The sequence below is a fragment of the Anomaloglossus baeobatrachus genome, chromosome 5, assembly GCF_048569485.1.
Source record: "Anomaloglossus baeobatrachus isolate aAnoBae1 chromosome 5, aAnoBae1.hap1, whole genome shotgun sequence".
In the NCBI taxonomy this organism is placed as follows: Eukaryota; Metazoa; Chordata; class Amphibia; order Anura; family Aromobatidae; genus Anomaloglossus; species Anomaloglossus baeobatrachus.
Window position 1 is genome coordinate 33,996,983 of NC_134357.1, and position 72,089 is coordinate 34,069,071.

The following is a 72,089-nucleotide window of genomic DNA, read 5'->3' on the forward strand; positions in this document are numbered from 1 at the left end:
GTGTGATCCATCACTGCACGGAACACGTCTCCTCCAGTGTCCAGTGGTGACAACTTTACACTGCTCCATCCAACGATCAGCATTGTGCTTGGTGATGTACGGCTCGGCATTGTGCTTGGTAATATACGGCTCAGCATTGTGCTTGGTGATGTACGGCTCAGCATTGTGCTTGGTGATGTACGGCTCAGCATTGTGCTTGGTGATGTGTGGCTTGGCATTCTGCTTGGTGATGTACAGCTCAGCATTGTGCTTGGTGATGTATGGCTCGGCATTGTGCTTGGTGATGTACGGCTCAGCATTGTGCTTGGTGATGTACGGCTCAGCATTGTGCTTGGTGATGTACGGCTCGGCATTGTGCTTGGTGATGTACAGCTCAGCATTGTGCTTGGTGATGTATGGCTCAGCATTGTGCTTGGTGATGTACGGCTCGGCATTGTGCTTGGTGATGTACGGCTCAGCATTGTGCTTGGTGATGTATGGCTCGGCATTGTGCTTGGTCATGTACGGCTCGGCATTGTGCTTGGTGATGTATGGCTCAGCATTGTGCTTGGTGATGTATGGCTCAGCATTGTGCTTGGTGATGTACGGCTCGGCATTGTGCTTGGTGATGTACGGCTCGGCATTGTGCTTGGTGATGTGTGGCTCGGCATTGTGCTTGGTGATGTACGGCTCGGCATTGTGCTTGGTGATGTACGGCTCGGCATTGTGCTTAGGGATGTACGGCTCGGCATTGTGCTTAGGGATGTACGGCTCAGCATTGTGGTTGGTGATGTACGGCTCGGCATTGTGCTTGGTGATGTACGGCTCGGCATTGTGCTTGGTGATGTACGGCTCGGCATTGTGCTTGGTGATGTATGGCTCGGCATTGTGCTTGGTGATGTATGGCTCAGCATTGTGCTTGGTGATGTACGGCTCGGCATTGTGCTTGGTGATGTACGGCTCGGCATTGTGCTTGGTGATGTACGGCTCAGCATTGTGCTTGGTGATGTACGGCTCAGCATTGTGCTTGGTGATGTACGGCTCAGCATTGTGCTTGGTGATGTACGGCTCGGCATTGTGCTTGGTGATGTACGGCTCGGCATTGTGCTTGGTCATGTACGGCTCGGCATTGTGCTTGGTGATGTACGGCTCGGCATTGTGCTTGGTCATGTACGGCTCGGCATTGTGCTTGGTCATGTACGGCTCGGCATTGTGCTTGGTGATGTACGGCTTCAGCTGTTCGGTCATGAAGCTCCCGGTGGGTGCAGTGTTTGTGCTGATGTTACCAGAGGAGGTCTGGACTCTGCAGTTTTGGGGTCAGCAGAGCGGTGGTGACTGTTCTGCCCTCTGTTCCTCAGCACTCGGTGCCTCTATTGATGTACTGTTGAGTTTTTTTGGTCCTGAATAAGGGGTCTTGAACCCTGAAACGTGTAGACCTGTGGAATAAAACATTTATATTATCAAATCAACATTTGTTTCCTCCTTCTTGGCGACAGCGCAGCATTAACCCCAACTTCTCCTCTGTGATGGAGGAAGAAATGCCATGAATGAACTTGTTACCCCGGTGGGTTCTATTACACGATGCACTGGTATCAATGAGCTCTGCACCACCGGCCGCTCTGTCACATGGTAGTACAGGCAGATCCATTTGATGAATGCAGCAATTATTTTGTTCACAGACATCTCAGTGCTTCAAGGTGCAATCAGCATTTGTCTTAATTAAATTAATTTAAAAAATTCTGAAATAAGAATCTGTGAATTTTTTTTCCCCAAACTTTGGCCACATTTCATCAAGAGTGTGCTAAAGCGTGTACTGCGGTAAGGTGCATCAAATTCATTGGGGTCTTGATGTTTCAATCCCTACTCTAATGCGGGCTTTACACGAGACGATCTATCGTGCGACAGATCGTCGGGGTCACGGTTTTTGTGACGCACATCCGGCATCGCTTGCGACGTCGGTCTGTGTGACACCTACTAGCGACGCAGTATCGCTCACAAATCGTGAGACGTGTACTGGTCGCTAGGTTTCATAAAATTGTTTATTAACCATGGCGCCGGTTGCTCATCGTTCCCGTGGCAGCACACGTCGCTCCATGTGACACCACGGGAACGATGAACAGATCTTACCTGCGTCCTGCGGCTCCCGCCGGCTATGTGGAAGGAAGGAGGTGGGCGGGATTTTACGTCCCGCTCATCTCCGCCCCTCCGCTTCTACTGGCCGGTGGCTGTGTGACGTCGCTGTGACGCTGAACATCCCTCCCCCTTCAGGAAGAGGATGTTCGCCGCCCTCAGCGACGTCGCATGGGAGGTAAGTGCGTGTGACGGAGGGTTAACGACTTTGTGCGCCACGGGCAATCAATTGCCCGTGACGCACAAACGACGGGGGCGGGTACGATCGCTCATGCAATTGCACGATAGATCGTAACGTGTAAAGCCCGCATAAGATCTGTTTGCTGTCTGCAAATAGAGCATTCATTTATAGATCCAGAGGCTGCAGGAATGTGTAGACCTTATACTTCTCACAGCTGTAAGTTTGATACAGGTAAAATATATCTTTGTACCGTGTTAACCAGTAGAGATAAAAAAAAGTTTGTTTAAAAGAACTGAGAGTCCTCAGTAGCTGATACCTTTTAATGGCTAACTGAAAAGATGGTAATAATAGCAAGGTTTCGAGACTACTCAGGTCTCTTCATCAGGCATGGTGATACTATGCCTGATGAAGAGACCTGAGTAGTCTCGAAAGCTTGCTATTATTACCATCTTTTCAGTTAAGGCCGCTTTACACGCTGTGACATCGCCCAAGTGATCTCGTTGGGGCAGGGAATTTTTGACGCACATCCGGTCGCTTTAGTGATGCCGTTGCGTGTGACACCTATGAGCGAGTTTGAATCGTCGCAAAAACGTTCAAAATCACTCATCGGTGACATCCCCTCTATTCTCGAATATCGTTGCTGCTCGGTGTACGATGTAGTTCCTCGTTCCTGCGGCAGCACACATCGCTACGTGTGACACCGCAGGAACGAGGAACCTCTCCTTACCTGCGGCCGCCCGCAATGAGGAAGGAAGGAGGTGGGCGGGATGTTCGTCCCGCTCATCTCCGCCCCTCCGCTCCTATTGGGCGGCGGTTCAGTGACGCTGCTGTGACATCGCTGTGACACTAAACGAACCGCCCCCTTAGAAAGGAGGCGGTTCGCCGGTCACAGCGACGCCGCAGGGCAGGTAAGTACGTGTGACGGGTCTGCACGATGTTGTGCTCCACGGGCAGCAATTTGCCCGTGTCGCACAACCGATGGGGGCGGGTACCCACGCTAGCGATATCGGTACCAATATCGCAGCGTGTAAAGCGGCCTTTAGCTATTAAAATGTATCAACTACTGAGGACTCTCAGTTCTTTTAAACGAGCTGTAAGTTTGTCACTGTTGCATCTAGTATAGATAAACCCTTGGGGGTGATACATTGTATTTACCCTGGAACTTTGCAACAAACAATGAGAAAAGGAAAACAAAAATAAAGAAAAAGATACATACAAATGAATACTAGATACAACAAGGCGGAGTTCACACGTCCAGTAATCATCCATTAGAACGGATCCAGCAACGATGCATTGTGAAAACATTGACTTTACCATGATCCGTTTTTTATTTTAACACTGGAGTCTATAGAAAATGGATCTGTTAATGGATTCCTATTTTTCTCCCATTTGACACTGATCCCGTAAGAAAAGAACGGATTATTTAAAAATGCAAGAAAAACGGACGACTAAATGCTCCAATGTTAAAAACACGGATCCTGCAAGAATTAATTTTTTCAAAATGGATAATACAGTTGTGTTTGCAGATCTTTTTTGCCAAAGGATTGTAGGTGGATCCTTTCTGGTGGATGATTACTAGACATGTGAACTCAGGGTTACGTCTGAACAGTTTTAATGAATTGCAAAGTGTACTTTTCCCAGCAAGCATTGCATGGGTATATGCAGTATACAGCCACTGAACCAGCAGGGGGTGCTGCGGGGAGCTCTGTGTGAACAGGGGAGGCCTGAGAACAAGGATCCGGAGAGGTTTGTGGTTTCTCCATAAGTAAGTGCTATAGCTGCCATGCTTTCAGTCCTACAGTCAGCAGAACCGGAAGCAAAACTTAGTTGTGTGCACTGTGGACACAGACAGAAGAGGCCTCTGTGCAAGAAATATTTGGGCCCTCTGCAGCCCAAGAGCTGATACAGGGCAAATGCAAAATTGCAGATAAAGGTGGTCCCCTTACATTTTGGCCCCAGGCTGCACCGGTGTCCTGTCCGCCTCTTCTTGTTTATATCATGGTGTCTTGAGTAACACAGCGCATGATGATCCTGTATTAATGATTAGCTCTTTCCAGGCCAGCTGGGAGACTCTCACTGAGGAGGAATCCAGCTCCAGCAATGCTGCTCAGATCTCTGCTCCCGATCCTTACGAGGGGATTCTGCAGCGCTGGGACCCCCAGGCTTATGCACAAGCTGGCCGACAGCACAAAACCTGCCCTGGACATCTCCGGCATCTACCCTCCTATATCAACCCCCTTCAATGACCGGGAACAGGTGGACTATGACAAGCTGGAGCAGAACCTGCAGAAGTACTCCAGCGTTCCGTTTCGAGGTGCGTATTTTTTGGGGCCAGGATTTGACTATTCTGCCCCATTTACATGCACGATCGGAGCAGCAGAGCGTGCATGGTTATTACATTATAGAAAGATGGGTGCGCGGCTGTCAGATGCATCTCCTGTGGGAATGAAGGATCAGTTATACAGTATGTAGAGTCTGAATCCCTTCCCAGTAGGTGTCTTGGACGGTTGTGCTGCTCTCTAAGGCCCTGTGCACACGCTGCTTTTTTTGCCGCATTTTTTGATGCAGTTTGCTCCCCAAAACTGCATGCATTTCCTTCCCCAGCAAAGTCTGAGAATTCTGAAGTGCTGTGCGCACGTTGCTTCTTTTTTCTTGGCAGTTTTGGGTTCAGAAAATAGAAGCAGCATGTCAATTTTGTTTTTGACCTGCATTTTGCCATTGAAAACCGTAAAAAAAGCACCGAAAACTTACCAAAAAACGCACCGAAACGCAGCAAAAACGTATGTGGGGGTTTTTTTTATGTGTTTTTCGGCCAGAGGTGCGTTTTTCGCTGAAGGCACAAAACTGCAGCGTGTGCACATTGTTTAATACATTAGATCAAGACTGGTATGGTCCATCCATACAGCACCTGCGCAAAAGCCCTTAAAGGGGTCATCTGTTCTTTTACATTTATGGCGGATGAGCAGGATAGTAGCACGTTATCCCTGGGAATTGAGGCAGCAGCAGATGCATGGCTCCTTCTGTTCATGTGTATAGGAGTGTGCAGACAATGCTCGCTCATCCATTCCCTATCTCTGCCCTATTAGGCGGCTAGGGGTGCAAGCAATAATCCACGGCATAAGGCTGTGTGCACACTGCGCTTTTTGATGCTTTTTTTTATTCATTTTCTGATGCAGATTTGTCACAAATCTGCATGTCTATTCTTATACCAGAAAAGTCTATGCGACTCCTGAAGTTTTGTGCCCACGTTGCTTTTTTTCATGTGTTTTTTTTCTGTTTTGGCTGGGGAAAAAAAGCAGCTGAAAAAAAAACATTTTTTATTGGGTTTGCACGTTTTTTCATATTCATTTTTTTTTTTCCCCTTCTTTTTGTGTGTTTTTTTTTTTTTTTCTTTTTCTTAATCATGGTGGGCGCAGGGGTTCAGGTGCGGTATCCCCACGATCGCCGCCGGGTCTGCAGCTGATGTTGCAGCCTGAACCTGGCTATCACTGCCTGGAGCTGTCCCCGCGCCACTCCCGGCAGTTTAACCCCCTGAATCCTGCAATCAGTGCGATCGCAGCATTCAGAAGGAAGGGAGAGGAATCACTTATATGATCACAGGAACCTGATCGCTGCCATTGTAACCCTAGGTCGTTACCATGAAGATCCCGGGTTTCTGAGCTATGGATCGCCTCACACACCATGCTGTATAATCCACTGTAGTGATAAAGCATTGCAGGGGATTATAGAAACACAGAAACAATTGACATGCTGCTTCCTTTTTTTTTTTTTTCTTTTAGCAACAAAATCTGCAAGAAAAAAAGAAGTAGCGTGCGCACAGCACGTCACGAATCTCATAGACTTTGCTGGGATTCTTTCTCCTGGCTTGTATTAATTAAAATAAGCAAGGAAATAAACATGAAAAACGCTACGTGGGCACATAGCCTTATTTTTTCCTTGCAGATTTGGTGCTGAAAATAATCTGCAGCATCTCAATTCTTGGTGCGTTTTTCAGCCCTTTCAACCATTGACTTTATTATGAAAAACGGATGTAAAAAAACAGTGTTTTTGTTGCGGTTTTTCTTCCAGAAGGTGCAAATTTCATGCATAAAATTTCTGCACCAAATACTCAGCGCCTGCTCACGGCCTAAAACAATTGATGCTGACATTTATTGAAATTTCAATCAATTGAAATTTGCATAATCTCCGCACTTTTTCTGCTGCTGATTTCTATGCAACTTTTCTGCTGTGTAGATCCTGCAGTGGAAACATCCCTTGGGGAAATATCCTACTAAATTTACCGGTAGAGCTGCGTTTGGTAGGGGTTGAACTGTAGGCAGACACTGAGGGTCATATTGTGCACATATAATGCTGCCATAAAGTGCCTAATTAATGGTACAAATAGCATTATGTGTTGCATTTCTCCCCATCCACCAGGGAGGATATTAGAGTGCAGAAAATATGAGACCCAATGACACATTTCTCTTTTTGTCCATGCTCTATATTTAGTCCTGACCCCCAATATCCTTCTTCTACAGTTTACTAGAATATTATTTTATAAAAATAAATTTAAAAATATTTTTATTTTGTAAAAATAATTATAAATTTATAATATTTTGGGAATGTACACGTGTTGTCCTGGATATTATAAAAAAAAAACAACTTTACAGGATGAATTTTGAATAGCTATATTTATAGAAGACTTTTTACTTGCCATAAATATGTATTTTGTTCTCCTGGTGTAGATGCCGCTGTTCTCCTGAATCCGGCATTGTTTTTCTTTTATTCCTGCGCCTCTCCATTCCTGAGATATGGCCCTTTTTCTCCTGTGTATAAATATAGCCTTGTTAGGCAAGTAGGTGTGATCCTCAGGAAGATGCCCTTAAAAGGGAGCTGAAGACCACTCCCACTTGACAGACAAGGCTAGATTTATACACTGGGGAAAAAAGGCCATATCTCCGGAATGGAGAGGCGCAGGAACAAAAGAAAAACAACGCCGGATTCAGGAGAACAGCGGCATTTACACCAGGTAAAAAAAAAGTATATATTTATAGCAAGTGACAGGTCCTTTTTAAGTGTGTAGAGCGGAGCTGCAATATCAGGCACAGCCATTAGACAGGTGCTTCTGTAAAAATTATTCTCGTTTCTAGTTCTGGACAACCCCTTTAAAAGTGGCATCATTACATCTTGATCCATGGCTTAAGTGTGATTCTTACATATAGGGTTTCCAACAGTGCATGTGACTATAGAAGAGACTGATACAGATTAGCGCCCGATCGTAATGAGGCTCATCATGATAAAACTAAGAATAGTCACATATTCATGTAAATTACTGGTGGTGAAGATCCCCCTGCGGTATTAGGTATTGCATAATGGGATCGTGCTGACACACGAGGCTTCAGCAGGGTGGGATTATCACATTATCACTTTGCATAACTATAAATTAGGATAGGCCTTGCAGCCAAATTCTATGAGTGTGAGATTTCAGACGGAAGCTTCTTTATTTCTTTATTAATTGCCTTCTCTTGTACAGATTTAGAAAAGCATGGCTGCTTTTAAAAAACAAAAAACAAAACTGCGCCACCAATGTCTGCAGGAAGCGTGTGGAATTGCAGCCCAGCCCTATTGAAGTATCAGGCTGAGGTGTAATACCGCAAGCATCCTGTGCACAGGTGTGGTGCTAAAGAGAAAGTAATTAGTAAATAGATTTTTTTATTTCTTACTTTTGTCAGATTTAAGTTGTTTCTGTGACCATTGTGGGTTTTTCTTTCATTAAACAAGGGATATCAACAATTTTGACCACGTGTGTATACGGTATGTCTTTTTTTTTTTAGGGGCTCTCAGCTGATTTATGACCACCGGTCACATCAAAGTTGAATGTCCGGGGGAAAAAAAAGTCTGTAAAAGTGAAATGGTGCAAACATTTTTTAACGAAACCCAATTGCAAAAAATTACATATGTTTTTAAAGAGTTTTTTTTTCCACTACTTGTACATTGATGGCCTGGCCTTAGAATAGGTCATCAACGTCTGATAAGCCTGGTCCGACATCCCCGCCAGTTAGCTGTTGTCTGTACCGGTGGCGGCAGGAAATGCTCAGTTCTGGATTTGCCCCGTCTTCTGATAGTGACCGCGGCTGGGTACTACACATCACCTCCCATTCAAATCAATAGAAGGCGGATGTGCAGTACCCGGCCGCAGCCGCTATCAGAAGACGGAGCAGTGCCGGAACTGAGCATTTCCAGCTGTCACCTCCGGTTCCGAGAGCACCTGATTGACGGGGGGGGGTGTCGGATTGGACGATCAGACATTGATGACTTATCCTAAGGACAGGCCATCAATGTAAAAGTAGTGCAAAAACCATTTTAACAAACAGAAAAAAAGCACAAATTGTCCCCAGAGATGGACAACCCCTTTAAGCCCTCCATACACATTGGATTCATGTAGATGAAAACTGAATCTATATGGGGGCTCTCCATCTTCCCCAACAAATGTTGTCCTGGAAGAGAAGGAATGGATAGGGGATACGTAATATATAGAGCTGTGCAAAAAAGATTTACAAGATCCAGTGGCCACATCAGTATTCCGTAGCCACGAGACCAGAACCACATTCTGCCTCTTCTGTTTAGCCGCATGAGTGTGCATCACACCACAATGTATGATGTTGTACTGAACCTATTAATGAGTACAGCCACCAGGAATGCAAGGTAAGAGACAGATTACAAGTCTATGGTCCAGTGGCTACTGAATGCCATATAGGGGACACAGCGAGCATGTGGACGCGTGTTCTCTGTTCAGATGAGAGCAAAGTAGACTTATGGTTTTTGGACTAAATGCAAAACGCTATGTGTGGCGGAAAACTAACACTGCACATCATGCTGAAAACACCATCCCCACAGTCACACATGGTGGAGGCAGCATACTGCTGTGGGGAGGCTTTTCTTCAGCAGCGGCAGGGAAGCTGGTCAGAGGTGATGGAAAACTAAATACAGGGCAATCCTGGAAGAAAGCCTGTTAGAGGCTGGAAAAGTCATGAGACAGGGCCGTAGATTCACCTTCCAGCAGGACAACGACTCTAAGCATACTGCCAGATCTACAATGGAGGGTTTAGATCAGAGCATATTCCTGTATGTGAGTGGACCAGCCACAGTCCAGACCCAAATCCCATTGAGAATCTGTGACAAGACCTGATCACAGACGTCTCCATCCAATCTCACTGAGCGAGAGCTTGTGTGCAAAGAAGGGGCAAAAATGTCACCTGTAGATGTGCTAAGCTGGAAGAGACATCCCCAAAAGACTCACCGCAGGAGTTGCAGCCAAAGGTGATTCTAGAAAATATTGACTCCTGGGGGCTTAATACAAATGCACGTCACAATTTTCAGATATTTAGAAAACCCTGTATCATTTCCTTTCTACTTCGTAATTACTTGTTATTATTATTATTTATTTATAGAGCACCATTGATTCCATGGTGCTGTGCATGAGAAGGGGGTTACATACAGAATACTTGTTACTTAGTGATGGTATATCACATAAAATCCCAATAAAATACATTTTAAGCTTGTGAGTGTAATGTGAAAAAAAATTGGAAACATTCACGGGGTGTGTATACTTTTTCAATGCAGTTTTTTTATCTCCAATAATCCAGAATATCTGATAATCAGGCACCAGATCATGTTTTTGCAGAATTAGAGGAATTTTGGAAGATAGGGTGGTGGTCGAAAATGCCCCAATGTAATAACCATGTTTTGTTTTACAGGCATAGTTGTTCAAGGGTCAAATGGAGAATATGCGTACCTGAGCAGGGAGGAGAGGCTGGAGGTGGTGCACCGGGTCCGCCAGAAGCTCCCGAAGGAGAAGCTCCTTATAGCGGGATCAGGATGTGAATGTGTGTACACCATAGCTTTCATCTATTCCCCTTATGTGTTTAATGCCGGCTGTAAACATTGCACATTCATCTGATCGCACCGCAGGGTCCCACAGTCATCTGGCCACAATCACGCCTTGTCCTTGTACTTTCATACCAGTTCCAAGCTCACTTCTCTAGTAACAGTATCACCAATAGTATCTCCATAAGTGTGGCACATGGTAATTCCATACCAATGACACTCACAGTACTTCAGTAATAGTATAAGCCAAAATATATCCACAACAGTGCCATCCACAGTATCTTCGTAACAGTGCCACCGACAATGCTCCATGATAGTGTCACCCATAGTATCTTCGTAACAGTGCCATCCACAATGCTCCACGATAATGTCACCCATAGTATCTTCATAACAGTGCCATCCACAATGCTCCACGATAATGTCACCCATAGTATCTTCATAACAGTGCCATCCACAATGCTCCACGATAATGTCACCCATAGTATCTTCATAACAGTGCCATCCGCAATGCTCCATGATAATGTCACCCATATTATCTTCATAACAGTGCCATCCGCAATGCTCCATGATAATGTCACCCATATTATCTTCATAACAGTGCCATCCGCAATGCTCCATGATAGTGTCACCCATAGTATCTTCATAACAGTGCCATCCACAATGCTCCATGATAATGTCACCCATATTATCTTCATAACAGTGCCATCCGCAATGCTCCATGATAATGTCACCCATATTATCTTCATAACAGTGCCATCCGCAATGCTCCATGATAATGTCACCCATAGTATCTTCGTAACAGTGCCAACCACATAGCTCCATGATAGTGTCACCCATAGTTTCTTCATAACCGTGCCACCCACAATGCTCCATAATTGTGTCGCACACAATTCTTCCTTACCAACATCACCCACTCCGCTCCAATAAGATCCATAGTGCCATCATAAAAGCACCACCCACAGTACAAAAGTAACTTTATCAGCCATAGTACCTCCATAATTGTACCGACAATAGTGTCCCATAATATTGCAGTACCTCCATACCAGTGCCAGCCGCAGTCCCTCCATACCAGTGCCAGCCGCAGTCCCTCCATACCAGTGCCAGCCGCAGTCCCTCCATACCAGTGCCAGCCGCAGTCCCTCCATACCAGTGCCAGCCGCAGTCCCTCCATACCAGTACCCCCCAAGGCTCCCATTACAGTGCACTGTGGTGTTCTTTTCGGTCCTGTTCTCTATGGCTGTCCACAATTTTTCCTGGCCTGTCCTCTGTCCCCTAACTTAGGCCAAAAAAAATATCACACGACTGTAAAACTTTAATAATTCTAGACTGATGAACTCCAACAGGGGGATGATTTACCGGGAACGGCTGGACCCTGCAGCCACATTATTATGGTTGGAAGTGGAATGGCCTACCGCGTGATTAACGGGAGTCACAATTGTCACCAAAGATTAAGAAATCAACCTCCTTCCAGACAGCTGAGGAAATAGGAGAAGAGCAAAATGCAGATTTGATGAGCCCTGTGCATCTCTCGAGGGTCTTTATCCTCCCTTGAGACTTTAATAGCTGCATTTATAGAGATAATGGCGTTTCTAGAAATCCACATCTGATTGGTAATTATGGGTAAAGCTGATATATATATATATATATATATATATATATATATATATAATTTTTTTTTTAAAGTTGTCTGATTTCGAAAACTCTTTTCTAAATATTAGTGATGGTCTCCTGTCCTGGAGGACCCGGCTTTTTTTTGTACATTACATGAGCAGCCTATTGATTTCAGTCAGTACAGTGTAATGCCTCGATGTTCCTGTGGGGGCAGTGCAGGTAAACTGAACACTTTTCGTCCGATGACAACAAATTGAGTAGTAAAACACCCTATTTTTAGGAGACTTTTTACTAACAAACCTAGACAGTTTGGATTCACCTGTCACACGGTGTTTGGCTATAAACTTGTCAAGTGTAATGGCGGCATCAGACACTGTACAGACTTTTACACGCCATTCTTCTGAGTTGCACAGGCAGGCTCGGGCGTTCACCAGCTGTGTGCTCATTAGCGATCGTACTAGCAGGAATTAATTTTTGCTAGCCCACGGATTACCTTTTGAATCACATGTTTTGACAGACCTATCAGTTACTCTCCACTTTTTTAAGAAGGAGGAATCTGTCTTCCCATGCCGACTATAGCTTTTGCTAACCCGGTCTGTATATAGCTTTTGCTAACCCAGTCTTTGTGCTGTTGTGTTCCAGTTGCTGGTGATTTATTGCATGCTGTGGAAACCTTCTCATCATCTGGTTATTTCCTTCCTGCTCTTTATTTCCTCCTTATCACATATTGTCTTATATCTCCTTGTGTGCTAGCTGTGTGATAGTTTTGGTTTCCCCATTTATCCTTATCTGTGGGTTCAACCATGCCTGTCTCGGCCCTCCCCTGGGGTTATTAGTGCAGGGCTATCCACGATCAGGGCAAGAATGACGGCCTAGACATCTTCACCATCAGAAGTATCTCTGGAATCAGGGCCAGCTAGGGCTTCCCTAGCCTGAGGGCCAGTTTAGGAGCCCCGATCCCCAGTTATTCCCTCAAACCCCATGACATCAACTTACAAAAGAAGTTTCATGCTTCGATCTATTTTCATATTTGTGATTTCTTATGACCCAACATGGACAAAATAACACGACAAGGCAATCGTCTATCCATACTGTTGCAATGCCTTTGGCCACCATATGAGATATCCATTCTGGTTAAAGAAGACCCCTGTATTGTGTGAGGCAATTCTCAAATGAGAGCTCATCAGGGGGTAGAGTCATCATTGACATCTGGTTCAGGGGCTTGGGTAGGCCCCTATCTTCTGAGCTTGCGCCGATTGTCAATTCCGGCATGTGCTCATATTATATTCCTTCCTATTCTGTTCCAAGCTACACAGGCCACCATAGAAATGAGCCGTCAGATGGGGGACGCCGGAGCAGAGGCCGTTCTGGTGGTGACACCCTGCTACTATCGAGGGAGAATGACCAGCTCAGCTCTGGTACACCATTACACTAAGGTATTGTTATAGGAGAGGAGTGGATATTTGGGCGCAGGTATGTTACTGTAAATTGCTTGCCAAACTTTATCACTTTTCCTAATTTTAGGTTGCAGACTCCTCCCCTGTACCGGTTATCCTCTACAGTGTGCCCGGAAACACAGGGCTGGACCTGCCTGTCGACGCTGTTGTTACTTTGGCCGAACACCCAAATATCATAGGGATCAAGGATAGTGGAGGAGATGTAAGTCACTAACTGGATAGAATATCTGTGATGTCTATCACTAGGTGGCGCTAGACACACTTGTGTGCAGTGAATGGAGAGGTAGTCGGACAACAGGATACTGGGATCAGACAGAGACGAGGTCAAGATACAAGCCGAGGGTCAGGATTCCAGGAGAGTACGTTCAGGATACAGGGAGCAGGCGGGGACGTGGTCAGGAGGAAGTCCGAGGTCAGAAGCCAGGAGGTAATGACAAAAACAGGGAAACTGGCAGAGAGGGGTCAACAACAGTCCATAGTCAAGAGCCAAAATCAGATCACTCACCCATCAATCACCCGGAACGAGGAGCATGTGCGTAGGCACCTTCCATGACCAGCGTAGAACCCAGAGCAGAGAGACAACCTGTTCATAGGTGTTCAAGACAAACAGCAGAGCCTCCAACGTGCAAAAGGCTCTGCGCGAAGGAACAGCAATTACCGTCTCTGCAGGAGAACAAGGCAGAATATAACACAAAGTGCTCCGCGTATTGGAACCGTGACAATATCTATTTCTTTACATACGTGTCAGATGATTTGGATGTTAATGTTCCCAGTGGCTAATAGATCTTATCACTTGGCTAAAATATACAGTGGTTGAAGTAAGAATTGAACATGTCACTAATTTTTTAAGTAAATTTATTTCTAAAGCTGCTATTGACATGATTTCTCACCAGATGTCAGTAACAACTCATCCAATCCACACAGGCAAAGAAATCAAACCATATTAAGTTATGTGTAATAATGAGAAATGACATAGGGAAAAAGTATTGAATACATGAAGAAAGATGTGTAATAAGCCATATAAAGTCATGACGCCAGCTGAAATCTATCAGTAGTTAGAAAGCAATCCTGGCACTTAGTGAAAATATCAGCTGGTTCAATTGATGGGCTTAAAAAATGTCAATACCAAGGTGCCACACAAGAAACCTCTCAGGATGGGTAAAACCAGTGAGCTGCCTCAAGACCTTCACAATCTTATTGTTGCAAAATGTATTGATGAGATTGGTTACAGAAGAATTTCTAAACTACTGAAGGTTACAGTGAGCACTGTTGGGACCATAATTTGGAAATGGAAAGAACATTCTTTCAGCATAAACTGGCCATAATGAGGTGCTCCCTGCAAGATTTCAGACAGAAGAGTGAAAATAATTATCAGGAGAGTTGTCCAAGGGGCCAAATACCATCAGTGGAAACCTACAGAAAGATTTGGATTCAGCAGGTACAATTGTTTCAAAGAAAACAATAAGTAATGCACTCAACCATGGCCTGTATGCATGCTAACCATGCAACACTCCATTGCTGAACAAAAAGCATATTCAAGGGCGTTGTTACCAACATCTTATGAGAAACTCATGTCAATAGTATTATTATTATTATTATTTATTATTATAGCGCCATTTATTCCATGGCACTTTACAAGTGAAAGAGGGTATACGTACAACAATCATTAACAGTACACAACAGACTGGTATAGTAGGAGAGAGGACCCTGCCCGCGAGGGCTCACAGTCTACAGGAGGAGAGAGGACCCTGCCCGCGAGGGCTCACAGTCTACAGGGAATGGGTGATGGTACAATAGGTGAGGACAGAGTTGGTTGCGCAGTGGTCTACTGGACTGAGGGCTATTGTAGGTTGTAGGCTTGTTGGAAGAGGTGGGTCTTGAGTTTCCTCTTGAAGCTTTCCACAGTAGGGGAGAGTCTGATGTGCTGAGGTAGAGCGTAGTACCTTTAGAAATATATTTACTTAGAAAACTTGTGACATGTTCAATACGTTTTTCATCCACTGTATATACAGCACAAAGACAAAGCAGAAACATACAATACTTGGAACAAATTCATTACATAGATACAGCACAAGGACCATGCTGAGTACACTCCATAACAGACTGCAGCTCAAAACAGCATAACAACCTAGCTATGTATGTACAGTACAGAACAAAACTCAGTCCATATGTAAAGCACAAGAACCAAGCTCAGTTCAAACAGTACCATAATCAAACAAATAGTACAACTAAATATATTATACTAGTACAATATTAGACCCAAGCGCAGTATGTTTAATACCAAGTGTCATGCATACTGTTGTGACTGTGCCTGGTGCTGCGGCTCAGTCGCCTCCACTCTGATCAGCAGTGATGGTTTAACGGATTACAATGGTTTTTATTTTTGTTGCAATGGAATTCAACTCTCAATGCCTTGACCTGCACAGCTTGTTCTTATGAATATCAACCTATCTGGACAAATCTGAGCTGCAGTGTAAAGCATGAGGCAGCAACCTGAAACTCTCATGGCTTTATAGAGGACCTGTCAATTTCCAGTAACTGTTGTATCTGATTTAAATGCAATGAGATATGCCCCTCCCCTTTTACTTGTATGTAAATCTAGTCTTGTTAGCCAAAGGGGGGGTGGTCCTAGACTCTTCTCTTTGAAGACCACACCCTTTTGGCAAACAAGAATAGATTTTCATTTCTCAGGAACGGAGAGGCGCTGGAACAAAAGAAAACCAATGTCGGATTCAGGAGAAAAGCGGCGTTTAGTTCTGATAAAACAAATACAGTCGTCTTTAAGATCATTTTGCCTTCCAATAAGAAATGCAGCCAAGTTGCCTCAATGATCATACCTGTGTCCTAATGCCTAATATACCTTCCCTATAGTCAGCTACACTTTTTGTCCTGACCACTGCAAAAAGGGTGCGACTGGCCGTTCATAAGCCAGAAGAAATCAGATGATATCCAACATCCAGCTAGAGATAATATATGTACATCCCCTTTAATTACATTGTAAACTCTCCTATGCCCTTCTATGTCACAGACCCGTTTTGTTTTAAGACATCCCCTTTAAGCGGAAACTGTCCAACATTGAAGGCCTATTGGAACATTTATCAAATCTGGTTTACATCCTTGTGGCTTTGGCCACGTTGGGCTCCTCAAGCCCACCAGGGAAAATGTCTATGAGGCTATCCGCTCTCTGTACAGAAAACTGCAGGTGAACTTTTAATTTCTGGTACCATACATCAAATAAAAAGGGACATATAACCCAAAAATTGTAAAAACTGGACTTCATGGAGTCTTGAGCCTGTTCTCTTAGACCCAAAGGCGGAAACAACATAAAACCCAAATCGACTTGTTTGTATAAAGGTCTGAATGTGACTCCAGTGTCTATATAACTGTAGAAATGGTGACAGTGATGACGTCACTATGGTAATTTATCATTTTTCTATTTCTGCTTCAGATCACACGTGTGGGCCTGATTATTCACAGAACCCGGCACCTGGACTTCCAGGTGTTGTCTGGATCTGCAGGATTCCTCCTGGCCGGATACTCCATTGGTAAGTGTAATCCTAGCAATTGATATATATATGTATGTATGTATGTATGTATGTATGTATGTATGTATGTGTATATATAATATATATAATATCTATATATACAGTGCCTACAAGTAGTATTCATCCCCCTGCAGATTTAGCAGGTTTGATAAGATGCAAATAAGTTAGAGCCTGCAAACTTCAAACAAGAGCAGGATTTATTAACAGATGCATAAATCTTACAAACCAACAAGTTATGTTGCTCAGTTAAATTTTAATAAATTTTAAACATAAAAGTGTGGGTCAATTATTATTCAACCCCTAGGTTTAATATTTTGTGGAATAACCCTTGTTTGCAATTACAGCTAATAATCGTCTTTTATAAGACCTGATCAGGCCGGCACAGGTCTCTGGAGTTATCTTGGCCCACTCCTCCATGCAGATCTTCTCCAAGTTATCTAGGTTCTTTGGGTGTCTCATGTGGACTTTAATCTTGAGCTCCTTACACAAGTTTTCAATTGGGTTAAGGTCAGGAGACTGACTAGGCCACTGCAACACCTTGATTTTTTCCCTCTTGAACCAGGCCTTGGTTTTCTTGGCTGTGTGCTTTGGGTCGTTGTCTTGTTGGAAGATGAAATGACGACCCATCTTAAGATCCTTGATGGAGGAGCGGAGGTTCTTGGCCAAAATCTCCAGGTAGGCCGTGCTATCCATCTTCCCATGGATGCGGACCAGATGGCCAGGCCCCTTGGCTGAGAAACAGCCCCACAGCATGATGCTGCCACCACCATGCTTGACTGTAGGGATGGTATTCTTGGGGTCGTATGCAGTGCCATCCAGTCTCCAAACGTCACGTGTGTGGTTGGCACCAAAGATCTCGATCTTGGTCTCATCAGACCAGACAACCTTGAACCAGTCTGTCTCAGAGTCCTCCAAGTGATCATGAGCAAACTGTAGACGAACCTTGACATGACGCTTTGAAAGTAAAGGTACCTTACGGGCTCGTCTGGAACGGAGACCATTGCGGTGGAGTACGTTGCTTATGGTATTGACTGAAACCAATGTCCCCACTGCCATGAGATCTTCCCGGAGCTCCTTCCTTGTTGTCCTTGGGTTAGCCTTGACTCTTCGGACAAGCCTGGCCTCGGCACGGGAGGAAACTTTCAAAGGCTGTCCAGGCCGTGGAAGGCTAACAGTAGTTCCATAAGCCTTCCACTTCCGGATGATGCTCCCAACAGTGGAGACAGGTAGGCCCAACTCCTTGGAAAGGGTTTTGTACCCCTTGCCAGCCTTGTGACCCTCCACGATCTTGTCTCTGATGGCCTTGGAATGCTCCTTTTTGTCTTTCCCTTGTTGACCATGTATGAGTGCTCACAAGTTTGGGGAGGGTCTTAATTAGTCAGAAAAGGCTGGAAAAAGAGATAATTAATCCAAACATGTGAAGCTCATTGTTCTTTGTGCCTGAAATACTTCTTAATACTTTAGGGGAGCCAAACAGAATTCTGGTGGTTTGAGGGGTTGAATAATAAATGACCCTCTGAATAAACTTTTCACAATTTAAAAAAAAAAACAAAAAAACAAATAACATTCTTTTTTGCTGCATTTCACACTTCCAGGCTGATCTACAGTCCAAATGTCACAATGCCAAGTTACTTCCGAATGTGTAAACCTGCTAAATCTGCAGGGGGTTGAATACTACTTGTAGGCACTGTATACAGTTAGGTCCAGAAATATTTGGACAGTGACACAATTTTGGCGAGTTGGGCTCTGCATGCCACCACATTGGATTTGAAATGAAACCTCTACAACAGAATTCAAGTGCAGATTGTAACGTTTAATTTGAAGGTTTGAACAAAAATCTCTGATAGAAATTGTAGGAATTTTCACATTTCTTTACAAACACTCCACATTTTAGGAGGTCAAAAGTAATTGGACAAATAAACCAAACCCAAAACAAAATATTTTTATTTTCAATATTTTGATGCGAATCCTTTGGAGGCAATCACTGCCTTATGTCTGGAACCCATGGACATCACCAAACGCTGGGTTTCCTCCTTTTTAATGCTTTGCCAGGCCTTTACAGCCGCAGCCTTCAGGTCTTGCTTGTTTGTGGGTCTTTCCGTCTTAAGTCTGGATTTGAGCAAGTGAAATGCATGTTCAATTGGGTTAAGATCTGGTGATTGACTTGGCCATTGCAGAATGTTCCACTTTTTCGCACTCATGAACTCCTGGGTAGCTTTGGCTGTATGCTTGGGGTCATTGTCCATCTGTACTATGAAGCACCGTCCGATCAACTTTGCGGCATTTGGCTGAATCTGGGCTGAAAGTATATCCCGGTACACTTCAGAATTCATCCGGCTACTCTTGTCTGCTGTTATGTCATCAATAAACACAAGTGACCCAGTGCCATTGAAAGCCATGCATGCCCATGCCATCACGTTGCCTCCACCATGTTTTACAGAGGATGTGGTGTGCCTTGGATCATGTGCCGTTCCCTTTCTTCTCCAAACTTTTTTCTTCCCATCATTCTGGTACAGGTTGATATTTGTCTCATCTGTCCATAGAATACTTTTCCAGAACTGAGCTGGCTTCATGAGGTGTTTTTCAGCAAATGTAACTCTGGCCTGTCTATTTTTGGAATTGATGAATGGTTTGCATCTAGATGTGAACCCTTTGTATTTACTTTCATGGAGTCTTCTCTTTACTGTTGACTTAGAGACAGATACACCTACTTCACTGAGAGTGTTCTGGACTTCAGTTGATGTTGTGAACGGGTTCTTCTTCACCAAAGAAAGTATACGGCGATCATCCACCACTGTTGTCATCCGTGGACGCCCAGGCCTTTTTGAGTTCCCAAGCTCACCAGTCAATTCCTTTTTTCTCAGAATGTACCCGACTGTTGAGTTTGCTACTCCAAGCATGTCTGCTATCTCTCTGATGGATTTTTTCTTTTTTTTCAGCCTCAGGATGTTCTGCTTCACCTCAATTGAGAGTTCTTTAGACCGCATGTTGTCTGGTCACAGCAACAACTTCCAAATGCAAAACCACACACCTGTAATCAACCCCAGAACTTTTAACTACTTCATTGATTATAGGTTAACGAGGGAGATGCCTTCAGAGTTAATTGCAGCCCTTAGAGTCCCTTGTCCAATTACTTTTGGTCCCTTTAAAAAGAGGAGGCTATGCATTACAGAGCTATGATTCCTAAACCCTTTCTCCGATTTGGATGTGAAAACTCTCATATTGCAGCTGGGAGTGTGCACTTTCAGCCCATATTATATATATATATAAAATTGTATTTCTGAACATGTTTTTGTAAACAGCTAAAATAACAAAACTTGTGTCACTGTCCAAATATTTCTGGACCTAATTGTGTGTGTATATATGTGTGTATATGTGTGTATATATATATATATATATGTATGTATATATATGTGTATATATATGTGTATATATATATATATGTATATATGTACATATATATGTATATATATGTGTGTGTGTGTATATATATATATGTATATATATATATATATATATATATATATATATATATATATATATATATATATATATATATATATATATATATATGCTGCCTTCATTTCCAGAAACAGCACCGCACTTGTCCATAATGTCACTTAATCCAGTTTATTTTCATATCTGCAATACCTGACACAACCTGTAGACAAGAGGGGCGCTGTTTCCAGATACAAGCTACTCTTTTTACTTTATTGCCATGGACAGCACGTGGGATAAAAAATAACCCAGATAGAAAAGTATGTTGATTTTGCGCAATGATTGGTTTTGAATTATTTCCATGTTCAAAAATGAGTATCGTCCAATTGTGCTTGTAAATACGAGCAAATTTGCAATTTACTACTTATTAAAATTTTCAGCTATTCTTGAGATATTAACATTTTTTTTCTTTTGTTTACAGCTTGTTGCCTTGGAGACCGACTACTGTTGCTGCTAGATAGCAAAACACGCTCAGCGCTTACAAGCTTTTTTACTATTGAGCTTGTAAGCACTGTTTTGATGTTGATGCTGGCTGTGATCATTAGAGAGCACTGTTACCTTCTAATCCCGGCCAGCTTTAGCGCAGTGCTTAGAAGCTAAATGGCAGTGGTGGTCGGTCTCCTAGGCAACGAGCTGTAAACAAAAGAAAGAAGGGAATTTTGTTACTTACCGTAAATTCCTTTTCTTCTAGCTCTTATTGGGAGACCCAGACGATTGGGTGTATAGCACTGCCTCCGGAGGCCACACAAAGCAATTACACTAAAAAGTGTAAGGCCCCTCCCCTTCTGGCTATACACCCCCAGTGGGATCACTGGCTCACCAGTTTTAGTGCAAAAGCAAGAAGGAGGAAAGCCAATAACTGGTTTAAACAAATTCACTCCGAAGTAACATCGGAGAACTGAAAACCGTTCAACATGAACAACATGTGTACCCGAAAACAAACCAAAAATCCCGAAGGAAACAGGGCGGGTGCTGGGTCTCCCAATAAGAGCTAGAAGAAAAGGAATTTACGGTAAGTAACAAAATTCCCTTCTTCTTCGGCGCTCTATTGGGAGACCCAGACGATTGGGACGTCCAAAAGCTGTCCCTGGGTGGGTAAAGAAATACCTCATGTTAGAGCTGCAAGACAGCCCTCCCCTACGGGGAGGCAACTGCCGCCTGCAGGACTCTTCTACCTAGGCTGGCGTCCGCCGAAGCATAGGTATGCACCTGATAATGTTTGGTGAAAGTGTGCAGACTCGACCAGGTAGCTGCCTGGCACACCTGTTGAGCCGTAGCCTGGTGTCGTAATGCCCAGGACGCACCCACGGCTCTGGTAGAATGGGCCTTCAGCCCTGATGGAACCGGAAGCCCAGCAGAACGGTAGGCTTCAAGAATTGGTTCTTTGATCCATCGAGCCAGGGTAGCCTTAGAAGCCTGCGAGCCTTTGCGCTTACCAGCGACAAGGACAAAGAGTGCATCCGAACGGCGCAGGGGCGCCGTGCGGGAAATGTAGATTCTGAGTGCTCTCACCAGATCTAACAAATGTAAGTCCTTCTCATACCGATGAACTGCATGAGGACAAAACGAAGGCAAAGAGATATCCTGATTAAGATGAAAAGAGGATACCACCTTCGGGAGAAACTCCTGAATGGGGCGCAGCACTACCTTGTCCTGGTGGAAGACCAGGAAGGGAGCCTTGGATGATAGTGCTGCCAGCTCAGACACTCTCCGAAGAGATGTGATCGCTACCAGAAAAGCCACTTTCTGTGATAGTCTAGAAAGTGAAACCTCCCTCAGAGGCTCGAAGGGCGGCTTCTGGAGGGCAACTAGTACCCTGTTCAGATCCCATGGATCTAACGGCCGTTTGTACGGGGGAACGATATGGCAAACCCCCTGTAGGAACGTGCGCACCTTAGAAAGTCGTGCTAGACGCTTCTGAAAAAAGACGGATAGCGCCGAGACTTGTCCTTTAAGGGAGCCGAGCGACAAACCTTTTTCTAACCCAGATTGCAGGAAAGAAAGAAAGGTAGGCAATGCAAATGGCCAGGGAGACACTCCCTGAGCAGAGCACCAGGATAAGAATATCCTCCACGTTCTGTGGTAGATCTTAGCAGACGTGGGCTTCCTAGCCTGTCTCATGGTGGCAACGACCCCTTGGGACAATCCTGAAGACGCTAGGATCCAGGACTCAATGGCCACACAGTCAGGTTCAGGGCCGCAGAATTCCGATGGAAAAACGGCCCTTGGGACAGTAAGTCTGGTCGGTCTGGTAGTGCCCACGGATGGCCGACCGTGAGATGCCACAGATCCGGATACCACGCCCTCCTCGGCCAGTCTGGAGCGACGAGTATGACGCGGCTGCAGTCGGATCTGATCTTGCGTAGCACTCTGGGCAAGAGTGCCAGAGGTGGAAACACATAAGGGAGCCGGAACTGCGACCAATCTTGCACTAGGGCGTCTGCTGCTAGAGCTCTTTGATCGCGAGACCGTGCCATGAAGGTTGGGACCTTGTTGTTGTGCCGGGACGCCATTAGGTCGACGTCCGGCCTTCCCCATCGGCGACAGATTTCCTGAAACACGTCCGGGTGAAGGGACCATTCCCCTGCGTCCATGCCCTGGCAACTGAGGAAGTCTGCCTCCCAGTTTTCTACGCCGGGGATGTGAACCGCGGATATGGTGGAGGCCGTGGCTTCCACCCACGTCATAATCCGCCGGACTTCCTGGAAGGCTTGCCGACTGCGTGTCCCCCCTTGGTGATTGATGTATGCCACCGCTGTGGAGTTGTCCGATTGAATTCGGATCTGCTTCCCTTCCAGCCACTGTTGGAAGGCTAGTAGGGCAAGATACACTGCTCTGATTTCCAGAACATTGATCTGAAGGGTGGACTCCTGCTGAGTCCACGTACCCTGAGCCCTGTGGTGGAGAAACACTGCTCCCCACTCTGACAGACTCGCGTCTGTCGTGACCACCGCCCAGGACGGTGGTAGGAAGGATCTTCCCTGTGATAATGAGGTGGAAAGGAGCCACCACTGCAGAGAGTCCTTGGCCGTCTGGGAAAGGGAGACTTTCCTGTCCAGGGATGTTGACTTCCCGTCCCATTGGCGGAGAATGTCCCATTGAAGTGGACGCAGATGAAACTGCGCAAACGGAGCCGCCTCTATTGCCGCCACCATCTTCCCGAGGAAGTGCATGAGGCGTCTTAAGGAGTGCGACTGACTTTGAAGGAGAGCCTGCACCCCAGTCTGTAGAGACCGCTGCTTGTCCAGCGGAAGCTTCACTATCGCTGAGAGAGTATGAAACTCCATGCCAAGATACGTTAGTGATTGGGTCGGTGACAGATTTGACTTTGGGAAGTTGATGATCCACCCGAACGCCTGGAGAGTCTCCAGTGCAGCATTCAGGCTGAGTTGGCATGCCTCTTGAGAGGGTGCCTTGACCAGTAGATCGTCCAAGTAAGGGATCACAGAGTGTCCGTGAGAGTGCAAGACTGCTACCACTGCCGCCATGATCTTGGTGAACACCCGAGGGGCTGTCGCCAGACCAAATGGCAGAGCTACGAACTGAAGATGGTCGTCTCCCATCACGAAGCGTAGAAAGCGTTGGTGCTCTGTAGCAATCGGCACGTGGAGATAAGCATCTTTGATGTCTATTGATGCTAGGAAATCTCCTTGAGACATTGAGGCAATGACTGAGCGGAGGGATTCCATCCGGAACCGCCTGGCGTTCACATGCTTGTTGAGCAGTTTTAGGTCCAGAACAGGACGGAAGGAGCCGTCCTTCTTTGGAACCACAAAGAGATTGGAGTAAAATCCTCGCCCCCGTTCCTGAGGGGGGACAGGGATCACGACTCCTTCTGCTCTTAGAGAGTCCACCGCCTGCAGCAGGGCATCTGCTCGGTTGGGGTGTGGGGAGGTTCTGAAGAACCGAAGTGGAGGTCGAGAACTGAACTCGATTCTGTACCCGCGAGACAAAATGTCTGTTACCCACCGGTCTTTGACCTGTGACAGCCAAATGTCGCAAAAGCGGGAGAGCCTGCCACCGACCGAGGATGCGGAGGGAGGAGGCCGAAAGTCATGAGGTAGCCGCTTTGGAAGCGGTTCCTCCATTTGCTTTCCTGGGGCGTGAGTGAGCCCGCCAGGAATCTGAGCTCCCTTGTTCTTTCTGAGACCTTTTGGACGAGGAGAATTGGGCCTTGCCCGAGCCTCGAAAGGACCGAAACCTCGACTGCCACTTTTTCTGTTGAGGTTTACTTGCTCTGGGCTGTGGTAAGGAAGAGTCCTTACCCTTGGACTGTTTTATGATTTCAGCCAATGGCTCACCAAACAGTCTGTCTCTAGATAATGGCAAGCTGGTTAAGCATTTTTTGGAACCAGCATCTGCTTTCCAGTCCTTTAACCACAAGGCTCTGCGCAAAACCACGGAATTGGCGGACGCCATAGCGGTACGGCTCGTAGATTCTAGGACAGCATTGATAGCATAGGTCGCAAACGCAGACATTTGCGAAGTTAGGGACGCCACCTGCGGTACTGCTGGATGTATGAAAGCATCCACCTGTGCTAAACCAGCTGAAATAGCTTGGAGTGCCCACACGGCCGCGAATGCTGGAGCAAACGACGCGCCGATAGCTTCGTAGACAGATTTCAACCAAAGGTCCATCTGTCTGTCGTTGGCATCCTTAAGTGAAGCGCCATCCTCTACTGCGACTATGGATCTAGCCGCAAGCTTGGAAATTGGGGGATCCACCTTTGGACACTGGGTCCAGCGTTTGGCCACCTCAGAGGGAAAAGGATAACGGGTATCCTTAGAACGTTTAGAGAAACGCTTGTCTGGATGAGCGTCGTGTTTCTGGATCGATTCTCTGAAGTCAGAGTGGTCCAAAAAAGCACTTAATTTACGCTTGGGATACAGGAAATGGAACTTCTCCTGCTGTGCAGCTGCCTCCTCTGCAGAAGGGGCTGGGGGAGAAATATCCAACAGTCTATTAATTGCCGATATAAGATCATTAACCATGGCGTCACCATCAGGGGCATCCAGATTGAAAGGAGCCTCAGGATTAGAATCCTGATCACCGTCCTCAGTCTCATCACAGAGAGACTCTTCTCGTTGAGACCCTGAGCAGTGTGATGACGTGGAGGGTCTTTCCCAGCGAGCTCGCTTAGGCTGCCTGGGACTGTCATCTGAGTCAGAGACTTCAGCCTGTGATGCTTGAGACCCCCTTGGAGCACGGATTAGTTCCAACTGAGGGGGACCGGAGAGCATAGACACAGCAGTGTCCATGGTCTGAGTAACTGGCCTGGACTGCAAGGTCTCTAGGATTTTTGCCATAGTCACAGACATTTTATCAGCAAAAACTGCAAAGTCTGTCCCCGTCACCGGGGCAGGGTTCACAGGCGTCTCTGCCTGGGCTACCACCACATTAGGCTCTGGCTGACGAAGTGCCACTGGGACTGAACATTGCACACAATGTGAGTCATTGGAGCCTGCCGGTAGATCAGCCCCACATGCAGTACAAACAGTGTACACAGCCTGTGCCTTGGCACCCTTGCGTTTTGCGGATGACATGTTGCTGCTTCCTCAGAGCAGTACAGGGTGTCCAGCCAAGAAGCGACCTTACAGTGCAACTATATATATATATATATATATATATATATATATATGGTACCAAGAAAAAAGTACACTAATATAACACTGAGGCACTAGTGGGGCCAGCACTAAAGTGCTGCTTACCGCCCGCTTATGAGCGGGTGTGTGGGCGCCGAAATCCCTTCAGTCTGGGTCTCCCAGAGCCTGCTGCCTTTCCCCAGCCAGACCGCATGTGTAATGGCTGCCGGCGTCCTTGTGGAGAGGGGGGGCGGGCCCTGGGCGTATACAGACGAAGAGCGGGAAGCCTGCTTCCCACTGTGCCTAGTGAGAGGGCTGGAGCATGTAAATAAAGCTCCAGCCCTCGGCGCTGCCTATTGAGCAGCGTCTCTCCCCTACCCTGATTGACAGGGTGGGGGCGGGAACGAAGCGGCGCTAGGCCGCAGAAGCCGGGGGCTAAAGTTAGAAGCGCCGCCGCCGTAAATGCGCGGTCGGCGTAAAGTCCCCGGCGCACCACAAGTCGCAGCTGCGCCGCCGCTCCAGGAGCGGTCGGCGCAGTAGTTCCCAACCTGTAACGTCACTCAGCAAAGCTGCAGTGACCTAACCCCAGCGCACAGCGCTACTGTCCCCGGCGCACTATAACGCTCAGCAAGCCTTGAGAGTGTCCGTGCCTGCCGGGGACACAGAGTACCTGAAAGTTGCAGGGCCTTGTCCCTGAACGGCACTCCCGCTCCAAATCCAGCAGGTTCTCTGGGTCTGTGGATGGAGCCCGGCCCCAGGGCTTGGGGGCCGGCAAGATCCCACTTCCACAGAGCCCTCCAGGGGATGTGGAAGGAAAACAGCATGTGGGCTCCAGCCTCTGTACCAGCAATAGGTACCTCAACCTTACAAGCACCACCACGGGTGAGAAGGGAGCATGCTGGGGGCCCCATATGGGCCCTCTTTTCTTCCATCCGATATAGCCAGCAGCTACTGCTGACTACAAACAGTGGAGCTATGCGTGGATGTCTGACCTCCTTCGCACAAAGCAGAAAACTGGTGAGCCAGTGATCCCACTGGGGGTGTATAGCCAGAAGGGGAGGGGCCTTACACTTTTTAGTGTAATTGCTTTGTGTGGCCTCCGGAGGCAGTGCTATACACCCAATCGTCTGGGTCTCCCAATAGAGCGCCGAAGAAAGTGTTAATATCTCAAGAACGATTGCAAATTTTAATATATAGTAAGTTGCAAAAGTGTTCGTATTTACAAGAATTAACCAACAATATGTATCTGTGAAGAAGATGAGATTGACCCTTTAATGAAGATGCAGAGGGGAACGCTGTTCCAGAATCCTGCGCAAAAAAACTTGTGAGCTCCTTCCATCCCAGGAAAGTAGGGCAGTGAAGCCGATATTATTAACACTCCAAGAAACCTAGAACTGTGACGGATTAAATCAGGGGTGGGGAAACTTTTTTTCTGCCGGGGATCATTGTGAAATTTCTACCATCATTCAGGGGCCGCGCAAAATTATCAAAGTGAAAATTACTTGCTATAACAATTAATTAACTCACCCCTACTGTGGTGGCCGCAGCCGCTTTCTTTTGCTGTGACTGTGATGTTTGGTAATATTGATCTTGTTGCTTCTCGCAACTGCTTTTCCAGGTTTGTGTCTCTGGGACTTCTGTATATACATCACATAGGAGACTCTGTGACTGCTGTATATACATCAAATAGGAGATGCTGGGACTGCTGTATATACATCGCATAGGAGATGCTGGGACTGCTGTATATACATCGCATAGGAGATGCTGGAACTGCTGTGTATACATCACATAGGAGACGCTGGGACTGCTGTGTATACATCACATAGGAGACGCTGGGACTGCTGTATATACATCACATAGGAGACGCTGGGACTGCTGTATATACATCACATAGGAGACGCTGGGACTGCTGTATATACATCACATAGGAGACGCTGGGACTGCTGTGTATACATCACATAGGAGACGCTGGGACTGCTGTATATACATCACATAGGAGAGGCTGGGACTGCTGTATATACATCACATAGGAGAGGCTGGGACTGCTGTATATACATCACATAGGAGACGCTGGGACTGCTGTATATACATCACATAGGAGAGGCTGGGACTGCTGTATATACATCACATAGGAGAGGCTGGGACTGCTGTATATACATCACATAGGAGATGCTGGGACTCCTGTATATACATCACATAGGAGAGGCTGGGACTATTGTAGATACATCACATAGGAGACTCTGTGACTGCTGTATATACATCACATAGGAGAGGCTGGGACTATTGTAGATACATCACATAGGAGACTCTGTGACTGCTGTATATACATCACATAGGAGAGGCTGGGACTGCTGTATATACATCACATAGGAGAGGCTGGGACTGCTGTATATACATCACATAGGAGACGCTGGGACTGCTGTATATACATCACATAGGAGAGGCTGGGACTGCTGTATATACATCACATAGGAGAGGCTGGGACTGCTGTATATACATCACATAGGAGATGCTGGGACTCCTGTATATACATCACATAGGAGAGGCTGGGACTATTGTAGATACATCACATAGGAGACTCTGTGACTGCTGTATATACATCACATAGGAGAGGCTGGGACTATTGTAGATACATCACATAGGAGACTCTGTGACTGCTGTATATACGTCACATAGGAGACGCTGGGACTGTTTTATATACATCACATAGGAGAACATAGTTGCCCTGGTGCTGTGCTTGGGATCATTATCATGCTGAAAGACCCAGCCATGTTTCATCTTCAATGCCCTTGCTGATGGAAGAAGGTTTGCACTCAAAATCTCACAATACATGGCCCCATTCATTCTTTCATGTGCACGGATCAGTCATCCTGGTCCCTTTGCAAAGAAACGGCACCAAAGCATGATGTTGCCACCCCCATGCTTTCCAGTAGGTATGGTGTTCTTTGGAAGCAACTCAGCATTCTGTCTCCTCCAAACACGACGAGTTCTGTTTCTACCAAACAGTTCTACTTTGCTTTCATCAGACCGTATGACATTCTCCCAATACTCTTCTGGATAATCCAAATGCACTTTAGCAAATTTCATACGGGCTTGGACATGTACTGGCCTAAGCAGGGGAACATGTCTGGCACTGCAGGCTCTGAGTCCCTGAAGCATAGTGTGTTACTGATGGTAGCCTTTGTTACGATGGTCCCAGCTTTATGCAGGTCATTCATTAGGTCCCACGTATGGTTCTGGGATTTTTGCTCATCGTTCTTGTGATCATTTTGAACCCACAGGGTGAAATCTTGCGTGGAGCCCCAGATCACGGGAGATTATCAGTGATCTTGTATGTCTTCCATTTTCTTATTATTGCTCCCACAGTTGATTTCATCTCACCAAGCTGCTTGCCTAATGCAGATTCAGTCTTCCCAGCCTTACAGGTCTCTGAGAGACAGAAATCTTGCATGTTTTTAGGTGACTAAATACTTATTTTCCACCATAATTTGTAAAAACAAATCTTGCCAAATCAGACGCGGTGATTTTCTGGATTTTTTTTCTCATTTTGTCTCTCGTAGTTGTGGTCACCTATGATGTCAATTACAGGCCTCTGTCATCTTTATAAGTGGGAGAACTTGCACAATTGGTGGCTGACTAAATACTTTTTTCCCCACTGTACATGATAGACGACTGGGAGGAATATATATGACAAGAGACGGCTGGGGGTACCGTATATACATTGGCCAGTGTGAGGACGTAATCCTCCATTGTATGCATCGCAGCCTTCAATATTGAACGCTGCATGCGGGGTTTAAAGGGCCAGCAGCCAGGAAGACGCAACTGGTGGGCTACGGGCAGTGAGGTTGTTACTTATAAAATCCTTGGTGAGCTAGGGAAGTGTACATGTTAATAATAATATCCCTGGTGGGCTAGGGCAGTGTAGATGTTAATATCTAGTTGGCTAGGGCAGTGAAGTTGTTAATTATATCTCTGGTGGGCTAGGGCAGTGAGGTTATTAATTATAATATCCATGGTGGGCTAGGGCAGTGAAATTGTTAATTATAATATCTCTGGTGGGCTAGGGCAGTGAAATTGTTAATTATAATGTCTCTGGTGGGCTAGGGCAGTGAGGTTGTTAATTATAAAATCCTTGGTGGGCTAGGGCAGTGTAGATGTTAATAATAATATCCCTGGTGGGCTAGGGCAGTGTAGATGTTAATATCTAGTTGGCTAGGGTAGTGAAGTTGTTAATAGTAACATCACTGATGGGCTAGGGCAGTGAAATTGTTAATTATAATATCCCTGGTGGGCTAGGGCAGTGAAATTTGTTAATTATAATATCCCTGGTGGGCTAGGGCAGAGAGGTTGTTACTTATAAAATCCCTGGTGGGCTAGGGCAGTGTAGATGCTAATACCTAGTAGTCCAGGGCAGTGAAGTTGTTAATAGTAACATCCCTGGTAGGCTAGGGCAGTGTAGATGTTAATTATAATATCCCTGGTGGGCTAGGGAAGTGAAATTGTTAATTATAATATCCCTGGTTGGCTAGGGCAGTGAAATTGTTAATTATAATATCCCTGGTGGGCTAGGGCAGTGAAATTGTTAATTATAATATCCCTGGTGGGCTAGGGCAGAGAGGTTGTTACTTATAAAATCCCTGGTGGGCTAGGGCAGTGTAGATGCTAATACCTAGTAGTCCAGGGCAGTGAAGTTGTTAATAGCAACATCCCTGGTGGGCTAGGGCAGTGAAATTGTTAATTATAATATATCTGGTGGGCTAGGGCAGTGATGTTAATTATAATATTCCTGGTGGGCTAGGGCAGTGAGGTTGTTACTTATAAAATCATTGGTGGGCTAGGGCAGTGTAGATGTTAATAATAATATCCCTGGTGGGCTAGGGCAGTGTAGATGTTAATTATAATATCCCTGGTGGGCTAGGGCAGTGTAGATGTTAATATCTAGTTGGCTAGGGTAGTGAAGTTGTTAATAGTAACATCACTGATGGGCTAGGGCAGTGAAATTGTTAATTATAATATCCCTGGTGGGCTAGGGCAGTGAAATTTGTTAATTATAATATCCCTGGTGGGCTAGGGCAGTGTAGATGCTAATACCTAGTAGTCTAGGGCTGTGAAGTTGTTAATACGGTAGTAACATCCCTGGTGGGCTAGGGCAGTTGTACATTGGTAGAATCATTTATATGAGCAGGAATTTTGCATTGGTGATCCGCTGCTATTCACCCTGCTCTTTATATAATGACCTCAATCCAATTTTTTGCAAAAGTTTTGAAACTTTTTTTTTAAAAAAAATAAATTAAATCTGACGGAAGAATAATTATTCGGGTCAATATTTTCTGCAGATCTCATGTTAGAGACCCCTGGGTAGATCTTAGCATTTAATTTACAAGTGATGGCAGAATGCGGAGATGAAAGCTACATGCGGCTCTAATACCCCGGAGCCGAGGAGTAAAATGCCCAGAATTCATGGAAGGGGAATGGAGCATTAAAAGCATTTCACAGCCAGATTCCCCAGCACCGAAAGCCTCGTATCACTCCGACACTGCTGCAAATAGCAGAACTTCATGTTCCCTGGAAGACTCCCGGGACATCATAAGAATGGCATTGCATAAGTGTGTGACCCCTGTCCCTGCAGCTCTGGGCAAGTGATCCACACAGATTCCTGCAGACACAATGTCAGGAGAACATGTGGGTGTGCAATCCCAGGAATGGCATCTGTAGTCATTTTCACAGCTTGTAAGCATCAGGGTCACCTCTATACCACCAGCCGTGCCACGAAACGCACGAGAAGACGGCTCCAGCAACGGCAAACCCCCGAGGAAGTCACCGAGGGACGCAAGAGGAATGAAAGTTATAACCGAAAAAGCCAAAACGAGCAAATATCCTTCCTTTTCGGGTCATTTAGTAGTTATATAATAATACATGTAGGCAGTATTATAGTAGTTATATTCTTGTACATGTGGGCAGTATTATAGTAGTTATATTCTTGTACATAGGGGCAGTATTATAGTAGTTATATTCCTGTACATAGGGGGCAGTATTATAGTAGTTATATTCTTGTACATAGGGGCAGTATTATAGTAGTTATATTCTTGTATATAGGTGGCAGTATTATAGTAGTTATATTCTTGTACATAGGGGCAGTATTATAGTAGTTATATTCTTGTACATAGAGGCAGTATTATAGTAGTTATATTCTTGTACCTAGGGGCAGTATTATAGTAGTTATATTCTTGTACATAGGGGGCAGAATTATAGTAGTTATATTCTTGTATATAAGGGTAGTATTATAGTAGTTATATTCTTGTACATAGGGGGCAGTATTATAGTAGTTATATTCTTGTACATAGGGGCAGTATTATAGTAGTTATATTCTTGTACATAGGGGGCAGAATTATAGTAGTTATATTCTTGTATATAAGGGCAGTATTATAGTAGTTATATTCTTGTACATAGGGGGCAGTATTATAGTAGTTATATTCTTGTACATAGGGGCAGTATTATAGTAGTTTATATTCTTGTACATAGGAGCAGTATTATAGTAGTTATATTCTTATACATAGAGGGCCATATTATAGTAGTTATATTCTTGTATATAGGGGCAGTATTATAGTAGTTATATTCTTGTATATAGGGGCAGTATTATAGTAGTTATATTCTTGTACATAGGAGGCAGTATTATAGTAGTTATATTCTTGTATATAGGGGCACTATTATAGTAGTTATGTTCCTGTACATAGGAGGCAGTATTATAGTAGTTATATTCTTGTATATAGGGGCAGTATTATAGTAGTTATATTCTTGTACATAGGAGGCAGTATTATAGTAGTTATATTCTTGTATATAGGGGCAGTATTATAGTAGTTATGTTCCTGTACATAGGAGGCAGTATTATAGTAGTTATATTCTTGTATATAGGGGCAGTATTATAGTAGTTATATTCTTGTACATAGGGGCAGTATTATAGTAGTTATGTTCCTGTACATAGGAGGCAGTATTATAGTAGTTATATTCTTGTATATAGGGGCAGTATTATAGTAGTTATATCCTTGTATATAGGGGCAGTATTATGGTAGTTATATTCTTGTACATAGGGGCAGTATTATAGTAGTTATATTCTTGTACATAGGGGCAGTATTATAGTAGTTATATTCTTGTACATAGGAGGCAGTATTATAGTAGTTATATTCTTGTACATAGGGGCAGTATTATAATAGTTATATTCTTGTACATAGGGGTCAGTATTATAGTAGTTATATTCTTGTACATAGGGGCAGTATTATAGTAGTTATATTCTTGTACATAGGAGCAGTATTATAGTAGTTATATTCCTGTACATAGGAGGCAGTATTATAGTAGTTATATTCCTGTACATAGGAGGCAGTATTATAGTAGTTATATTCTTGTATATAGGGGCAGTATTATAGTAGTTATATTCCTGTACATAGGAGGCAGTATTATAGTAGTTATATTCTTGTATATAGGGGCAGTATTATAGTAGTTATATTCTTGTACATAGGGGGCAGTATTATAGTAGTTATATTCTTGTACATAGGAGCAGTATTATAGTAGTTATGTTCCTGTACATAGGAGGCAGTATTATAGTAGTTATATTCTTGTATATAGGGGCAGTATTATAGTAGTTATATCCTTGTATATAGGGGCAGTATTATAGTAGTTATATTCTTGTACATAGGGGGCAGTATTATAGTAGTTATATTCTTGTACATAGGGGGCAGTATTATAGTAGTTATATTCTTGTACATAGGGGGCAGTATTATAGTAGTTATATTCTTGTACATAGGGGGTTGTATTATAGTAGTTATATTCTTGTACATAGGGGGCAGTATTATAGTAGTTATATTCTTGTACATAGGGGCAGTATTATAGTAGTTATATTCTTGTACATAGGGGGCAGTATTATAGTAGTTATATTCTTGTATATAGGGGCAGTATTATAGTAGTTATATTCTTGTACATAGGGGCAGTATTATAGTAGTTATATTCTTGTACATAGGGGCAGTATTATAGTAGTTATATTCTTGTACATAGGGGCAGTATTATAGTAGTTATATTCTTGTATATAGGGGCAGTATTATAGCAGTTATATTCTTGTACATAGGAGCAGTATTATAGTAGCTATTCTTTTCTAAATCTACATTTCCCATCTGTATATTAGCATTGCCCTTGTGTGAGGTGTTCTCCTCTGCAGTATATTCCGCAGTCCGCTGTGCTTGCGGCAGCCATCAGGAAAGTTTGTGAAAACTCTGCATGGAGTTAAAGTGTTTGCTCTGGTCTTTGTACAATCACTGAGATCCACCCGGCTGCCCCCTCAGCCCTGCAATTATATCTAATGAAGCGCAGCTAATGATCCGCTCATCTTCTGCAGAATATCACTGCCGCTGTTATGTGCAGGAGAGACACTAATAATACGGCTATAATGCAGACTCCATTAACTGCATAGTAAATTTCTGGCAGTGTTATGTGTGGGCTCCGGCGATTTACATGACGTAAATTTCACTAAAAGTCAATAATGCATTTTTTAGGTTATTACTGAACATTGCTGTTTCATGACTCAGAATTTGCATTTGGCTCAGTGACTGTCACATTGGCTACAATCACATCCTCAGGTCATCGCTTTATCTTATGCTATTTGTCAAGCAGATTCCTTAAAGGGGCCGCGTGTCCATTAAAAGGGTTAATAGATAATTGTCCAGGATAATAAAAATTAGGGATGTTCTATTTAAGAAAAATAGCAAGATGTCTCTCCATTGCTTATTTCTGGTATTACAGCCTGACAAGAATGAAGGGAATGGGCAGCGCTGCAATACCACACACAACCTGAACACTTGGGTGGCGCTGTGCATGGAGGAAAGCAGCTGTGCTTTTTTAATCCTTGGCAACTCCTTAAATATTTCTATCTAATATATGATGCCTTTTAGCTATTACTTAGTTATATCTGTTTTACTCGGAGATTCTATTCTAAAAACTCTGCAAAAGACTCGGTGTGAACCCATCCCAATAGTAGTTATATTCTTGTACATAGGGGGCAGTATTATAGTAGTTATATTCTTATTCTTGTACATAGGAACAGTATTATAGTAGTTATATTCTTGTATATAGGGGCAGTATTATAGTAGTTATATTCTTGTACATAGGAGCAGTATTATAGTAGTTATATTCTTGTATATAGGAGGCAGTATTATAGTAGTTATATTCTTATACATAGGGGGCAGTATTATAGTAGTTATATTCTTGTATATAGGAGGCAGTATTATAGCAGTTATATTCTTGTATATAGGGGCAGTATTATACTGGTTATATTCTTGTACATAGGGGCAGTATTATAGTAGTTATATTCTTGTATATAGGAGGCAGTATTATAGTAGTTATATTCCTGTACATAGGGGGCAGTATTATAGTAGTTATATTCTTGTATATAGGAGGCAGTATTATAGCAGTTATATCCTTGTACATAGGGGGCAGTATTATAGTAGTTATATTCTTGTACATAGGGGGCAGTATTATAGTAGTTATATTCTTGTACATAGGAGCAGTATTATAGTAGTTATATTCTTGTATATAGGAGGCAGTATTATAGTAGTTATATTCTTGTACATAGGGGGCAGTATTATAGTAGTTATATTCTTGTATATAGGAGGCAGTATTATAGCAGTTATATGCTTGTACATAGGAGCAGTATTATAGTAGTTATATTCTTGTATATAGGAGGCAGTATTATAGTAGTTATATTCTTGTACATAGGAGCAGTATTATAGTAGTTATATTCTTGTATATAGGAGGCAGTATTATAGCAGTTATATTCTTGTATATAGGAGGCAGTATTATAGCAGTTATATTCTTGTACATAGGGGGCAGTATTATAGTAGTTATATTCTTGTACATATGAGCAGTATTATAGTAGTTATATTCTTCTGGGGTATATCCCACATTTTGCTTTTCTAATATAGTCAGGAACAATATAATGCATCGGGTCCTTCTTGTCACACTTGGGATCTCTGATCTGTAAGACTTTCAGGTATTTGCATCTTGGAGGGGCGCCATGAAACATTACATCCAGGAATTTATCTACTCCTCTGTTATGCAGGTTAGTATGTCCTTCATGTAGGATAATACAGTCCCTCCTCATGTGAACATGTCCTAATATGAAGGTAGCACAACTTTAAGGAGGGAGTGAATTGGTCGGAGGCATTTTCACAGAGTTGCACATTGTGTATTTGATCTTCCTATTCTCTACAGGTGCAGTCGGGGGGGTGTGCGCTCTTGCTAATATCCTTGGCCCCCAGGTGTGTGAGCTGGAGCGTCTGTGTGTCAGCGGGCAGTGGCAGGAGGCACGAAAGCTGCAATATCGACTGATTGAACCCAATGCTGCTGTAAGTATTACATTTTTCATGTCCCCTTCATATTTCCAATTAGACTGAGTCCCATATACACAGTAGTGACTGTCCGTGGTATTACAGATCACACTGAGTGGAGCCGCAGCACCGGGTCACATCCGTTCACAGCGGCATCTAGGGGCTGATCAGTGCTGCCTGTTTAGCGGAGGTTTCGGGAGTCGCACCAGTATCGTTAACAGTTGATGGTCTATATTAAAGCACTCCAATTACCAGGATTTTCCTATATAACCTAAAGCCAGTGCTATACTGGCACTATCAGGCTGATTCTATACATACCTGTAGTGGTCAGCTCGGATGTATAGGTTTTGAAACACAAGCAAGAATAGTTTATAAAATGAGCAGCTTTTTGAGTGGCAGCAGCTGCCGATCAGCTGATAGCTGGGGTGGGTTTTCATAGTGATTCCTGCCCCCCTGTCCGTCCCCCCTTATCTGTTATTTATGCTAATTTTATTATAGAATCGTTTTTCTAAGTGACTAGAAGGACCTGTGCTGGTGTCATACCCATGTGACCAGAAGAGACGGGGCCTTAACCAACATAGCTAATACCAGGAAGCAACATTATTTTTCTGTTGGCTGAGACCCCGCCCCTTCTGGTCACATGGGTATGACATCAGCACAGGTCCTTCTAGTCAATTAGTAAAACGCTTCTGTAATAGAATTAGCATAAATAACAGGGGGAGGATGGACAGGCAGGGGGCAGGAATCACTATAAATATCCACCCCAGCTATCAGCTGATCGGCAGCTGCTGATCAAAAGATGCTCATTTTACAAACTTTACTTGCTTGTATTTCAAAACCTATACATCCGAGCTGACAACTAAAGGCATGTATAGAATCAGCCTGATAGTGCCAGTATAGCACTGGCTATAGGTTATATAGGAAAATCCTGGTGATTGGTGCGCTTTAATGATAGACTTGAAATTACAGGCACTCAGTGGAAACAAAATCTTTTTTTCCTTTAGTATAATATTAATGTTGCCATTATTAATAAACGCTGGCCAGGCTCTGCGGTTTTCCAGCACATTGATATATGTCATCTCTCTCAGAACTTTGTCTGCTGCTTGGTAAGAAAATACCATCAGAACCGCTCCTAGAATCGGGACGGAGCCCAGTTGGCCGCACAGCTGGCATTTCTATAAGTAATGAGATGTGCAGCTGTCAGATTGGCAGCCATCTAGGTAACATAAATTATCCACAGTGTTTTTTTCAGGAACGATAAGGAACACCTGTCAGGGTCATTGAGTCTGCGAAAAGGAGGAACCGATGCAGAAACGCCACTTCCAATAGTATAAAATCCAAATTATAAATTCTTGCATAGCAGTTCCCATAATTACTGGCTCCTCTGTTTCCTTTTTCATTTTGGATTCTATTACGCCAGCAAAATAGTGAGTGCAGCTCTGGAGTGTAATACAGGATCAGTAATGTAATGTATGTACACAGTGACTGCACCAGCTGAATAGTGAGTGCAGCTCTGGAGTATAATACAGTATCAGTAATGTATTGTATGTACACAGTGACTGCACCAGCAGCAAAGTGAGTGCAGCTCTGGAGTATAATACAGGATCAGTAATGTAATGTATGTACACAGTGACTGCACCAGCAGAATAGTGAGTGCAGCTCTGGAGTATAATACAGGATCAGTAATGTAATGTATGTACACAGTGACTGCACCAGCAAAATAGTGAGTGCAGCTCTGGAGTATAATACAGGATGTAACTCAGGATCAGTACAGGATAAGTAATGTAATGTATGTACACCGTGACTGCACCAGCAGAATAGTGAGTGCAGCTCTGGAGTGTAATACAGGATCAGTAATGTAATGTATGTACACAGTGACTGCACCAGCAGAATAGTGAGTGCAGCTCTGCAGTATAATACAGGATATAATTCAGGATCAGTACATAAGTAATGTAATGTATGTACACAGTGATTCCACCAGCAGAATAGTGAGTGCAGCTCTGGAGTATAAGGATAAGTAATGTAATGTATGTATACAGTGACTGCACCAGCAGAATAGTGAGTGGTGCAGCTCTGGAAGATAATACAGGATGTAACTCAGGATCAGTACAGGATCATTAATGTATGTGCACAGTGATTCCACGAGCTGAATAGTGAGTGCAGCTCTGGAGTATAATGCAGGTTGTAACTCAGGATCAGTACAGGATAAGTAATGTAATGTATGTACACAGTGACTGCACCAGCAGAATAGTGAGTGCAGCTCTGAAGTATAATACAGGATGTAACCTAGGATCAGTACAGATAGATAATGTGATCTATATAAATCTATATACACAGTGACTCATTGTCTCCATCATCAAAACGTAAAACCTTTGCTGTCCTGTGACTATCTACCACCTAATAGATGACAATGTTATGTGATTGTTTCGGGAACAACTACACTGGAAAAAGTTAAACAAAAAAAATCAGAATGAGTTACATGTAGATTTGTATTGGATTTTGCTGTGGATTTTCCTTGGATTTCACTGTTTGCATGTAAACCTCCTGACAGATTTCTCTATCATATCCCCCCATAACATCTTCATATGTAGCTTAGATGCCCCCTAGGATCCGGTCCCTGTTTACACTTTGACCATATACTCATTTTACTGATCACCTGTAATACCATATTTCGTCTCTAGTGGCCGCTGCAGCAGTAAATGAGAAGCTTGTCTCAACCTCTCGGTAAAATCAGCTATTTGCCGAATTGCCAGTAATCGGGGGTTATCTGTGATGAGATGGTTCCATGAAATAAACTTTTTTTTCTTAATATATGTTTTCTGTAGCGCTGTTATCCAATCCCATGTACGGCAGTGATGTTTCACATTAATATTTTACCCTGTAAGGACAGCTGTTGGTATTTCATTAGGTGTCGTTGGACTTGTTGGAGGTCTACTATGCTCGCATGTTGGTATGACCAGAGAATGGACGTGATGTACCCGTCATAAACCTCGAGCTCAGATCCCCCCATCATAAGTCGCCTGCCTGAATTGTTCTTGCCTATTTATAGACAATGACTGAATGTAATTAACTGAAGTGACGTGAACCTATGGAAGGTCATCCACATAATGGAGGCTTCACATTCAGCTTCTTAGCATATGACACTACAGGAGAATGTATTATTGGTGCCCTCGACTTTTAGAGAACCTTTCACTTTATCTTCTCTGGGAACATAGAGCTAAAGTAATTGCCAAAAAGCTCCAGTTGGGTCTACGGACATTCTCCGAGAACTTTGTGGCTCCTCAATGTTCATTTTGCCAAATCCCAGTGTTGGTTTTTATGATTTGCTTTCTCTGGGTTCCTCCTCGGTCCACTTTGGCCAAGACAGCGGTGGCTGGTGCGATCCGACATTGATGGACCTTGACTTTGGAGGTCACCTCTAATCTCCTTGGAAGATGTTCTTAGCTCCCCATTCTTCAGTTCGTCATCAATTTTCCTCTTCTAGCCACATCCGGGGAGGTCGTCCACAGTCCCATATGCCTTACACATCTGAATAATCAATCATACTTAAGCACAGACCCTTAATTTGGGCTTTTTGGCAAGGGGGCATTTTGAAGTCAAACTGTCATGGCCTTCTCGGGATGTGGTTCACTTATGGGTTCTCTACGAAATGGTCTTTGGGGGAAAAAGTGTGTGGCTATCAGGTTCCGCTTTCCCCTGCACAACCCGCGGCTCCCCTCCTTCGGGAGGAGAGCCAGTCTAGATTGGATTCCAGTTTCACGTGGGTGCCAGATAGGAGAGGGAAAAAAGGGTTAATCTACCGCACTGCCGTGTGTAATAAAGGCTTGGAACAGGATGAAAGTGAGTGCAACAATGGTAATGGCTCACCTGGGGTAGTTGAGACGCCACAACTACTATATTGGGCATGTTATATCCAAATGGCTGCTGCAGTCCCCATGGTTGATAGCCAGATAGGAGAGGGAAGAATGGGTTAATCCACTGTGCTGCCGTGTGTAATAAAGGCATGGAACAGGAAGACTTCAAGTGATTTACTTCTACGCGTTTCAGAGCCGTGGCTCCTTTCAATAAACAGGGGTTCAGCAGACTGTTGAGAGTTTAAAAGTGCGTTACTTAAGAAAAAAACAACCCTCCACAATACACGCTGTTAGCAATGGCACTACATGGAAGAGAAATGTCACAAGACCCGTTTACAAGAGTTCTCCACCCATGCCTGTATAGGAACACCAGTCTTCTCAGTTTCATACAGCTTTAGGTTTAAGAGATGTTTTTCACCTGTCTGAGAGTGGATGTGAAATCACCTCTAGAATTGAAAGCTGTGTGAAACGGAGAAGATTGGTGTTCCTGTACAGACATGGGTGGAGCTCTTTTATAAATGCGTCTTGTGACATTTCTCTTTCATGTGGTGCCATTGCTGACAACATGAAATGGGAAAGGTTGTTTTTTAAGTAATGCCATGTTAAAGTCTATTGTCTGCTGGACCCCTGTTTATTGAAAGGAGCCACGGCTCTGGAACGCGCAGAAATAAATCACTTGAGATCATCCTGTTCTAAGCCATTATTACACACGACAGCGAGGAGCATTAGCCCTTTCTTCCCCCTCTTATCTAGCTATCAGACATGGGGACTGCAGCAGCTGTTTGGATATAACCACATGCCTGATATAGTAGTTGTGGCTTCTCACAAATGCCCAAGATGAGCCATGACTGTTGTTATACTGTCTTTATTATCCTGGGTAATACCCTATTTGCGTCTTATTGTCTATCCAGCAATCTTCTCTTCTAGTTTCACTTGGGTGGAAGCCCAGCTAGATGCAGGGAGAATGATTTGGGCTTTCCCTGAGCTTCAACAAAGGGGAGCCATTTGACCCGGTCCCTCACTGTGGTCTTCTTGCTTGGAAGGGAATGGTTTATGGGGGCCCTTCTCTTTTAGGAGTGGGGTGCAATAAAATGCATCCTTGTGCACTATTTTTTTTTTTAATGTGGTACTGCTACGTTTTTCTGATGGGTGATAAGATATCGGTCTCGGGCTTGCAAAAAAAAAAGGAACATTAGTCTGTTTGGTTTTGAGATTTACGTTTAACTTATTTGCCTATAATTTCTTTCAAATCTCCTGAGACAACTCTCTCCTTAGCTTTCTGTGCTCCATGGTCAGTGTGGTCCTTACCATGATACCAAACAGCACAGTGACTACTTTTCACCCTTCAAATAGAATGGCTGGTTACAACTTTGTACACACATGTAATACTTATTTTACCTGCTGTATTTCATACAATCATCCTGAGACAACTCTCTCCTTAGCTTTCTTTGCTCCATGTTCAGTGTGGTCCTCACCATGATACCAAACAGCACAGTGACTACTTTTCACCCTTCAAATAGAAAGAATGGCTGGTTACAACTTTGTACACACATGTAATACTTATTTTACCTGCTGTATGTCATACAATCATCCTGAGACAACTCTCTCCTTAGCTTTCTTTGCTCCATGTTCAGTGTGGTCCTCACCATGATACTAAACAGCACAGTGACTACTTTTCACCCTTCAAATAGAAAGAATGGCTGGTTACAGCTTTGTAGACACATGTAATACTTATTTCACCCGCTGTGTGCCATACAATCATTTTGAGACAACTCTCTCCTTAGCGTTCTTTGCTCCATGTTCAGTGTGGTCCTCACCATGATACCAAACACCACAGTGACTACTTTTCATCCTTCAAATAGAAAGAATGGCTGGTTACAAGTTTGTAGACAACATGTAATACTTATTTCACCCGCTGTGTGCCATAGAATCATGTCTTTAGTAAATTGGTTAAAAAAATTAACTTGAAAATTGCTTTAAACTCTACCAGAAATGTATTTAAAACCAAAATTGACGCCTTTAATTTATATAATAGTTTCCCTTTTACCTGTGTTTTCAGGTGACGCGCAGATTTGGGATCCCAGGTTTGAAGCAGGCCATGGAGTGGTTTGGATACCATGGAGGCCGCTGCCGTTCTCCCCTTGTACCACTGACTGAGCCGGAGGTGAAGGAGCTGAGAAATGTTTTTACTAATAATGGATGGCTATAGTAACTCCACAAAGCAAAAACTTTACATAGTGCTGGTGAAATAAAGCTCTACAGCCTGTTTCGTTTATTATCTCCTTTACACGTTGTTTTATATAGTTTTACACCATAGATTGGACTAATTTTCAAAATTCGAAAGGGCATGAAGTCCGTGGTAGGTTCATACTTGCCAACGTTTCAATTTTTTTGCCTGGTAGATCTCCGGCTTTGCAAAAAGTTGATGAGAAGTTGCTGCTCCTGGTTTACAACTTTCCAAACAAAACCCTGCATAAAATATACTTTGCCTTACTTCTGAGCAAGGCTCGGTATAGCACGGTATATGGTGATCGTTTTTGGTGCCATACTCTTGTACTAGTAGCTTAGGCTACCGGGGGGGCAGGAACAGCCCAGGTCCTGTGCAGGTCCCTGGACAGGCGCCACTCTCAACTTTGTGGTGGCAGCACAACAAGCCGTGGGCCATCCTTCATCTTGCAGGCTGCAGGTCGCTTTACGCCTATGGCTTTCCGGAAGGTGGGAGCACCCACAGGACATCGGCGTCCCAGCGCAGGCGCCATGATGTCACCGCACTGTTCTGTATGGGCTGGGATGCCAAAAGAAGAGAAAAATTGACCCATTTGGCTCATTGGTGACTGGAGTAATTATATTTTTTTTTTTTGGGGAATTATTAAATTTTGAAGGGCACAAAGTTGATACTATTACTTGTTAAGGGGCTCTCATTGGACATTATAACTTTTTAGGGCCATTATTTTGCAAGGCAGTCAGGACTAGATAATGCTATAAAGGGACACTTAAGTGACAATATTCCGTGTAGGGGGTGGGGGGGCTTTTCAGGGGTATTTTTACTTTAGAGGCACTCATGGCATTACTACTTTAGAAGGGTACACACAAAGCATTACTATTGCATAAAGGGGCACTCATTGAATTATAACCTTCAAAGGGGGCAGACATGAATCTTTTTTACTATCCATGGGGCACAAAAAGGTGACTATAATGACACCAATATTTGTAAAGTATCATAGTTTTTAAGGTTGAAGGGAGACTCTAAGTCCATCTAGTTCAACCCGTAGCCTAACATGTTGATCCAGAGGAAGGCAAAAAACCCCAATGTGGCAAACAAGTTCCAATGGGGAAAAAATTTCCTTCCTGACTCCACATCCGGCAATCAGACTAGTTCCCTGGATCAATACCCTGTCATAAAATCTAATATACATAACTGGTAATATTATATTTTTCAAGAAAGGCATCCAGGCTCTGCTTAAATGTTAGTAGTGAATCACTCATTACAACATCATGCGGCAGAGAGTAGAGTATTTAGGGTCCCACACAACACAGCGGGGGGGCAGCAACGGGCACCGTGGGATGAAGAATTTGTGTAGGTTGGGGACAGGTGGTGGCGGTGCTAGAAACTTGTGAAGTTAAATGTGTCTGAGATGTAAACGCCGAAGACGAGTCGTGGCTGCAAGAACAAGTCTTCATAACGGTCTGGGCCACATGGAGAAGATGGGAAAAGTGGTCACCTGTGAGTCACTATACAGTAGGTATGTCTGTACTGTTTTCTCTTACATGGTCCTTGTAGAGTGACCTCACCTTGTGCACAATCCTTGTACAGTACATTTGTGACAAGAAGAAAATAGAGATGCGCTGTGTAACACCCAGTGGAAGCGGTGGGGATTAGTTGTTGCCCAGAGGCTGCTCACCTGATGGGGTTGTGCACCCTTGCACAACCCAGGTAAAGGTGGGGATAGATCCAGAGGGAGACAGCTGGAGAGGGGATCCTCTGCAAAGCCTGGGGCCAGCGTGGAGCGAATCTTCCAAGTAGGTCACGCGCGACCGGAAGTGCGTCACCGCAGGTCCTGTGTCGGCCAGGGGATCCCGGTAATCCAGCAACCGTAGGTCCTGGTGTCTAATGGATAAGTCTCTGCTCCCAGAGCTTGCTCCTGATGCTGATCCCTCACAGGGATAGTTAAATTGGATAGCCAATAGAAAATACAGGCAGCAATGTCAATATACTGTACGATTGGATAGCAAGGTGGCGGTCAGATGGGAGCGCTAGGAAGCAGGAGGACTAGGTGTGTAAAATTTAAAAGCAAACCTTTTATTTAGAACCCTCTAACGGCCACTACGCGTTTCAACAGCTAATTGCTGTCTTCCTCAGGCCTGATGAAGACCGCAATCAGCTATTGAAACGCGTAGTGGCCATTAAAGGGTTCCAAATAAAAGGTTTGCTTTTAAATTCTACTCACCTAGTCCTCCTGCTTCCTAGCGCTCCCATCTGACCGCCACCTTGCTATCCAATCGTACAGTATATTGACATTGCTGCCTGTATTTTCTTGTACTGTGATATTGCTATGACCATTTTACTTTTTGAGTGACCTCACTGTGTGCATTATCCACGTCCTGTGACATCGCCATATGTATTTTCCATGTACTGTCATAACTGAGTGCTTTATCCTTGTCCTATGACATTACCACTTGCATTTTCTTTGTACTGTGATTTCTCTGTGTACATTATCCTTGTACATTGACATTACTGTCTGCATTTTCTAGTACTGCGACATCGCCATGACCATTTTTCTTGTTGAGTGACATTGCCATGTGCATTATACATGTACTGTGGCACCACTGTGTGCATTATTCTTGTACATTGACATTGCTGTCTGCGTTTTCTTGTACTGTGACATCACTATGACCACATTTCTTGTAGAGTGACATTGCCATGTGCATTATCCTTGTTCTATGACATTGCCTTGCGTATTATCCCGTATACTGTGACATCACTGTGTACAAATTTATTGTGCATTTTCTCAACTTGATTCCTCAAGGTGAGCGGGATGATAGTGGGGGTCTGCAGTCTACTTTTGTTATGGTAGCCGACTGTTAAGGCCCTGTCACACACACAGAGATAAATCTTTGGCAGATCTGTGCTTGTAGTGAAATCATGGACATATTGTTCCATTTGTACACAGCCACAAACCTGGCACTGATTGTCCACAATTTCACTGCAACCACAGATCTACCACAGAGCTACCACAGATCTGCCACAGAGCTACCACAGAGCTACCACAGAGCTACCACAGATCTACCACAGATCTACCACAGATCTACCACAGATCTACCACAGAGCTACCACAGATCTACCACAGATCTACCACAGAGCTACCACAGATCTACCACAGAGCTACCACAGAGCTACCACAGAGCTACCACAGAGCTACCACAGATCTACCACAGAGCTACCACAGAGCTACCACAGATCTACCACAGATTTATCTGTGTGTGTGACAGGGCCTTTACTTATAACACCTATGATGGTGACGTAGAAAGCAGTTTATCCCATACAATAAATGCTATTACTATTGACTCGGGTTGAATCCTGGTCTTCAGTATTTAGTGCCATGCGTCTCTTTCAGAATTTGGCTACAAACTCCGGACTATAATTTAGGAGAATATGAATGAAATGTGATGCAAACTGAAAAGAAGCGTCACCGAATCCGCTGGGTGTGATAACATTGACATTTTTAAACCCTGTATCTGAGCGTATCCATTGCACATACACGAAGGCGTAATGATTGCATTACAGTACGATGCGCTGCCACCAAATACCTCTAGAATTAGCCGTGCCCTTCTACCGATGCATACCCCGGATTATTACCCACGGGTTTGATCTCACATTAGCAGGGCATATAAACTTACTCATCATGAGATTCCCGACGGATGATTTATGTCATGTTTGTCAGACGGGGAAGCGGTCGTGAATAAAAAAAAAAATGATATCCCGAAGGCTCCGTCTACCTCATATATTATGTACACACATCATTAAAAAGTGCAGTGAATGGAAATAAGAAATATTCTGGACGGTTGCATCAGATTGTAGACGCCATTAGGAAATGTTCCGGCAATACATAAATGGTCAGGTTCTCCTAAATATATGGGGGCGGGGGAGTGGTGATGTACCATTACTGTAAACTAGAAGATTAGAAGTCACCAAGGAGTTCACTGACCATACAAAGATCATGGAGCTCAAAAGGTGACGTATGTCCTATCACATAATGTGCACTCTCCATAATACATCTAATGGATGGCCCAACAGCTATGTCTGCACCATCATCAGTCCGTGCCAGAACCGTGCTGCAATGGACAAAACTTGAGATAACTTTGTTTTCCGCTCGCTTAATCCCGTAGATGCTACAGTCGTTGCTAACTACAGAACCTAAGCGGTTTGATAAAGAAAGGAATCTCCTTTCTGTAATCCCTTTTGCACCTTGCAACGGTCTTTTAGGGTACTGTTGAGAAATGGAGTAACATAGGCCGCCAGGTCAACGTAGCGCCAAGGCCAGTGACTAGACTACTGAGGAGCTTGAGAGGTGGTGGATTTAAACAGACAAGTAAAGGCTCTTCTCATATTCTCCACCCTTAAGGTCAATTTTTTTTGTACAAAACTTGAAAAACCCTTGTAAGAGGTTAAAGGGAACCTGTCAGGACCCCCAAGTCCCCTCACACCTCCCTAAATAAACATTTCAAACTCTTATCCTGCATCCTAATCGTGTCCGTAAAAGCCCAAACAATCCTTGTTACATGCGCAAAAAACAACTTTTATTAACATGCTTTGGACTACCCTGAATAGTCCAGCAGAAGTCTCTTCTGGCAAAGCACATCGGCCTTACATACTGTAAGCATGCTACCACGGGTGCGATTAACGTTTTCGTGAAATGTCGCCTCTTCTGCGACAGAAATCTTGTGCGCGTGCGCTGTTCATTCTTACTGGGCATGTGTAGCGCCCCTGAGGCTTCAGTCACCACAGGGTATCGCATCTCACTAAAGGTGCAGTACTCATCCCAGGTAAGGAACAGATTAATCCCTGGCGTTTCTCACAATTCACAAACCACAAACAGTTAGGGGCCTTCCCACCGGGGTTGGCCTAGGGTAGACAGGGGGGTGGCCATCACGAGGCATGGGACTTTCCGGTCTCTAGGACAACCACCTGGGGGGCGGGAACCACTTGGGAAAAAAGGAAGGAGCATCTTCACACTTGGGCAGTTACCCCCGAGCACAGCTAGGGGTGAGGAGCACAGTCAGGACCTTACACTTCTGGGAGCACTACAAGCCCCATGGCTTGGAGCAGACAGCTCAGCCCGGGTTCTCTACAGCTACACGGGATTCCAGGGTCTGCGAAGAGTGCAGGAAATACCCGCAGCCCGTTCCATATTCCATTCTCGGAATTGGAGGGATCATGACCAGAAAAGACTTACAGTGGGAACACCGGTGGTGACCTCCGAATTATCCGGGATCGGCTGATGCCCATCACGGCAGAAACCGGCACACCATGGGTGGCTAACAGTGAGTAAAGACCTTGAACCGCAACCACTATGTCAGCCCGGCTTTGCCTTCGCTGTCGCCCCGCACTTTGGCGCCAACGGCCTCTACCACCACCATCATCCTCCACTGGGGCCTGGCTCTACCTCTGGGGAGCCGAACCATCCCAGCTGCAACATCATCCGCCCCAGAGGACAGCACCTGCAGCGGTGGCTAATCCCTGGCCGCACACCACAAGTGGCGTCACAAGATATCTACTCCCAACATCCTCATCATCCCCACCATCCCCACCATCAATCCCTCCATCGCCCATCCCTTCGTGGACACCTCGGGGGTCAAAAAACCGGGCAGGGCCACTTGTGACATCCCCTGACCCTCACCGGCCCGGTGGCGAGAATTCCCAAGGCCCCGTGGGGTGCTTCACATGCGCCGTGCACCGATGAAGCTGGGGAGACTACACTTGGCTTCTTTGTGCATGACTAGAAAGGAAGGACCTTATGTTCATGTGCAAGATTTCCATAGCAGAAGAGACAATGCAACCAGTCAGGAGGACATTACACAGAGCCACTATAATCCCAGTGATAGAATAGTACCTAAAGCTACTTGCAATTCTCCCTCTTACTGTCCTGGTGAGACTTGTGACAAATTTGGGATCAGAGTCTCAACTTGCCTTGTGAGACTCTGGATATTTAACATATTTGCTTTCATTTAGTGCAGTAATGGTTCAGACTCGTTCCTTGCAGGTAGTTTCTTCTTAGCTGCAACCGGTTTGTGACTACTCCCCTTCCCTAAATAGTCCCACGTTCCATCACCTGATGTCTGGTATGGAAAAAAAAATCATTCTGAACTGACCACCATTGAAGGAGGAAGACTGTTGAAACTCTTGGAGCCATGCCGCTTGCAGCCGTGGTGTAAGATTGCAGCAGTGAAGTTGCTGACTCTTGTCTCCTGCAGCCTTGGTGTTTGGCTGCAACAGTTGATGTATATGCTTTTCTCTACATCCTCCTGTCTGTCTACCTCCCTCAGTGTTTTATTACAGTAGTGGTGACATCTAGAACACTCACCAGCCTTTATACTAGCTAGGATGAGTGGAGGGACAGCTACGGACTAGGCATGTGACGGTGATGGAAGGGGGGGGGGTGTGTGGACCCGTTTAGGGATGTTAGGGAGCTCAGGTTAGTGTCAGGTGGTGACCCTTCCTACCCTTTTCCTTCCCTGGTTGGTACCTCTGTGTTGTATCATGCGCCGGACATCCCCTTGTCCAAGCATGACAATTACAAGCTGTAAAGAAAACAAGTTGCCAACTTTTTCATGACTACTGGGACCTTGACCGATCAGGAGAATGGGTCACTTTTAGCTCTGTTAGAGAGGAGATCAGTACTCATACGTGAGTGCCGCTCCATTCATTCTCTATGGGGCTACCAAAAGCCTGGCAGCTCCATAGAGAATGAATGCGGTGGTCAGGCTTCAGTCTTGTAGCTCAAAATTTTAACAAGGATAAAAATTCCCTGTTCTGCCAATCGGTGCAGGTCCCAGTGTTTGGTTTTACGCTACCCTAAAGCGGGCTTTACATGCAACGACATCGCTAGCGAGATGTCGTTGGGGGATCACGGAATTCGTGACGCACATCCGGCGTCGTTAACGACGTCGTTGCCGTTGAAACGCACGAATGACCGTTAACGATTAAAAATACTCACCTAATCGTTGATTGTTGTCCAGTTGTAATCCCGATTATCATTGCTGTTGCAGGACGCAGGTTGTTCGTCGTTCCTGCGGCAGCACACATCGCTGTGTGTGACACTGCAGGTACATCACCGTACCTGCGGACACCCGCAATGAGGAAGGAAGGAGGTGGGCGGGATGTTCGGCCCGCTCATCTCCGCCCCTGCGATTCTATTGGGCGGCCGCTTAGTGAGGCCTCTGTGACGTCGAACGAACCGCCCTCTTAGAAAGGAGGTGGTTCGCCGGCTACAGCGACGTCGCTAGGCAGGTAAGTATGTGTGACGGGTGTTAGCGATGTTGTGCACCACGGGCAGCGATTTGCCCGTGACGCACAACCGACGTGGGCAGGTGCTTTCACCAGCGACGTCGCTGTGTGTAAACCCCGCTTAAGTGCTAAAACAATTGTGCAGTTGTTTTTGGATCCCTCTTACAACTTGCCTCTTCTTCTCCTTTTGTAGTTTAAAGAGCTGGCCGGTAAGTGGCGGCCATATTTACAATGTCTGCCTCAATAAGTGTGCATAGGCACCCCTTAGGACCAGCCGTGGGTCCTCATAAGGAAAACACCAAAGCCAAGGATTCAGTATGTGACTTTAATGCATTTCAAGTATAGTAAGACAACCAAGGCACAATTCTCCAAAACAGACAGATTGTATAATGTGTCGTAGACATTCAATAACTGTAAGTGAATATTTAGGTACACACATAAATAAGCGAGAAGTGCTGAGCACACGACAAACCAATTCACACAATGAACATTTACATCCAAATGGCTTCATAGTGACAATGATCCCTTTCGATACATATCTCTGCTCCTGAGATTCATTTGCTGGAGCTCAGTTTAGGGTTAATTATGGACTCTAACCCTTAACCCTGTACCTTTTTAATAAACTCTAAAGGTTTATATGAGGTGAATACCAAGAACGGTATCACCAAAAAGTATCGCCACCTTCAGAGCTGGGAGATTTAGAAGCCCCGAATACCAAGAGTGGTATCACCAAAAGGTATCTCCTCCTTCTGACCTTGAGAGTCTGGAGGTCTGTATGACAAAAATGCCAAGAGCGGTAACACCAAAGAGTATCGCCATTTTCCAAACTTGAGTGTTTGAAGGTTTATCTGATCTATAAGCCAAGAGTGGCCCAACCGAAGCGTATCACCACCTTATGATCTTGACCCAAATAACAAAAGATTATTTCTAGTGATGAGCAAGCACTACAATGCTCTCAGAACTCGTAACTAGTGATGAGTGGGCACTACCATGCTCAGGTGTTCGGTACTCGTAACTAGTGATGAGCAGGCACTACCATGCTCGGGTGCTCAGTACTCGTAACTAGTGATGAGCGGGCACTACCATGCTCAGGTGTTCGGTACTCGTAACTAGTGATGAGCGGGCACTACCATGCTCGGGTACTCGTAATGAGCAGTTGGACGCTTGGATGGGCGCAACTCAAGTACCCAAGTATAATGAAAGTCAATGGGAAACGCTAGCATTTTCACGGAAGAGTTCCCGAAGAAATTCTCAAGACTTGAGTCGCACCTATCTGAGCATCCAAATGCTTATTATGAGCACGAAGCACTTGAGCATGGTAGTGCTCACACATCACTAGTTACGACTACAGAGCACCCGAGCATGGTAGTGCCCGCTCATCACTAGTTACGAGTACTGAGCACCCGAGCATGGTAGTGCTCACTCATCACTAGTTACGAGTACTGAGCACCTGAGCATGGTAGTGCTCACACATCACTAGTTACGAGTACTGAGCACCTGAGCATAGTAGTGCCCGCTCATCACTAGTTACGAGTACCGAGCACCTGAGCATGGTAGTGCCCGCTCATCACTAGTTACGAGTACCAAGCACCCGAGCATGGTAGTGCTCACTCATCACTAGTTACGTGTACAGAGCACCTGAGCATGGTAGTGCCCGCTCATCACTAGTTACGAATACCGAGCACCCGAGCATGGTAGTGACCGCTCATCACTAGTTACCAGTACTGAGCACCCGAGCATGGTAGTGCCCACTCATCACTAGTTACGAGTACCGAGCACCTGAGCATGGTAGTGCCCACTCATCACTAGTTACGAGTACTGAGCACCTGAGCATGGTAGTGCCCGCTCATCACTAGTTACCAGTACTGAGCACCTGAGCATGGTAGTGCCCACTCATCACTAGTTACGAGTACTGAGCACCTGAGCATGGTAGTGCCCGCTCATCACTAGTTACGAATACCGAGCACCCGAGCATGGTAGTGACCGCTCATCACTAGTTACCAGTACTGAGCACCCGAGCATGGTAGTGCCCACTCATCACTAGTTACGAGTACCGAGCACCTGAGCATGGTAGTGCCCACTCATCACTAGTTACGAGTACTGAGCACCTGAGCATGGTAGTGCCCGCTCATCACTAGTTACCAGTACTGAGCACCTGAGCATGGTAGTGCCCACTCATCACTAGTTACGAGTACTGAGCACCTGAGCATGGTAGTGCCCGCTCATCACTAGTTACCAGTACTGAGCACCCGAGCATGGTAGTGCCCACTCATCACTAGTTACGAGTACCGAGCACCTGAGCATGGTAGTGCCCACTCATCACTAGTTACGAGTACTGAGCACCTGAGCATGGTAGTGCCCGCTCATCACTAGTTACGAGTACCAAGCACCTGAGATTGGTGGTGCCCGCTCATCACTAGTTACGAGTACAGAGCACCCGAGCATGGTAGTGCCCGCTCATCACTAGTTACGAGTACAGAGCACCTGAGCATGGTAGTGCTCACTCATCACTAGTTACGAGTACAGAGCACCCGAGCATGGTAGTGCTCGCTCATCACTAGTTACGAGTACCGAGCACCCGAGCATGGTAGTGCTCACTCATCACTAGTTACGAGTACCGAGCACCCGAGCATGGTAGTGCCCGCTCATCACTAGTTACGAGTACTGAGCACCTGAGCATGGTAGTGCCCGCTCATCACTAGTTACCAGTACTGAGCACCTGAGCATGGTAGTGCCCACTCATCACTAGTTACGAGTACTGAGCACCTGAGCACGGTAGTGCCCGCTCATCACTAGTTACCAGTACTGAGCACCCGAGCATGGTAGTGCCCACTCATCACTAGTTACGAGTACCGAGCACCTGAGCATGGTAGTGCCCACTCATCACTAGTTACGAGTACTGAGCACCTGAGCATGGTAGTGCCCGCTCATCACTAGTTACGAGTACCAAGCACCTGAGATTGGTAGTGCCCGCTCATCACTAGTTACGAGTACAGAGCACCCGAGCATGGTAGTGCCCGCTCATCACTAGTTACGAGTACAGAGCACCTGAGCATGGTAGTGCCCGCTCATCACTAGTTACCAGTACAGAGCACCTGAGCATGGTAGTGCCCGCTCATCACTAGTTACGAGTACTGAGCACCTGAGCATGGTAGTGCTCGCTCATCACTAGTTACGAGTACCGAGCACCAGAGCATGGTAGTGCCTGCTCATCACTAGTTACGAGTACTGAGCACCCGAGCATGGTAGTGCTCGCTCATCACTAGTTACGAGTACCGAGCACCCGAGCATGGTAGTGCTCACTCATCACTAGTTACGAGTACCGAGCACCCGAGCATGGTAGTGCCCGCTCATCACTAGTTACGAGTACTGAGCACCCGAGCATGGTAGTGCCCGCTCATCACTAGTTACGAGTACCGAGCACCCGAGCATGGTAGTGCTCGCTCATCACTAGTTACGAGTACCGAGCACCCGAGCATGGTAGTGCTCACTCATCACTAGTAACGAGTACTGAGCACCCGAGCATGGTAGTGCTCACTCATCACTTATTATTTCCAACTTCCTACTTGACAATTTGGAGGTTTATATGTCTCAAATACAAAGAGGATATCATTACTTAATACATAATTATTGGGATGAAAAAAAGTCCAATGTACAGACATCAGTGCAGATAAGGCCGCTCTCTGATTCAAACAGATAAAACTGGAAATTATTTTGGATGGGATTTTGCCGGAAGGCTGCGGAGTTGGCACATGTGCCGATGGCAATAGAGTGTTGGGCAACTTGAGTTGGATGATCTATGTGCGTGTGACTTAAAAGGGTTATCTCCAATGAAAGAAACTTATCACAATGCCACAGGATGGGGAAAAACATATGACTGGATGGTGTCCAACAGCTTGATCCTCGGCTGATCTCAAGATGGGTCATGGAATCCTGTGTGGCAGGGCGCAGACATGATCACTATGAATGGATCCTATGTCTGATTGACAGTTCACTATCTGTGTGATATCAGGCAAAGAAATCGCATAGTGAGCATCAATCAAGCTAAAGAGGCTGGTGCTGGGCGGGGAAACAACCTATGGAGGAAGACACTTTCAGTTGGCTCTAAGACGGAATTTTTGACCGATAATCAGCCAACAAATCTTTCCATGAAATAACCCAACGAGAGGGAACGTTAACTCCTTGAAACGTGTCATCGAACATTAATGGGCCGATTGAATGACAATAATGGCTAGTAGGTATGAAAATGTGTCCAGGTACAACAATTGATCTCCAAATGATCTGTCCTTGATTGGTTTTTCATCCTTCAACCTACCTCTACCTAATGTGTGCGGCCACCACAAGACAGACCTTTAAGGGGGCTTTACACGCTACGATATCGTTAATGTTTTATCGTCGGGGTCACATTGTTAGTGACGCACATCCGGCGTCATTAACAATATCGCAGCGTGTAAAACTTACCAGCGACCTCAAAAATGGTGAAAATCGTTCACCATAGAGGGGTTGTCCCAAACTCAAAAATCGGGAAGGGTTGTTTAGCGTTGTGGTTCATCGCTCATGCGGCAGCACACATCACTGTGTGTGACACCGCATGTGCAAGGACCGTCTCCTTGCCGGCCGCAATGCAGAAGGAAGAGGTGGGCGGGATGTGTACATCACGCTCAGCTCCGCCCCTCCGCTTTCATTGGCCGGCCGCTTAGTGACGTTGCGGTGACGTCGCTGTGATGCCGAACGTCCCTCCCCCTTGAAGGAGGGATTGTTCGGCAGTCACAGCGACGACGCCGACCAGGTAAATATGTGTGACGCTGCGTACCGATAATGTTCGCTACGGCAGCGATCACAAACAATCGCATGCGCGACGGGGGCGGGTACTTACACGCTCGCTATCGCTACAAATTGCTAGCGATATCGCTACCGTGTAAAGCCCCCTTTACTGGGATGACCGGTGTCATGTAGGTGATAGACTCTAAAGCCCAATACACCTGCTATCCGGGGCCAAGATTGATCATGGCTTATCTACCCGTCCAGGCACAATGACTCGTCTGTACATATTGCTGTGCCTTAAACTGCAGCTTGACACCATTTAAATGCTGTGGACCTATTTGCAATAATATATTATCCATATTATGGAGTTTTCTTATTATGTAATAAATACATTTCTGCAATTGATTTTGTTTACAATCTTTTCATCTGTTCTTCTTCTGCAGCTTGCATATATAGCAATACATTGCAAGCAGCTTGATTCCACTCAGTCTTCAGCTTCTTCTGTCTCTCAAATGCTCTTCGATGTGCAAATCTAATCACAACGGCTGAAAATCAAATCAGATTTGAGTTTAGATGAGCATTTATAAAAGAGTAGAGAAGGGCTGGATACTGACCCAGGGAGCACTGCTGGCCGGAGTAATACTAAACAGGATTGAGCAGCTTGCAATGTATTGTAATACATGCAAGCTGCAGAAGCGAAATAGTTGAAATAAAATTCAAAACTTGCAGAAATGTTTTACATCACACAATGTATAGAAGGCATTAAAATATGGATAGGTGTCTATGGGATTTAAGTGAATGAAGCTAAGATACACAAAAGGTGTCTGAGCTTGTGAAATGATCTTTTTAGAGTTCCCTTGCAGTGGTTTGCAAGCAGCAGACACTTATCTCCAGCCCTCTGTCTGAGACACTAGGGCACAAGTTAGATATATAGGACATTTTCTCTATTAACACTAGAACTACTGGACTCGTGACACCTATATAGAAATGCATAGTGCAAAGTAGTCAAAATGACTACCTCAGTAGTTCTAGTCTTAAATGTTAAGATATCTCATCATTCCTGCTAGAAAAAATGAATACATAGAAAAAAAGATAGGAGGGGGATGCAGCTGCAGTTTCTGCAAGCTGTGCTGTGAGAGGAAGAGTAGAAGTGATGAGACGTTGGATTGGCTGAGAGTGCAGTGGTCAGGAAGGTTCCGGCCTCCCAGCAGAAACGTAGGAGGTGAAAAATGCCGCGAAATGGTGAGTAGACCGATCAGACTGAACTGGAGTTACCATACAACTAACAAATGCCTACAGACAGACATAACATACTGCTAACTCATAAACCCCTTTATGGGGTGAGTAGTTAATGGCATCAGTATGGCCTATAAGGGAGCACTATTACTGCACCAATGCTCGGGGGAATGGGCTAAAATGATTGCAGTTGCATTCAAGTCCTAGAGCCTAATACGGAGTCAAAAGATCTTTTTTGTCTATTAAAGACCCATGATGATTGGGGACCCTCTTGAAGATGTTGCATTGGGGCCCAAGAGCTTCAAGTTACGCCATTATCTTGAAGGCCAATACTCTGAGACTTCTCCACCACTTAAAGAGCTAACGAGCAAGGGTAGAAATTGCTAAGAGTCACAGCATCTATGGAGGCCCCATTGTCACTCCCACGTGGTAAAAGACAGATATACCGGCATTGGTAATAAGAATGCAGAACAAGGGTGTAGAAACAGGAGGTAAAGTAGACTCTATAGAGCGCTAGCGGATGGGTAACAATGCAATGCCAAGTGCAAGACCAAGAAGATTCATTGCTGCTACTAATGCTCATGGTGAATTACAAGCATGTGAGTTTGTGCCCTACAATACAACATCCCAAACAGCACTCCAGCCCCACACCTACCTCCTGCCATTTACAATGAAGAGCAAAAGGGTAACAATGTTTTGAGCTTTTGACTTTCCGGCTCCATATCTCACCATCCACTACAGCTTTGAGCGTGAGACGACCTTCATTTTATAGGCAATCACCTTGGCTATCTCATACATAAATTTGACTTTCATCTATTTAGCATATGATTAGTTATAAAGAATATTGTCATGTCACTGCATTGTTACTGTTTTGCTCTTGGTGGAGGAAAATCTTATTCTTCCTCTATACTACAAATTACAACCTGTTCTCACATTTTCTAATAGTTCAGGATGATTCCCAAGTGAAAGGTGACTGGTTCGAATAGAGGAGCAGCCATGAAGATTTCCCAAGAAAAGAGTAACAGCGTCATCCGGTTCATCGATAGCGGTCAAGAAAATTGCCAAACTGCATCATGTGAGGCCATGACAGCTGGAAGAATATGAAATGAAGTCCGTCCATTCATTAAGAAGCCAAGAGATTACGTCCAAGCAAAATATTGGAGACAACAATTCATCTCATCTCAAGATCTATCAGTTCTGGTGGGAAAAACCCGGCAGTGGAGGCGGCTCGTATGCTTCATAATAGTGAGATCACAGATGTCCATACAAGCACTGAGCGGCGCACGTTACACAAGTCTGGAATTGTGGCCCGAAAAAAGGGGAATAAGCCTCAACTTCAATATCATCATAAGAAGCGTTGGCTCGAGTCTACAAAAAAGTATGAAGAGTAGAAGATTGGAAACAGGTGATTTGGAGCGATGAGATGAAAGCCAATAGATGGCTCTGATGGGGGCAAATGGGTCTGGAAGAAAGAAAGGAAAAAGGAGCTAACGGATCGAGAAATTGAAGGAACTGTGAAGTTCGTTGGAGGAAGCCTGATGATATGGGGGTGTTTCCAGCCAAAGGTGTTGGATACTTGACCAGAATGGATGGTGGCCTCAACGCTGACCTATATGTGAGGATCCTACAAGATGAGTTACTTCATACAGTCGAGTACTATGGGTGTGAAAAGGACGACATAGTGTTCCAGCAGGACAATGGGCCGAAGAATATGTTGATATTGATGAAGAAATGGTTCAGTGACAATGAAGTAGAGGAGCTGGATTGTCCCCACAGTCCTCAGACCTCAACCCAATCCAATACTTGTGGGTAGAGATGAAGAAAAAGCTGTATACATCCCCAAGTCAGCCGACGAGTATACACCAACACTGGGAACGTGTAGAAGAGACCTGATCAGTATACACCAACACTGGGAATGTGGAGAAGAGACCTGACCAGTATACACCAATACTGGGAACGTGGAGAAGAGACCTGACCAGTATACACCAACACTGGGAACGTGTAGAAGAGACCTGGGATCAGATTTCGATAGAGAAATGCTTGAATCTGATCGAGAACATGCCCAGAAAGATTCAGGAGGCGGAAAGCCAAAAGGTGGATTTACAAAATACTAACAAAATAATAAAAATTCATGTTTTTTAGAAGCAAAACAGTAACAATGCGGTGACATGAGAAGAATCTGCATAACTAATCATATGCTAAATAGCTGCAAATCAAATTTATGTATGAGATAGCCAAGATGATTGTCTATAAAATAAAGCTGTAGTGGATGGTGAGATATGGAGCCTGAAAGTCAAAAAGTCAAAACATTGTTACACTTTTGCTCGTCAGTAGAATTAATTTTTTATATTCAGCCTTTGTAACCTTTCAAGCACCAAGTCCAAGGTGGGATTATCCAACATTAGGATGTTTTACCCCGAATGCCCCAATTGTATAAATATTATGGCAATAAGGAGAAATTCCAATCGAATTCCCATAAAAATTCTCTTCTTGTCTCTATCGGCCCTGTCCATAGCAGTGAACCATGCCACAATGTGACTGGACAAGATAATGGGGTCCAAGGATATACACAAGTTTTTAATATTTAGTTATCCGTATACAAACTATTTCTTGGTTTAAACTGTGTTGCACTTTACGATTATTGGGTTATGTGTTGGAGGACACAGGATGGGAACTAAAGGGTCCCGAAAATGACGTCTGAAACGTCTACTTCGAATTTTGGCACAAAATGAACGTAACCAAAACTGGTGGCCAATGTCTGTCCGAAAGTCAACCTTTTCGATCCTGATGGTCATCCGACGTGCTGATGACTATTCATTACAAAGAGTACGTAAACATTAATGGGCCGTGAATAATGCACATGGTGGTCTACGGTGAAGGTCAAGCAAAAGGCATCAACAAATGTTTGTGTCGTCAATGTTAGATATCATTTTTGCACAATAATACAATACCCCAACGAGTAAGGACGAGCGTTACATGTAACATTCGTGACTGTCAATGAACGATGCCGTGAGATACATTCAACCCGTCCAATAGACGTAGACGTAGAGTAAGACCAACGCATGGAAGGTTTCTTCCGGGCAGATCCAAAAACAGTGCAGAAGAAAAATAGTAGAGAGCTGGTATAACGCGGGTTACCATTGGCACCCTCGGTGGGGGTCCCAATGTTACGGACGTGGTTGCACTTCCCTACTGGGTGGCCGCTTCATTTTCATGTCAGATTCCCACCGATCACAAAGTGATGGCACTTCACGGGAAACCCTCACTTTGCCCTAATACAGAGTAAAATATGAACATTGTTAAAATTTTTCAGATTAGGCTTCCTATAGAGGAGCCCACCCAAAATGCCAACAAAAGGATGTAAAAATATCGGCTGGAAAATACTCCTTCAAAATGTGGATCCTCTACACCAAGTAGCAGTACCGAGAGGGTGCCCATGAGTCTTCGTGCTCTGCTCCTGGCAAGGGCTGACGTGCCCCTTGGCTGCGGCAGTTATTAGTCAAGCGTCCACGTGCCAAATTAAACAGTAACCTCCAATTTCAAGACCACATCCTCTAAACGACTTTTCTGGGGGTAAGATATTGATAGCCCGGGGCCATCAATACCAGATTGGTGGGCGTCCGGCACCTGGCACCCCTACCGTTCACTGGTGCCTTGGTCATTACATTAGATGAATATGGTCCAAATTTTTCCCTGTTGGCGAAAAAAAGGATTGGGCATATTGTATTTTCATGCCCGATCCTTTGTTCTAATTACTGATACGCCAATTACAGAAGTGTCTAGTGGTACTTACTCCCTTTCCCCATCGAGGACACATGCCTTCTCAGTCTAGCCCTGTATGGAGACTGTAGTCCAGATTGGAGGGCCTCCGACCCCTGGCCCTCCCACCGCTCCCTGGTTCCTTGGCCATTGGATGTACACAAAGTTCAAAACCAGAACAGCACAGCTCCAACCACCATGTAGTGTCCGTTCTCAGCTGTCATTGGCCTGAATATACAGTATTTTGAGCTGTAGGAGCCATGAACGCCCACTACACAGCATACGGCACCACGATGCTATACCCTGTGAACGTCCGGTGGCCGCATCTCCAGGAATCCACTGACCTATAATAAAAGCTGGGTGGATCATAAATCTCTTAATCCTGTATTACCCCATTTAAATAACATAACCACGTTTCCATTTTGCAATAGAGTCAGACTTTTGATTAGTCGGGACAAAATTTGGGGTATACATAAAAAGTAGATGAATATGGTCCAAATTTTTTCCATTAAAAAAAAAAAAAGGATTGGGCGTGTTGTTTTTTCATGCCCAATCCCTTGTTCTTGTTCTAATTAGTGATAATTAAAGAAGACAGAGGGTTTTGGTGCCTACTTACCCCATTGAGAACACATGAGTGCTTGGTCTATCCCAATATGGGGACTCATGTGGCCAAATATTCAGCTGACAACTATATAAAGTTTATGACCGGCTTCAATTTTCAGTATTGTTTCTAAATCCACTGTCCAAGGAGATGTGGCCTGTCGCGGTCCCCACCCCAACTTTGCTCATGGTTATACCATCGTGTCTGCCATCGCATTGCGTCATAGGTTAAAAAATACCTAAAAAAGTTGATTTTGGTACCATTAATTTAGCATCATGAAGGTGGTCAGCCATCTTATCCTATAGTTAACCCGTGTAGCCAATAAAAGAAGACCACCCCATACTTACGTTACCTGAACAATCCCCAAAACCTCATGCAAATACATGTTTTACCTGTAATATCTCACTTTAAGAAAGTGCACCATATTCTTGCTAATCAAAACGACCCACTTTAGCTTATTTCTAAGAATTTCTCTAGATCAATTAAGCAATAAAAGGGTTAATATAGAGGCTATAAGGCCCCTTAGATTAAATAACACCCTGCCGTCCCATTTCAGATTGAGGGAATCCTGGGTTGATCCTCGTAGGCGGTTCCTGTGATGGAAAGGGGCGGTCCTAAAGAGAAAGGTACCGCCCCCGAGGAAGCTGGATGGGTCATAACTATGCATAGGCAGCGAATGCCTTTGCCTTGGTATAAAATGTCAGTCCATGCTTTCATCAATACAGTTCCACAATGTTGGAGCGTCTTCTCGATGAAATGTCTATTGCATTTCAGTCCTCTATATATAATGCCCATGCAAAAAAAAACTGTGCAAAGCCGAAAAAGAGAAAAAAAAAAAACAACCCCTGTGAAGAGGAACGCGTCGGAATATACCGCAGGGATCGCATTGGTTACCAGCTGCTGAAGTGGAGGTGGGCTCTATATCACTGGAGAGGAGGCACTGTATAATTTCCATTGCACTTGGAAGGGTTAAGCAGCAGCTTATTACATAGAAGAAGACTCTGTCCCCGTAATAAATAAAACATATATTTATATATATATAATTCTTTAGAGCTATATGCCATTCAGAGTGTAGAATACAGCAGTCTGTCTGCTTTTACCAGCAAGCAGTGTAAACAAGCCAAAAAAAAAAAAGAAAAAAGGTGAGTGCACTTGTAGAACGTGATCGGGGACGCGGCCGTCCTCGGAGACAGGGACCTCGGCCTCTTAGGCTTGGTTGGCAGCCAGGCAGCAGGACGCTTTGGAGGCACTCATGGCCCTCTGGATTACCGCTTGACATTTCTCCCGCTTCACCAGTTTATTGTTCTCGAAGAGGCCTTCGTTTCGAGGCGCTCCATGGGAACCGTCGGAAAATGTCAAAAGACCTGTGAAAAAAAGAAACAAATATTGGAAAGTGGTTGTATGTAAAAGTAAAAAAAATAAAATAAAAAAATAATAAATTTAAGAAATGGCTACTGTCTTCCAGAAAAAGCGCCACACCTGTCCTCAGGCTGTGCTTGGTATTGCAGCATCATGGAATAGGGCCACACTCACAACTACTTGTGGAAAAGGGCAGCTATGTTTTTCTAATCTTCCTTTGATTATAAACTGCATGATCATAAGTATTTGAACCCCCCTGAACACCATTTTATACCTAAACTATGGTGGTCATGATGGAGACATATACCAAAATGGGGGCATGATGGAGACACATATACCAGGATGAGGCCATATATAAAAAGATGGACCCTGATGGGGACATATACCAGGATGGGGCCATATATACCAGGATGAGGTCATATATAGAAGGATGGACCATGATGCGGACATATATATACCAGCTTGGGGCCATGATGGAGACACATATACCAGGATGAGGTCATATATAGAGGGATGGACCATGATGTGTATATATATATATATATATATATATATATATATATATACATACAGTTAGGTCCAGAAATATTTGGACAGTGACACAAGTTTTGTTATTTTAGCTGTTTACAAAAACATGTTCAGAAATACAATTATATATATAATATGGGCTGAAAGTGCACACTCCCAGCTGCAATATGAGAGTTTTCACATCCAAATCAGAGAAAGGGTTTAGGAATCATAGCTCTGTAATGAATAGCCTCCTCTTTTTCAAGGGACCAAAAGTAATTGGACAAGGGACTCTAAGGGCTGCAATTAACTCTGAAGGAGTCTCCCTCGTTAACCTATAATCAATGAAGTAGTTAAAAGGTCTGGGGTTGATTACAGGTGTGTGGTTTTGCATTTGGAAGCTGTTGCTGTGACCAGACAACATGCGGTCTAAGGAACTCTCAATTGAGGTGAAGCAGAACATCCTGAGGCTGAAAAAAAAGAAAAAATCCATCAGAGAGATAGCAGATATGCTTGGAGTAGCAAAATCAACAGTCGGGTACATTCTGAGAAAAAAGGAATTGACTGGTGAGCTTGGAAACTCAAAAAGGCCTGGGCGTCCACGGATGACAACAGTGGTGGATGATCGCCGCATACTTTCTTTGGTGAAGAAGAACCCGTTCACAACATCAACTGAAGTCCAGAACACTCTCAGTGAAGTAGGTGTATCTGTCTCTAAGTCAACAGTAAAGAGAAGACTCCATGAAAGTAAATACAAAGGGTTCACATCTAGATGCAAACCATTCATCAATTCCAAAAATAGACAGGCCAGAGTTAAATTTGCTGAAAAACACCTCATGAAGCCAGCTCAGTTCTGGAAAAGTATTCTATGGACAGATGAGACCAAGATCAACCTGTACCAGAATGATGGGAAGAAAAAAGTTTGGAGAAGAAAGGGAACGGCACATGATCCAAGGCACACCACATCCTCTGTAAAACATGGTGGAGGCAACGTGATGGCATGGGCATGCATGGCTTTCAATGGCACTGGGTCACTTGTGTTTATTGATGACATAACAGCAGACAAGAGTAGCCGGATGAATTCTGAAGTGTACCGGGATATACTTTCAGCCCAGATTCAGCCAAATGCCGCAAAGTTGATCGGACGGTGCTTCATAGTACAGATGGACAATGACCCCAAGCATACAGCCAAAGCTACCCAGGAGTTCTTGAGTGCAAAAAAGTGGAACATTCTGCAATGGCCAAGTCAATCACCAGATCTTAACCCAATTGAGCATGCATTTCACTTGCTCAAATCCAGACTTAAGACAGAAAGACCCACAAACAAGCAAGACCTGAAGGCTGCGGCTGTAAAGGCCTGGAAAAGCATTAAGAAGGAGGAAACCCAGCGTTTGGTGATGTCCATGGGTTCCAGACTTAAGGCAGTGATTGCCTCCAAAGGATTCGCAACAAAATATTGAAAATAAAAATATTTTGTTTGGGTTTGGTTTATTTGTCCAATTACTTTTGATCTCCTAAAATGTGGAGTGTTTGTAAAGAAATGTGACAATTCCTACAATTTCTATCAGATATTTTTGTTCAAACCTTCAAATTAAACGTTACAATCTGCACTTGAATTCTGTTATAGAGGTTTCATTTCAAATCCAATGTGGTGGCATGCAGAGCCCAACTCGCGAAAATTGTGTCACTGTCCAAATATTTCTGGACCTAACTGTATATATATATATACCAGAATGGGGCCATGATGGAGACACATACCAGGATGAGGCCGTATATAAAAGGATGGACTATGATGGAGACATATGTACCAGGATGGGGCCATGATGGAGACACATATACCAGGGTGAGGCCATATATAAAAGGATGAACCACATACCAGAATGGAGACATGATGGAGACATATATACCAGGATGAGGCCATATATAAAAGGATGGACCATGATGGGGATATATATACCAGGATGGGGCCATGATGGAGACACATATACCAGGGTGAGGCCATATATAAAAGGATGGACCATGATGGGGATATATGTACCAGGATGGATCCATGATGAAGAAATATACCAGGATGGGGCCACGATGGGGCCATATATACCAGGATGGGGCCCTATATTCCAGGATATAGCCATGATGAGGTCATACACCAGGATGGGGGACATATTTACCAGGAAGTGGCCAGGATGGGGGACATTAGTACAGGATAGGGGTCAGTGCTACACAATGAAGGGGGGGGGCAACTCGTATGTCTTTATAAGATTTAGAATGCTACAAAGGCCCATACATATGACCAACATGTGGTGTTGACAAGGCTCAAACTCTACACCAGGGCCCATCGGACTCTAGTTACGCCACTGGTGATAGTTGTTGGGTCAAACAATGAGAGACAACTTTCTTATTTGTTATTATTCGTACAGATACACAAAATAATAGAAAGCAAGAGAACATAATTTTAACAGCAGCCGACTTACCGTACCCTTCCACGCGGCCCCCTTTAAATTCGCCCTCATATTTCATGTTGTCGTATCGGGTGAATACGCCGTCACCTTGAAATTTTCCTTGAATGAACTCCCCTTCGTACCTTTTTAGTATTCAGAACAAATAACACATTGTTTATGACGATTAACACAAAAAAATAAATAATGAAGGAATACGAGATTCACTTCATTTTTTAACGTGTAAATGTAAAGACATAAAAAGATACAAAAACTGAACAAAACAATACTGAAAATGGAGGAAGACAAACACATGAAAAAAAACAAAAAATAACTCCCTATATCCCTCCCTCAAAAAAACAAATTAACCACAGCAAATTGGTCACCTCCATGCAGATGAGCAAACAATACCGGGAGCTACAAAGTTCCTGTCACTTATCCTGCTTCTATCGCCAGACCCTGATGACATCTTCTTTCAATCAGAGGTAGTGTGGACTTAAAGGGAATCTGTCACCAGGTTTTTGCTCCCCCATCTGAGAGCAGCATAATGTTGGGGCAGAGACCCTGATTCCAACGATGTGTCACTTACTGAGCTGTTTGCTGTCATTTTGGTCAATTCAATGTTTTCTCTGCTGCAGATCTAGCGTGTTTCCCTGAAAATATAACACTGTTTTATGTTTTGTCCCGAAAATGCTCTGGGGCTTATTTTTGGGGTAGGGCTTAAGGGTGCTTTACACGAGACGATGTATCGTGCGATAGATCGTCGGGGTCACGGTTTTTGTGACGCACATCCGGCATCGCTTGCGACGTCAGTCTGTGTGACACCTCCTAGCGATGCAGTATCGCTCACAAATCGTGAGTCATGTACTCGTCACTAGGTTTCATAAAATCGTTTATGAAACATAGCGCCGGTTGTTCATCGTTCCCGTGGCAGCACACGTCTCTCCGTGTGACACCACGGGAATGATGAACATCGCTTACCTGAGTCCCGCGGCTCCCGCCGGCAATGCGGAAGGAAGGAGGTGGGCGGGATGTTTACATCCCGCTCATCTCCGCCCCTTCGCCTCTATTGGCCACCCGCCGTGTGACGTCGCTGTGACGCCGAACATCCCTCACACTTCAGGAAGAGGATGTTCGCTGCCCTCAGCAACGTCGCACGGGAGGTAAGTGCATGTGATGGGGGGTTAACGACTTTATGCGCCACGGGCAATCAATTGCCCGTGATGCACAAACAACGGGGGCGGGTGCGATCGATCGTGAAATCGCACGATCGATCGTAACGTGTAAAGCAGGCATTATTCTTGGGGAAAGACGATTAGGGGGTAAGTTTACCGCCCCAAAAAACAGAACCCTTCTTCCCTGGAGAATCATACTTACCAGACCCCAGATGTCTGCGTCGCTCCCAGGTCCTCCTGTGATCTTTGGCGGGCGCTCCCAGCAGGTATGCCCCACGCGGTCCTCTTCTGCTTCTGGCCGACACTCGCACACATCAGATCTCAAACACACACACAGACATATCAGAACGCACACACTCACCACGTCCGGCGAGACCGATTGCTTCTGCTGGGCGGCAGAGGAACCTGGGACCCAGTGCAGTGGAGCACGAAGACTTGCAGTGGAACGCATCGATGCGTTCCACTACAGGTTCTCCATGTGTTCCACTGCAGGTCCTCATGGTCATCTGCACTGGGTCCCAGGTTCCCCTGCCGGCCAGAAGCAATCAGTCTCGCCGGATGTGCTGGGTGTGTGCTTTCCACCGCAGGTCGTTGATGCGTTTCGCTGCTCCCGGTCGGCGTCTGGTGAGTACACTCGTGGGGTCTTTTCTCTTCTTTCTTCTCTCTTTTGGGGGTGTCCGCTGTCTACAGTGAAGTGTCCTGCAGTATTCTTTAACTTTTTTAGCTGCATGGACACTTCATTATTGAACCATAACTAGGGCTTATTTTTGAGGTAGGGCTTATATTTAAGCCTTGCTAAAAACTCCTGCTAGGGCTTATTTTTGGGGAAACACGGTAGCAGTTATACAGAGTTCGTGAATATGCTGGACTGCGTGGCATTAGAAAAGTGGTTAGATTAGTACATTAAATAGACACATAGTGTCAAATCCATTATTTCGGTCAACCCCTTAAATGTTTGTCTTTTGTAAGTCATTTTTTTGGCGGGGGAGGGGGGAAGATGTAGGGATAAACAAATCTGGCATTATTTTTGGCCACAGGATATGACATTAAAGGTCACACCTACGATACCTCAAGACCACTTTTTGCCGTTGGAAATTGAGAAGCGACGACAAACGAGTGACACGTTTTATGGGAGTTCTAAAAATGTAGAGTTTTGAAAAGTGCGAAAAACCGTCAGATATTTAAAGGGAACCTGTCAACAGATTTGGTGACTATAAGCTGAGGCCACCACCAGTGAGGCCTTATATACAGCTTTCCAGAATACTGTAATAAAGAGCCGAGGCCGTGCTGTAGAATGTAAAAAACACCATTATTATACTCACCTGGGGGGGCGGTCCAGTCTGATGGGCGTCGCTGATCTCAGTGCGGCGCCTCCTCCATCTTGAACGATCGCCGTCCTCCTTCCCAGCCCTGTGTGCATGATGTGTCCTATGTCATCCACACAGAGTCCGCCATTGCTCTCTTGCACATGCGCACTTTAATCTGCCTGGCTGATGTCAGAGCAAAGTGCTTTAATGCGCAGGCGAGAGAAAAGGTGAAAAAACACCTGCACATGCGCACTACAGTAATTTGATCTACCCTAATCCAGGCAGATCAAAGTGCGCATGCGCAGGAGTGCAGTGGAGGCCTCTGTGTGGATTAGGTAGACCGCGTCATGCACACAGGGCTGGGAAGAAGGACGGCGACTGCTCAGGACAGAGGAGGAGCCGGACCGAGACCAGCGACACCCATCGGACCAGACCGCCCCCCTAGGTGAGTATAGTAATGCTGTTTTTTTATGTTATACAGTATTCTGGAATGCTGTGTATAGACTCACTGGTGGTGGCCGCAGCTTATAGGGGCCAAATCTGGTCACAGGTTCCATTTACAAAATATAAGCCGGGATTGGCTGCTCCTGGCATTAAATTTGCAGTAATTAAATAAATAAATACCGTAAATAAATAAATAAAACAAGGGGGGGCAGAACTACGTCTAACAAATATACATCCGTGGGAAAAATCTGAACAAAATATTTTGCACAAAATGAAAGTCCAGCGCATGCGGTGAACGTATCCACACGATCAGGTGACATACACCTAAGGTCTATCCCGCTGGCTCCATCCGGGCATTGTCTCTTCGCTTTTCAATACCCCTACGTTGGAATTTGCGGCACATAAAATAAAAAAACTGCACAATTTGCTCATTTTTTCCGTTTTAACTTACCTTGAGCCATCAGGAAAGGTCAGAACCCCGCAGCCGCTGAAAAGTCCATTCTCAAACTGCCCGACATACATGGCTCCGTCTGCAAATAATAACTGGCCCAGGCCGTGCCTCCGACCTGCGGGTAGAGAATTACAAAAACATGGCTGCCAATTATGACCTCTCAACCTTCGTAGCCAATCACTAGCTGCACTGGTGAACTCAGTGGTGTTGGCTGCAGCCAGTGATTGCCTGCAGTGGTCACATCTATACTGAAATACCATCATGGCAGGAGACCAGGATACAGACGCCATAGTCTAACCCAGAAGTGGTGGAGCAGGAGCCGTGGGGAATTGGTAAGGGGAGTTTTGCTCAGGGGCTTGGACAACCCCTTTAAGGCAGTGGATCCTGAGACATTTTGGTGGGGCTGATCAAAAGCCGCGTCCTTACCCTCTCTCCATTCTCCGTGATATTCCTCCCCGGTGGAATACGTAAAGGCGCCTTTAATCAGTGTCATGGCTCCTGGCGGTCACAGGGAAGGGTGAGAACTGCAAGAAAAAAAGAAGGAATACGTGTCAGTCCTTACTAAAGGTCATCAATGTTTAATTAGTTGGGGGGGGTCCGACTTCTGCACCTATATACTGAATGAAAGGGCTTGATCTGTAGCCACTGCCGCGGGTGCAGGCATGGGACCACGGGGGGGCAACCAATGGGAGGTTGTGCGCAATTTGCTAGGAGTTGGACCCTCACAGATAAAATACCAAAATTCATGAAAGCCCTTTCCACTTCAGCTGCTGCAGAACCTCTTTTTGAAAACATGCCATCAAGTCAAAAGTGCCTGCAGCAGCTGATTTGTGTATTAAAGGGTTATTCAAAATGTTACCTTACATAAGGTACCCATAACAGTGCCCCAAACAGTGCCAGCCAGGGTCCATCAGCGATGAACACAATGGACACAGCGACATCAGTGCCAGTGGTCACCATTGAGCCCCCTACACATTGTCATCCACAACTGCATCAATATAGTGCAGGGATAATGCACAAAGTCACTAAACGCTTGATTAAAGGGATCCTGTCGTTTTCCATAAATACATATTTTTTTACCTGGTGTAAATGCCGCTGTTCTCCTGAATCCGGCGATGTTTTACTTTTGTTCCTGTGCCTCTCCGTTCCTGAGATATGGCCCCTTCCTCCCAGTATATAAATCTAGTCTTGTTAGGCAAGTGGGTGTGGCCTCAACCCTTCCCTGTGGGTGTCTCCTTGAGGACTACACCCGGTTGGCTAAAGTTATGTACAGGAAAGAGGGGCCATATCTCAGGAACGGAGAGGCGCAGGAACAAAAGAAAAACAACGCCGGATTCAGGAGAACAGCGGCATTTACACCGGATACAACAATTCTGTGTTAGCGGCCAGTGACAGGTCCCCTTTAAATACTACACCTCAATACCAAGCACAGTGACCAAAACTTACACACTGCCAACAAAAGGCAGAACATTGTGTATTTTAAAGGGGTTGTCCATTACTTTGACATTGATGGCCTATCTTTAGGATAAATCATTAATGTCTGATCGGCCGGAGTCCGACACCCCGCACCCCCACCAATCTGCCTCCTATTGGTTAGAATGGAAGGCGGATGTGCAGTACCCAGAAGCAGACGCTATCAGAAGACGGAGCAGTTCCGGACCGGAGCATTTCTGGTCGCCAGCTGCCGCCGCCGGGTCCCAGATCAGCTGATCGGTGAGGGTGTGGCTTGCAGGACCCCGGCCGATCAGACATTGATGACCTATACTAAGAATAGGTCATCAATGTCAAAGTAGTGGACAACCCCTTTAAACTCTTTACTGTCCTGCAAACCTCAAATATACCATGTGGCACCCTGACAGGTATATCACAAATAACACTAGAGTATAGTGATGCTTTGTAAGCAATACTACAATGTAAAGTCTTGTTTGTGTGATTATTCCATTTTTGTGCAGCACAGTGGCGCCCCCTGGTGGATTAGATTTTTTTTTTCCAATACTATAACATAATTTTAAAAGAATAAAAATAAAATAGATTTAGTTTGAATGCTAGGATTTTACAAACTATTAAATCTATATAATATAATAAATAATATTATCATTAAAAGAGAAAAAAAAAATCTCCTTCGAGCCGGAATCGAACCAGCGACCTAAGGATTTCTGCATCCATTGCCTCTACAGTCCTCCGCTCTACCAGCTGAGCTATCGAAGGAACCTGCAGGCTGCCTGTGCTGCTGGCCCCATAATCCTACAATGCACAGTCACTGCAAGGCTTGTGTGCGATACAAGAGGGGTGACACTGCGATCCGCACAAGACTCAGCTATTGTCAGTGCTCACAACCCAGCAGCACCTCCCCGAGCACAGTACAGATCCTATACTAAATATCACAACACAATCACTGTCTGGTAATACTTGAAACTCAATAAAAATATCACAACACAATAAAAAAAAACACATTATAAGTGCAAATTATACAATTAAAATATGAAAAAACACATTGTATGAATCAATTATAAAATTAAAACATTTTCCCTGAAAAAAAAAAATGTTTTGCTGCGTTGGCCGGGAATCGAACCCGGGTCAACTGCTTGGAAGGCAGCTATGCTCACCACTATACCACCAACGCTTCACATGCTCTGAGCTGTTCTATTCCATCTAGGAGGATGGAATCTTCACATGGAACGTTGAAATTGTAGTTGCCTGGCACCTCAAGAGTTAAGGAATGACATCACTAGTTAATAAATTACATTTATACCTCTTTCCCAAACATGAGCCTATAGTCTCCCCCCTCTTCCTCTGCCTATATTTCAAAAGATGGACGATAATAAGAAAAAAAAACAACAAATAATAAACAGTGAAATTGGAGGTTTAATTTAGAACTAGGAATCATTTAAGAAATTGAAATGTAGTCACAATTCCTTTACTAATGGGATAAATATTTGAAGAAATAAAAAAAAAAAAAAATTGGAGGATGCGGGCATCGATCCCGCTACCTCTCGCATGCTAAGCGAGCGCTCTACCATCTGAGCTAATCCCCCAGACTGGGAGCCATGGCAGCATAGGGGGCTTATAAGGAGTATCACAACCACAAGAGGGGCTTCCAGGGAGGACCACACCCACAATGGGGGCTTCCAGGGAGGACCACACCCACAATGGGGGCTTCCAGGGAGGACCACACCCACAATGGGGGCTTCTATGGAGGAACACTGGGCTGCATACCAAGATTAATTATAGATATTTAGAGTAAATGAACAAATAAATAAGTAAATGACAATATTTTGAGATATATATATATATGTGTGTGTGTGTATATGTGTGTATCTATATATATATATATCAAAATATTGTCATTTACATATAGCACTGTTACTTATTAATTTTGACATTTATTTTTTCCCTGGAGCACCAATAAAATACATTTGGTGGTCATCCTTTAGTACTTAACCAATCAGCTTTTAAGCTTTAACCACAGCAAATAACCAATAAAGACACATCTGTGTATAAAATATATATATACAGTTAGGTCCAGAAATCTTTTGACAGTGACACAATTTTGGCGAGTTGGGCTCTGCATGCCACCACATTGGATTTGAAATGAAACCTCTACAACAGAATTCAAGTGCAGATTGTAACGTTTAATTTGAAGGTTTGAACAAAAATATCTGATAGAAATTGTAGGAATTGTACACATTTCTTTACAAACACTCCACATTTTAGGAGGTCAAAAGTAATTGGACAAATAAACCAAACCCAAACAAAATATTTTTATTTTCAATATTTTGTTGCGAATCCTTTGGAGGCAATCACTGCCTTAAGTCTGGAACCCATGGACATCACCAAACGCTGGGTTTCCTCCTTCTTAATGCTTTGCCAGGCCTTTACAGCCGCAGCCTTCAGGTCTTGCTTGTTTGTGGGTCTTTCCGTCTTAAGTCTGGATTTGAGCAAGTGAAATGCATGCTCAATTGGGTTAAGATCTGGTGATTGACTTGGCCATTGCAGAATGTTCCACTTTTTTGCACTCATGAACTCCTGGGTAGCTTTGGCTGTATGCTTGGGGTCATTGTCCATCTGTACTATGAAGCGCCGTCCGATCAACTTTGCGGCATTTGGCTGAATCTGGGCTGAAAGTATATCCCGGTACACTTCAGAATTCATCCGGCTACTCTCGTCTGCTGTTATGTCATCAATAAACACAAGTGACCCAGTGCCATTGAAAGCCATGCATGCCCATGCCATCACGTTGCCTCCACCATGTTTTACAGAGGATGTGGTGTGCCTTGGATCATGTGCCGTTCCCTTTCTTCTCCAAACTTTTTTCTTCCCATCATTCTGGTACAGGTTGATCTTGGTCTCATCTGTCCATAGAATACTTTTCCAGAACTGAGCTGGCTTCATGAGGTGTTTTTCAGCAAATTTAACTCTGGCCTGTCTATTTTTGGAATTGATGAATGGTTTGCATCTAGATGTGGACCCTT

At 44.6% G+C, this 72,089-nt stretch overlaps 2 protein-coding genes and 3 non-coding genes across 8 annotated transcripts in view; 1 reads left to right on the plus strand and 4 right to left on the minus strand.

The window, feature by feature from the left end:
• Window positions 1-3,968: 3,968 nt before the first annotated feature.
• On the plus strand, window positions 3,969-42,361 carry HOGA1 (4-hydroxy-2-oxoglutarate aldolase 1). 2 transcript variants are annotated; one of them, XM_075352229.1, is made up of 8 exons: window positions 3,969-4,036; window positions 4,348-4,604; window positions 10,027-10,155; window positions 13,076-13,203; window positions 13,292-13,426; window positions 16,673-16,769; window positions 36,105-36,238; window positions 42,134-42,361. In XM_075352229.1, exons 2-8 carry the CDS (start codon window positions 4,391-4,393, stop codon window positions 42,281-42,283), a joined length of 987 nt encoding a protein of 328 aa, XP_075208344.1. In that variant the 5' UTR covers window positions 3,969-4,036; window positions 4,348-4,390; the 3' UTR covers window positions 42,284-42,361. The 2 variants fall into 2 exon arrangements, with proteins under 2 accessions (XP_075208344.1, XP_075208346.1); XM_075352231.1 differs by having other exon boundaries at window positions 3,992-4,055.
• A 10,587-nt stretch (window positions 42,362-52,948) lies between these two features.
• Window positions 52,949-72,089, minus strand: part of MORN4 (MORN repeat containing 4) — a 31,178-nt gene continuing 12,037 nt past the window's right edge. For 2 of the 3 annotated variants that reach the window (XM_075348393.1, XM_075348392.1), the window contains exons 2-5: window positions 68,044-68,141; window positions 67,618-67,732; window positions 64,277-64,386; window positions 52,949-61,303 (exon numbers count right to left, since the gene is read on the minus strand). In XM_075348393.1, coding sequence (XP_075204508.1) covers window positions 61,146-61,303; window positions 64,277-64,386; window positions 67,618-67,732; window positions 68,044-68,110 — 450 coding nt within the window. In that variant the 5' untranslated portion in view covers window positions 68,111-68,141 and the 3' untranslated portion in view covers window positions 52,949-61,145. Of the gene's footprint in view, window positions 61,304-64,276; window positions 64,387-67,617; window positions 67,733-68,043; window positions 68,142-70,223; window positions 70,243-72,089 lie in introns of those variants that run through there. The other variant, XM_075348394.1, reaches the window with a different exon arrangement.
• Window positions 69,736-69,825, minus strand: TRNAY-GUA (transfer RNA tyrosine (anticodon GUA)). The gene is given in 2 exon segments: window positions 69,736-69,771; window positions 69,789-69,825. It is a non-coding gene; the product is annotated as a tRNA-Tyr (tRNA).
• Window positions 70,169-70,240, minus strand: TRNAG-UCC (transfer RNA glycine (anticodon UCC)). The gene has a single exon. It is a non-coding gene; the product is annotated as a tRNA-Gly (tRNA).
• TRNAA-AGC (transfer RNA alanine (anticodon AGC)) lies at window positions 70,580-70,652 on the minus strand. Its single transcript has one exon. It is a non-coding gene; the product is annotated as a tRNA-Ala (tRNA).

Coding starts and splice junctions, on each gene's coding strand:
- HOGA1 (XM_075352229.1), top strand. CDS start 4,391: ATGCTGCTCAGATCTCTGCTCCCGATCCTTACGAGGGGATTCTGCAGC. Junction 13,427..16,672: donor TCAAGGATAGTGGAGGAGAT/GTAAGTCACTAA, acceptor TTTCTGCTTCAG/ATCACACGTGTGGGCCTGAT. Junction 36,239..42,133: donor TGATTGAACCCAATGCTGCT/GTAAGTATTACA, acceptor CTGTGTTTTCAG/GTGACGCGCAGATTTGGGAT.